The sequence below is a fragment of the Vicia villosa genome, unplaced genomic scaffold (assembly GCF_029867415.1).
Source record: "Vicia villosa cultivar HV-30 ecotype Madison, WI unplaced genomic scaffold, Vvil1.0 ctg.000799F_1_1, whole genome shotgun sequence".
Taxonomy (NCBI): Eukaryota; Viridiplantae; Streptophyta; class Magnoliopsida; order Fabales; family Fabaceae; genus Vicia; species Vicia villosa.
This window is the reverse complement of record NW_026705354.1, coordinates 319,174-391,262: the sequence shown is the minus strand read 5'-3', so window position 1 is coordinate 391,262 and position 72,089 is coordinate 319,174. Positions and strand designations below refer to the sequence as shown.

Here is a 72,089-nt window from a genome sequence, read left to right as displayed (position 1 = left end):
TTTATGGAATTTATTCTGCAACATTGAAATGTAGTTGCAGCTTTGTTGAAGATCTTCGACTTCCATCTTTGGACGTCCTTCTTTAAGAATCAAGCTCACCATATCCAGTGGGTCATAGCCTCTGATTCGGGATACCTCTGAATTTGAAGGTACTGGCTAGAGGAAAATAAATTCTCTTGCCCCTTGATAGGTATGGTGCCTATAAACTGAAGACATATGGCTAGAGGAAAATAAATCCTCTTGCCCCTTGTTAGGAATCTGGCTCTTGAGGATGGCACCCGGAATTGCGCGCCCTAAATACATGAGATCCTTGAAAAAGGTTAGTTAGGTAAAGAGTTCAATTTGTTAGCGTACACAAAAATCCTGCAAGGAAACCAAGCGGTTAGGGTATAAACAAATCCTGCGAGGAAACCAAACAGTTAATGTATAAACAAATCCTGCAAGGAAACCAAACGGTTAGATAATGAATACAAACAAGTCACACAAGTAGCCTTAGGTTTAAAGGCTTGCATGAAGTTCAAAGGTAAGTACCCTCCCCACTGAAGTTTAGTTGGTTTAACCTGTCCTAGATAAAGATCGGGTTCTAGGGTGCTCATATCGACGATCGTTCTCGAAAGCATTATCTCAGTCAGCACTCGGGTGGCTGACCGAAAACATCTTGAAAGATTGATCTCAATGAGTGTAGCTTCGAGTATCAACCAGCTTCGGTCAAGGTCCAAAGCCGGCCATCTCGCTACTTCTTAATAGGCCAAAGTCAAGTTCAACTAGGGTTCTAAGGGCAAATTAGTGCTTCACGACACTACATGGTAGCCTAATGTCTCCTCGATCATGTTCAAGGGCCATCAGAACCAACCAAAGTGTCACACTAACGGTGGCCACCATATCAACCATATCGGGACGAGCCGTACAGTCTCCTTGGTCTATTGCCACATACCTAAGGTACACTAGATCCGGGTGTAGGATCTTTCACACGAGTAAACCCAAACAATACCCTTAAAAATAAAGCACGCAAAACAAACAATTGAGAACATTTATAATGAACTAAAGCCCTAAGGTAAACCCCTCTTAAATATATTTCCCCAGCAGAGTCGCCAGTTCTGTAACTCGGTGAACTGACTTTTATTTTTAAAAGCAACAATGTTGCGGTGAGCACGAGTCGCCACCGACTTTTATTTTGTCCAATGTTAGGAAAGGTAAAAAGTACAGAAAAAGACCTTTTGAAAAGAAAACGGGCTCGGGGGGTAAGTTATGAAAAGGGAAGGTGTAAGCACCCTTTTCATCCGTAGTTATCTACGGGCTCTTAATTTGCTTAGCTCATGTTTGTTTGTTTTGAGTTGAAAAGGGCATAAGGACTTTAGCGTAAATGCGTAGCCTTAGTTTTTTGAGATAGTATTGAAAAGATATTTTTATTGAGCTAGGCAGTTTAAGAGCACTACCCTAATTGATTGGTCTTTTTTTATACTTTTTAAAGTTCCTAGGATTATCCATACTATATAGAAGTAGGAAATCCTTGTTTATATTGGACGTATTCGGGACAATTGAAGGATCATCGTATGGTCGTTGAAGGCAACAGGTAGAGGTACCCTTAGCAATTTCGAAGGGACGATCGTCACTTTTTCGTAGGCAACAGTCGAGGGTCATCGAGGGACTTAGTGACGGTTTTGTATTGAGGGACCTTTGCTAATGGGTACCTCTACATTTCGAGGGACACAACCTTATAATCGAAGGCAACCAAGAGGGGCGTACCCTAAGGGTGAGTGCGTGCAAATGTGTTAGATTCAAGTATTTTATCTTGGAGTTAGTGATCTAACGGTCAATTGTTATCTTGCCATACACACCCTAATTACTAACAGTTAAATATTTACAGAAAATAAAATGCAGAATGTAAAGTTCCTACGCTATTACATGGCTTCGGGGAGGGGATTACAAATTGCCAAACGGGGAATTATAGTGCGGGAATTTAAATGTCCTAATTACTATTACAACTTGTGAGAAATTACATCATTTAAGAAAAATAGTACGGAATGTACAAAGATGAAATTCACGAGTGTTCACAATAGTCTCAAGTGGGGTACCTCAAAAAAAAAACAAAATGTTAGTAATGGCTTATGAGAAAATAGCAAAGTTATAATTATTGATAAAAATCGAATGACGAAAGAAAATTTAAATAAAGACTAAACCAAATTCTAAAGAGAAAATAAGCATATAATACAACTAAACAGAACATTTTTGTATTTTTTATATTTAAAAAAAATAATTAAATTCTAAATAAAACTTATTTTTTTTGTATTTTAATAATAAAGGGAAAAGGAAATTTGATTAAAATACATGTATTTATATTTTTAATGTGAGAAAATCAAAAGAGTTAAAACTAGAAACAAAAATAATAATGGGCTAAAAAAAAAGTAGTTAAAGGGTTAGTGACATCTTAAGCCCATAAACATAAACAAACTTAATTTTTAACATTAAAACTAGAAACCTAATAACAAAAAAAAAAAAAAAGAAATTAGAAAAATTAAAGTGACAGCAAGAATGCACCGCCCCTATTCTTTTCCAAGATCTCTTTGACTTTTCAAAGTATTAGAAACCACCATTAGTATCTCGACACTTGGCATTAGAAAGGTTATATCAAAATTAAAACACAAAATAAGTTAGAAATATTATATTAAAATTAAAACAAAATAAATTAATGAAAAGGAAAGTTGAAAAACAAACAGAGATAAGAGCCAAACTTACGATGCTACTCCCTCTGGTTTCCTGGATATTTTCTTCTTCATCTTTGGTGGCGGCTTGGCTGCGTTCGGAATTAGAGTGAATGGACGGATGCAGGTCTTCGCGGGGGAGGCGTGGCGGTACTGTTGTTGTTGTTGTCGTCGGACCGGCCGGGTCGGATCTGCAGCGTCGGTGTTGCTAGTGCCATGATGGTGGCCGCCGTGGTTGGGTCTCTTCATCGGAGGCGGACGGTTTCCTAGCGAGTTACTTTTGCTTTTCTTCGTCTGCAAAAGAAATTAGATTAGATATTATACAAATTTGTTATTGATTTGGTACTGATTTTGTGGTGTTGAATTGATGAAAGTTGAATTTGTCTTTCATATAACAATGAATGGTTTTTTACAGTGATTTGTTTGGTGGTGGTTTTGGATGAAAATGTATATAGTTTCGGCCTGCGTTAGAAAGAACTTTTTTTTTTTGTTCATGAGAAGCAATGGTTTTATTTGGTTAAAAAAATGGAATGTTTTTATTTGGTTAAAAAAGAATGGAAGTGTGGAAGAAATTGGGAGAGGTTGTGTACAATGTTAGTGTCTGTACGTGATGGTCCCCTTTTTAGTGTGAGAAGTGTGATTCTTTTATAGAATAAGGAAATGGCCATTCATGGCAAGAAACAAGTCTTCAATGGCCATGAAATTTGGAGATTCTTTCCTTGCGATTTTAAAAAGTTTCCAAAATTATGAAACCATGTATTTGATGAGCGTTTAAGGCCATGAATGATTTAGATTTGGCTTCTAGAACAAAATGGGCGCCACTTTTTTCAATTATTTTATTTTGACTTTTTCTTACACAAAATAATAAATTAAGATAAAAGTTTAAATCTTAAAATGGAAAACAAAAATAATACTACAAATAAAAAACTTATTTTTGTGATTTTTGATTAATTTGTGAAAAAAAAAAAAAAGTGCATAAATTATAAAATAATTTTTTAATATAAAATTAGAAAAACGAAAAATTAAAAAGAAAACGTATTTTTTTGTGATTTTTTTTTGAAATAAAAATAATGTTAAAGTTAGAAACTAATAAAAAGGGAAAATGTCAAGAGTGGGATTTGAACTCGGGATCTTATACTTGCAAACCTTACCAATTGTGCTATATTACTTATTCGAAATAAAAAGCCAATTGAAAGTTTAAGAAGCATCAATCAATATTTTGCTATTTAAAATATAACAATTTAAGAGTAAACTATTATATTTTAAAATAGATTTTAAATCGAATATTTATAAAATTCAGGATATCAATGTAAATGAAACCTAGATTTTATAAAAACCCAATTTTTGAAATATTTTTGAATTTTTGAAAAGTGTGGGCAAATTTTGGGGTATGACAGGGGTCTACAAAGAAAATCTCTAGATTTTTTTCTTATTAGGAATTCAGATATGAAGATTTGCTTGGACTGTAAAGTTATTTCGAAAAAGAGTTTGACTATCCAACATATATTATTGGTTTTGGATGTAAGAATTAAAAGGAGAGCATATAGAAGAAGTCAGATGAGAGTGACACGAATCAAGTGGTGGTATTTGAAGGGTGAAAAACAACGAAGTTTCTAATACAAGATTTTGGGGGAGAGTTTGGACTACCATAAAGAAATGAAAATGATATATGAAATAAGATGACCCAAGAGATTTAAAAGGTGGCTAAAGAGATGTTGGGAGAATCAAAAGGTTTTGGATCTAGGGGTAAAAAACCATGGTGGTGTAATAAAAGTGTTCAGATTATTGTTTTAAAGAATGATCTAGGTGTAAAAATGTTGAAACTTGGAAAAAATATAAGAAAGTTAAGAATAAGACCAAGAAGACACTAAGTGAAGAAAGAACTCAATTTTTCACAGATTATACCAATTTTTAGCTTGCTAAGGGAAGAGAAAAAAGATAAGAGATTTGGATCAAGTGAAATGTGTTAAAGATAAAGAAGATAGAATCTTGGTTCATAAAAAATATATAAAGGATAGGTGAAAGACATATTTTTACAACTTATTTAATGAAGGGTGTCATATCTCCCTGGACTTTAGCAGACTTGACATTAGAAAAGAGTATTGAAACTATAGTTACTATCGATGGACTCAGAAACAAGAGGTGAATGAGGCGCTCAAAAGGATGAGTAACAGTAAGGGAGTTGGGCAAGACAACATACCTATTAAAATATTGGCTCCTTGGCAATGACAACATCCTTTTTTTACTTCTTCAAATCAACATAATAGTTATTCTTGGAAAATTCGTCAGACCAACTTCCTCCTTTAAGCTCTTGACTCCATCCTTCAACTTTGTCACTCAATGCTTAAACTTCTTCACTTCCTTCATTATAATTCACAGGATGTCTTCTTTCCATTTCCTCTCTCCCTTTAAATTTTCCAAGGCATGTAAGCCTTTGAGAACTTTGTCTCCATATATGACAAGTTTTTCTTTCCATCGTCAACAAAGTCTCAGGCAACTCTAAATTCGCATGCAGATCTTAAAGCTTAGACTTCACTTCAATTTCATGTGATGTGATAAAGTAATCAATAGTAACCTTCTCCAACAATACGCTCCTCAACATATAACCATTATTTGATCCAAATATTGAGGACACATTTTTTGCAATACAACGAAGGCACCTCCCAACCTTTGAGAGGATTTGACAAATACACCTCATGAGGAGAACTTGGAATATCCTTGCAACCATTTTCATTTTTTTTCCCTTGTTTGTTTTCTGATTCTTTGCAGGTAAAAGTTTAGACCTTTCAAGACTCGAGTACAAGACATTTGTATGTAACAACACTATCTTGGCCTTTCTTTTCTTTGGCCTTCTCAAGGAAAATACTCCTTTCAATTGGTGATACTGGAGTCAATCTTTTTACTTAAATAAAAACAAACACTTAGCACAAAATAAAAAAATGATAATTAAATCATAAATTGAACTTACAAAAGAAAACGCCAAGGCCCACTTAGCCACCTTTCACTTCCATTAAACCCCTAAAACTTATAATATACATGTGTTCTAAGAGGACAATCCATCCTTCTCGGGCTTTTTGATTTTGTCATAATTGAAGCCAACGATTAACACGGGATTCGTCTATCTAGTATAATGTGTGAGGGAAAATGTGTATTTTCATGATGTCAAAACATTGTGAACTTCACCAACTTAATGTGGAAACAAAGGAATCAAGTGGATGCATTAAGGAAAGGTACTTTTGGCAAAATTCAGTCAACAGGTCGACGCACTAATGCTACAGGTCGACCTATTGGTGGACTTAAGAAAAATTCTATGTTAAGGCAGAATGCGTCGACGCATTGCCTGTTCAGGTCGACGCATGGCACTTTGAGGAAATCTCGGGAATGCGCACGCCGACCCTACAGGTCGACGCATGGAACTTTGGGGAAATCTCGGGTATGCGCACGCCGACCCTACAGGTCGACGCATGTGTCACATTTGCTTCCAAAACAATTGCAGGATTGCAATAGGTCGACCTACACAGATGGACAGGTCGACCTATCGCTAAAATTACTGGTTTTTTGCTGATTTTAAATGGCTAATGAAAAGGGTGTGGTATATATTGTCTTTGATCATTCTCAAGAAAAATAACAAGAAACGTGAAAGATATACTCAAGCTTCTTCTCATCTTCAACCTTTCGCTTATTGATCAAAAATCACACATAATAATCTTTTTCGATCGAAGTAAGGAACGTGCGTTGATAAGGTTCGACGGTATACTATTGTCTTGTTCGAGTGAAGATTGTTGAGGGTGTTTCTTGTATAAAAACTTAGGGTTTTTCCTTCTACATCAAGGGTTTGATTTGAAGGTTTTTGACGATCGCTTCGCTTTGGGTTCAATTCAGCCGAGCATAAGGAATTGAGGGATTGTAGATTCGCTCATCAAATTTGCTACAACCGAAGGATTGAAAAGGAAGGATCGGGGTCTTGATCGGTGAAGATCATTGACATTGACTTGGTTCTACTTGAATCAAGGGGAGGAAATAATTGTATTCAATTTTACTGCATGTGTATAGTTGGTGATTGGTAAACTCTTTCCTTGTTAAACATTTTGCAATCAAATAAAACTTTCCTAATTTCATTTGAAATTAGGGGCAGACGTACTCATGCGAGGACGATAGAGGAACTGCCTAAACAAATATCGTGTTCTTTATCGTCTTTAGTTTTATCTTTTCAATATTCATTTTCGGTAAAAAGTCATAGTTGAGCAAAAATTGAAGCTTGGTGAAAATCGCTCACCAAGTGTTTGAGAAAATTACACATTTGATAAGTGCCAAAATGTACTTATTTTGTGTATGTAAATAGTGGCACTTATCGATACTTTTGTTAATACCGTTTGAATAATTCCTCGTTTTGTGTATAAATACGTATACTTTGTGAATAATTGTATTTTCATATACTTTTATACTAATTAATAGTTTTCCATTCATTTTATAGGTATTCATGCATCTTTGGAGCATTGAGTAATAAAGACCAAAGGCTAAGCTTCAAGAATGCAAATTCTACCAATTCATCAAAGAATAAGGCTCAAAATAAGGATGATAAAAATTATCATTTTGGTTTCCATTCATTCATTATTGGATAGAGCATTGAATAAGTTTTCCAACGCTTCGAACCGGGCGCAATTCGGAGTTACGGTTCTCAACTTATGGCGAAAACAAGATTTCACTTTTGTTGTCATCCGCTAAGCGGAGGGGGTCCGCTGAGCGGAGCTCCAGCGGAGCAAATCAGAGTCTGGATGCAATTTTGAGTCCGCTGAGCGGACCTGCGCAGAATTTTCTTTATATTTCTTCATTTGAGACATTCTAGGGTTATGGTTTTGGGAAAGTTTTAGTCCCAACTCCATCATTTTCATTCTTAGATCAAAATTAGCTTAGAAAACAACTTCGGAGGTTGCATACGGATGATCGGGGGTGGATTTAGCGTCGAACGGAGCTGACAAACCGGGAGATTTTCGGTTCATTTCTCTTCTTCTTTGTGTATTTCTCTTTGGTTGGGTTTTGTTTATATATTTACTTGAATCTTATGTATATTTACCGATTATAATGTTATGTTTAACTTGCTTTACAAATCTGTGTTGATATTATCCTGGATTTTTGCTCTATGCTGGGGATTTGGGGTGCTTTAGAGATAAACTTCTTGAATCCTTATCTAGGATGATAATCTGTTGGTTCTAAACTCTAGAGATAAATTTAGAGCTAGCATTCACTGTGGGTATCTGTACGTAATGCTTTCGTGTTTGAGCTGCGCGCGAGAGATCGCCGACGCGAGAACACGGATGTTCTCGTGACTTTGCGTTAGAGATAACCTTAGTTGTGAGACGATCTCATTTGTGCTCCAGAGATGGACGCTTATGTGAGAGATACGTGATAACATAGATGAGTATCGTAGGTTGAGTATAACGGGTTGGTAAGTGTATGTTTGTGAAGAGTGAATATATTTACATTCCTGATAAGTTATTTCTCTTCTAAGAATGTGTTTATTCTTTTCCTGTCTATATCTTTGTTTACTTTTTGCTCATTCAAACCCAAGCTCGAAACCGTAGAAACTGTTGAATGGCATCTCTCCATCTCTGAGGACGATAATTCTCGGATCAATATTTCCAAATCTTTTTTGTTGCTTGCCCTATACTGCATTCAACAACGTTCAATTTTTGGTCAATTTGAGTTAAACAGTTCATTGCGAGTAAGACTCATTTAAGTGTGTATGCTAGCCAATTGATAATTTCGTTGAAACGGGTTATTAAAATTCACCATTTTCATCCGTTTCGGTTATTGCACATATCCGGTCCCCGATAACTTAATCGTTCAAGACGATAAGTTTGAATCCGGAGAATCACGTTTCAAAAGCTAAATTTTTCTTAAGTCGAAAAAGGTGGTCTATTCACCACCCTCTAGACCATCCCTATCGTCTAACATTATGTTCACATATTGAGTTAATTTACGAAGTCTCCATATCAAACTCACTAGGATGCATCTATGTGCATTTTAAGATACCTAAAATCTTCACCAGGCCCGTGGATTATTTTTCCAAAAGAAAATGATCTCACTGTAGTTGCTTATTATGATTCAGATAAGGCATCATCATGCCCATTAACTCAAAATTGCACGACAAGTTATTTAATGAAACTTGGTTCAACTCCCATATACTGGAAGACTAAAAAGCATACCTATGTCTCTAAATCATCAAGTGAGGTGGAGCATAGGGCCATGAACCAAGCTGCGAGTGATGTTTGAAATCTATTGCCAAGTTTGCAAGTTGAATGTAATTCTCCCATTGTGCTTCATTGTGAAAGTCAGAAAGCAATCCACATTTTCGCAAATCTAGTATACAACGAGAGGACAAAACATATAGATATGGATTGCCTTTTCATTCTTCATCATTTGTAAGAAGGTACCATATCAACCAATTATATGCCAATCAAGAATCAGAAAGCTGACATTTTCACAAAAGCCTTAGGAGCCCAATCATTCCATGAGTTTATGGTCAAGTTGTCTACTCATGTTGCCCTCCAACTTGAGGGGGATATTGGGAATATGTGAAATATAACATTAATATTTTCTCTATTTTCTCTATCACAATAATTTTCTCTATCACAAAATAATAGGTGCTAAGCATTGTAAAAAGATGTTTTTTTATAATATATTTGTCAGATTTGCATTTTTTTTTATTAATTTCCGGAAACAAGTAATTCTAATGATAGAAATATTTTAATTCTTTATATAAAACAAATTTTTGCAAAGAGATAAAAAGAAAAACTTTGGATGCAAGAAATAGATGTTTCCAAATCGGATGGTGTATAAATAAATGTGGGTGGTTATAATAAACTGCGTGGCGTATATAGCATTTTTCTTACCAATATTGTATAAGACAAAAGGTCATGATATATATTGGGCTTTGATGTTGAAAGTTAATTCTTCCCACCTCATGTTCCAATAATAGGGTTGTCACTTGTTATTTACAAGCCTATATTTGGTATTCGCCCTAACTATATCTTATTTATTTTAAGAGTTATTTTTACTTTTTAAGCTAAATAAATATTGTATAAATGAAAGAAAAATATTAAAAAATATATAGGAAACAAGAACATAACTCATAAAAAAATTAATAATGATGAAAATAATTAATTCAAGTCTACTTTTGAAGTGTCATGAATTAATTTGTGAATAAAATTCTTATCATCTGTATTTCCTATCTCCATTTTTGTTTCACTTTAGTTCATAAAAGGTATACATTTTTCTTATTAATTTTTTCTTTATTTGCATTTCGAAAGCTTAATTTTCATATCATGTTTTCTTCATTTAACTAAATTTTCATATGTTTTTCGTTCAAAATAAATATTAATTTTTATTTTGAAGTTATATTTAAAAATTACTTGTTTTAGGTCTGTGCATTTATTTATTTTTTAATTTTTTATTAGGGTGACAAACGGACATGTCCGTCCGTTCCGCAAAAATTCGTAAAAAAATAAAGCACCACAGAACGGGCTTAACTAAAGGTGCGGGCCTAAAACTTTGTCTCGTCCCGAAAAAAAATGAGGGCAGGGTGGACTAAGCACGCGGGCACTATGCTTTTTAGATCTAAAAATACAAAAATTTATGTGAATGTTCGTGCCCGCAAAAGCCCGCATAAAAAACAGAACGGAACGGGGCGGTCATATTAAAGGGTGAGGGTCTAAAACCTTATCTCACCCTACAACAAAGTGCAGGCAAAATAGATATATTCGGCTGGTCATACCCATTTTCCACCCCTATTTTTTATCCTTATTATTTTGTTATAGTCTTCATAAAATTGATAAAAGTGGAATGAAGAATTGAAGTGGATTATTCAGCATAGTAAAGGAAAAGGTTGGAGAACAACTATCTCGAAATTGGCTGCAATTGAGACCATTTATGGAGAGTGGAAGTACCGTAATGATAAGAGTTATGGTAATAGTGTAGATAATACTAAAATAGTGGAGAATATTATAGATATTATTGTTTATAAGGGGTGGTATAGTGATAAATTTAGAGTACACATAGCTAATATGATGATGTAAAGAGTTTCCTTATATTTTGTCATTTTGTCTTTTTGGTGGGCTTTATCTGCGCGATAGCCTTGTATTTCTTGTTTTTTTTAATCAAAAGACTTTTTATTTCCAAAAAACATATTACAATTGATCCCAATGAATCCAGTTACTATGAAATTTCAATACAACATGCATAATCTATTACTAAATACATAGAATTGTACTATCTATATGAAATGCTAAAATTCTATTCATAGTACACCTTGTAGCAATGATCTCTTTGATGTTATCCTTTAGCTTATGATCAAGGTTACTTTGAGAGAATACCAAATTATTGATTTTGTAGTTTATGTTTCATATTTGTGGAAAAACCAATTAAGGGTAAAAAGGGTGAATTTTCCATTACACCATTCATTACCTCGCCCGCAAAATTGAGGTGAAAGCTTTGTTTCAACCGAGGTAACAAAAACATGTTTTGTAGTAGTTAGCTAATTAAGGAATTTGAAATGAAAAAAAGTAATCTCAACCCCCAATCTATATCAACAAAAATGAATAAGGTAAGTCGTTAGAAGAAGTAAAAATTAGGGTATGACTAATTTTCTCCCTTACTTTTTTCATTTGTTTGAACAAGAAACATGAAAACAACAATGGAAAAAACCTAACATAAACATGTAAACAACAGACAAAACCTTCAATAATCGGATCTGAGCCTCCCATCTACACACTCAAAACCTGTGTTCCGATCCCAAACCCACAATTGAAACACATAAATCTCAACTTGGCCCTAATTGAATAAACAACAAACACACATAAACCAAAATCAAACATCAAAATATAGAGGAAATCAAGAAATCAAAAACCCCACCCCTGCAACCCATAATTGCCGCTTCCAAATGTGGTGAAAAGTGGCTTGGTCATGGGTTTGATTCTTAGCAAAATTATTTTTGCTTTTTCAAAATGGTGCTTTGGATAGACTTTTCTCCAAATTTGGGAGTTCCAATCATGGTGAAATTTAGCGTCCTGACTGTTACCCATGATTGAAATTTTAAACCGTGGGGAAATGTAATTTATTTTTAATTTAAAAATACAAAAGGAAGGTGGGGAATGTAGCCAAGTGATTTTTCCCTACTGTGGCATTTTAAACCCTGGGAAAATGTAATTTATTTTATAATCAAAAAATAAATAAAAAGGAAGGAGTCACTACTATGTTTCTACAAAAATCAATAAAATCGTTAAACATTAAATCTCAACAATAATAATAACAACAACAACAATAACAATAATCAAATTAAATCAATAGAATCGATAAACATTAAATCTCAACAACAACAACAACAAAATCAATAAAATCGTTAAAAATTAAATCTCAATAACAACAAGAGCAATAACAACAAAAACTACAAAAACAACTAAAAAACCTAAATCTATAGAATTGTTAAAAATTATATCTTAACAACAACAACAACAATAACAACAACAAAATCAATAGAATCATTAAACATTAAATCTCAACAATAACAATAACAACAATAATATAAGAAAAACAACAACAATAATATAAGAAAAACAACAACAATTAAATCAATAGAATCGATGAATATTAAATCTATTCAAAAACAAAATCAATAGAATCGTTAAACATTAAATCTCAACAATAACAACGACAACAACAATAATATTAAATATTTTACCTAACACAACAACTAAGTTAAATTCATGTTTTCTTTGTCTCGTTCAAGTTCGAGAAGAGATGATGGAGTTATGAAACTTGCTAATGAAAGAAATTATATTTTCGAGTTTTGTTTGTGGAAGAAATAATGTTTTCAAGTTTTGTTTAGTGGAGAAATAGAGTTTTGTAAATGGAAGATGAGGTTTGGAGGTAAAGATGAATGTCATATAGGGAATAGAAGATTTCATTTATTCAAAAGTGAATGAACGTAAAGCGTTATATATCTTGGAAAAACAAAATTGGATGGCTTTTTTCCACGGTTGGAATTCCCAACTGTGGGGAAATGTAATTTATTTTTATTTAAAAAAAAAAAATATGCCGCTTCTATTATAAATAAAACACAAAATTACTAGTGTTGAGAGTCGAACCCATGACCCATGAAGTTTTTCACCACATTTGAAATTACCAATTGTGGAGAATGGTAATTTGTTTTAATTTAAAATTAAAAAAGTTGAACAAATTTTCACCTCGGTAATTTTTATCAATCGTGGAGAAAAGTGCCTTAAAAATAAATAAAAAATGAAATTGCTGGTGTTGGGATTTGAAATGTGTGGTTGAGGGACATTTTCACACGGTTGTTAAAGATGGTCGAGGGGGAAAATGGCGTAAGAATTAAAAGGAAATAAATAAACCTAATGGAATAGATTTCACTTCGGTAGATTAATTGACCGAGATAAAAGTTCGTTATAAAATCTATTACTTGTTGTAGTGATCACCTTCATTGATGACTTTCCGCATTAGTGTTACTTATATATTTTTCATAAAAAAGATTAATTAATGAACATGTTCAATGTGTTTATTGATGACATAAAAAACAATTGAGTAGAGAATATCGTGGAATGAAATACATGCACAATACACTATGCATCAAAAATCATAATAAAATGGTGTGGTTGTAATGTAAAAGTGTATTTTTGTAGATATGGTTAGATCAATGTTAAATTATAGTAGTGTACCAATTGTCATTGTGGACATACACATTGAGTACTAATGCATATTTTCTTAATATAATTTCAAGTAAGGTAATTCTTAAGACTAATTATGAGCAGTCACTCTATAGAGGAGAAAAATTGAGATCAAAGTCATTGATTGACTTGACTCATTATTTAGTGGAAGTCGCCACCATGCTTTATTATTTCCAAAGGAAAAGGGATAAGAGTGAAATAAATCCAAAGAAGTTTTAAAATAAAACTAATAAAAAGCAGAGATCTTAGGTACGGGGATTGATTATGCAAAGGGAGTGTGTTAGCACCCCTCACATCTCCGGTATTCCACAGGAACCTTTTTGTAAATCTGTGTTGTTAAAAGAAAAATAAAGTGTGCGAAAGAAAGGGTTCATGTTTGGTTTTAAAAATTATGCTCATCAAGACATAACATCTTGTGCCTACATATCTCCTAAGTGCAATAGAGAAGTCACAACAAATGTAGTTCCACTTAAAAGGGAAACAAAAGGTTTTGGTTTAAAACTGAATAGACACTTCATCATCTTGGAGGAGAACACTCAGCCAACCATACTTGAACGTGAAAACAGATGGATCCCTTGCATCACAAATGAAAGAAGAGCTCCAACTTGGATAAATCAACAAGTATTCCACTAACTCTTTCAAGTGGAAAAGAATAAATCATATCAATCAATATCAAGGGGTTTGGGGATTACAACTCCACTTTGAAGATTAATCATGTCTAAATTTTGAAAAGAAGTTTTAAAAGAAAGCCACAAAGGGAAAAAGATCTTATCAAAAAGAGGGTTTTACAAACATAAGAAGATTTTGAAAAAAAGGAGAATATTTTGAAAATCAAAAAGGATGGGAGGACAAGAAAGGACTATCCTAGGGCATAAAGTATAAGCTAAGGAAAAGAACAATGTAACCAAATAAGAAGCCAACACTTGACATTAAGAAGTCAATGTAGAATTCTCATCCTTTGGATTAACCAACCAAACAAACACAATACCAAGATATCAGATGTGAAAGCTTTTTAGAGTCCAAGTTGATTATTAGTATTTTAAGAACAAGATAAAGGTCCAAGTGGACAAAGAAAAAAGAGTGCATAAACATAAACATGATAGTGGATGATTAATGGTAATATAAAGCATAAAGCAAAATGAAGATATAAGAAAACAAAATAATAAATGAAGCATAAAATAAAGTTAGATGTTAATAATTAGTGGTTAGAAGTTGATTCTCAAAGTTAATGATCAACAATGGTTGAATAATGAATCTAGGTCAAAGTTAATGAAAACTCATTAGAGGATTGATACAATTAAAGCCTCTGCACAACAAGATTTCAAAGGTCTTGAACCAATTGTCAAATAATCAACCATCCTTGGGCTTATAAACATAGGTTTAGGCCACAAATGATCATTTTGCGATACGGGGCAAACTTAGCACTATGTTAAGCAATCGCCAAGTAACTTATATAGAATTCCCCCTACAACGAGGCCGGTCAATAACATTTTATGTGTTTAAGAAAAAATTAGAGAAATGATATAGAAGATCATTCTCCAACAACTTGCATCACATATAAAATAACAAACAAAAACAAGAAGGAAAATAAGATGAAGAGGGAGGAAATGGATTGGAATTAAAACCAAAGGTCCAGATGAATTCCTTTTGATTTTTATGGGATTTCATCTTGATGATCCATCAGAAGATTGATAAAATCAAAATCTCTACACGATGGACTTTCAAAACTTACACCCAATAATCAAAAAGGAAAAAGAGATGAAGAAAAAAATCAAATATTAAACAAATATTAAAAAAAATTAAAATAGAAAATAAGAAGCAAAAACCAAATCAAACATCTAAACAACAAATAACTTCAAACCAAAGATCACCACAAATCAAGAACTATCATTGAATCATCTCCAATTTATTTCAGAATTTTAAGACACTTAAAAACATTTTTAAACCTATTAAAACTTAAAGAAAAATAGAGAAAATATTAAAAATAACAAATGATAAAATAAAAATATGGAAAAATAGTCATAAAATCGGAAATAATTCAAGTATTTTTGGTATTTTTTCATAATTTTTGAAATAAAAATGAAGGATATATGAATTTTTGAAGTTAAATGAAATAAAAGAAAATAAAATCAGAAAAAACATAGCATGTTGGATAGGGATTCATTAAATGACATGGACAGATCCAATGTTCATCAGCTCAAGGCGCATCAGGGACCTCGGTCAAAGCAAACACAAAATGAATTAAATGGTCAAGCCAATGAAATTAAAACAAATGCCATGTTATCACTGGTTGGATGATGACACCTCATCATCTTCAACCTCAAGCTTCTTCGTTTCAAAGGAAAATGCAAAAAATCATGGATCACTCAAACTGTAAAATTAGACGCGCATGGTGGTATCATTGTGTTCGTCTCTCTTGGACGATCTCAACCATATCCTCGCAAAACATTTATTCAAACCTTAGCTCAGTCAATTTGGAAAAAAACAGAAGAGTTTAAAATTGAAAATCTTAAGAACAGATGCATCAAACTAAACCAAACCTTAAAATTAAATTGTCAAATTAGGTTAAACTTCTTGAATCAACTTTGAATATTTTGAACTTTTCTTGCATGATAAGGAATGAGGAGGCATATAAGACCTTGAAATGATGTCCTCTTGAAGCACATTTGATTATGAGGCTCATGGCTTGAGGAAACTTGTTGAAGAATGCGTAGAAATAAACACATGAACCTATGAAGTTTCTTGATGAATCAAACCACATGATTTTGAGATAGACTTGATCAAATGAAGTGGAGAGATGCTTAGAACATGGAATTTAATGATAAGGATATCTCTCTTGAAATTCCAACCATTTAGCTTCCAAGGATGATCAGCTGATTGAGGGTCCCTAGCTTTAGGAGAGATGGGGATGTACTTGATTCAACCACTTACAATGCAAAGGTTGAAATGCAAAAACATATTTTTGTATTTTAGTAGTATAACACATAAGGTTTATACATTTTGAACAAATGAACAACAATTAATAGATGAAAGACAAGAAATTTAAGTAATAAGGTTAGACATTTTGAAAGAATTTATTAATTATTATTTATAATATGAATGTGACTTAAGTTTTTAAATGCTTTTAAATGTTTTTTTTAGGTTACTCAATTAATTTACACAATAACTAGTAAAGGACCCGTGCGTTCGCACGGGTCGCACAATGCCGATATAAATATTAAATAAATATTATATAATTATGGTTAAAATATATATATATATATATATAAATACATATGAATTAAAAAAATATATTTTAAATGATGATTGTCATATAAATATTAATTTAATTTATCAGGTTGTAGTTGTTGTCAGGATATACATAGAAATTATGTTGAAGAATATATGAGTATTTGGTATAATACATTTCACATAGAGACATAATTGTATCAACAATTGATTTTTTCTCATTCATAAAAGGTGCAATGCATTTGTGTCCACCACGCCCCGCATCCATGGTTTTGCAGGGCGGAGGCAAGATTTTACAACCCGTGTGTAGGGGTGGCAAAACAGGTCATGGCCCGCCGGGCCCACCCGCGCACCTGCCAAAGTCCACCCCAAAAATTCCCGCCCGCCAAAACTCACCTCGCCTATTTGTTCAGTCTGTCTCGCCTTAAGTTCGACTTTTTTAGTTAATTCTAGTCATTTCAATTCTTGATGGTTTTACTTTATACATTTATTTGTAAATATATGTAATATTTTTTAAGTAAAATTTGTTTAAAAAATTGTTTTATAAAAAATTGTTTTAAAAAATAAGTGAAAAATTTAATTGAAAAGGTAAAAAAAAAAAGCCTATTAATTTATTTAAGAACATGAAAAAATAGGCGGGAAAACCCGCCGCATGTAATCTTGGCGGAGCGAGCATGATTTTTATGCCTATTTCACTTGGCGGGCTTGTCTGCCCCGCTTGTTTTTTTTGGCAGGCTTAAGGCAGGGCGGGGCAGACGGCCCGTTTTGCCACCCCTACTCGTGTGTCCATTTATAAAAATATTTGTAACTTATTTTTCGTTTATAAAAATAATTGTATCAACAGTTAACTTTTTCTAGTTTATAAAAATAATTGTAACTTACTCTCGTTTATAAAAACAATTGTATCAACCGTTGACTTTTTCTCATTTATTAAAATATTTGTAACATATTCCCGTTTTATTTAAAAAATTGTATCAGCAGTTGACTTTTCCCGTTTATAAAAATACTTATAATTTATTACCGTTTATAAAAATAATTATAGCAATAGTAAATTATTTCTTGTTTATAAAAATATTTGTAACTTATACTCTTGTTTATAAAAATATTAGTAACTTATTATAGTGAAGAGTAATATTAATACATAAAAATATTTGGCAAAATAAATAATATGAAAAAGACCAACAAAATAATGAAAGGTATATAGATGATTTTAAACAAATTTTACAATCTACTAAAAAATAATAATAATATTGGATAAAAAGTAGAAATAATATTAGAGGTAATTAATTATTATTGTTGATTAAAATTTTAACTGTTATTAAAAAATCAAATAAAAAATAACTTATAATTTTCTTCATAATCTTGACAGGAAAAAAATTTAAAATGAAAACATTTTATTTATAAAGTTGGAACATTAACTCCTTTTTGAAAATAAAAAAGCCACTCATCCCACCAAAGAACTAAATCCTTTTAAAAATATAAATAAAAGTCAATTTTTTAACTCCTTTCGTAACTGCAATCTAAAAAAAATAATTGGGATAAATATAGAAGCAAATTTTATGTTATCTTTAAAAATAAAAAATAAATTATAATTAATTAAAATAGTCAATTTTTTTACTGATTTTTTTCATTAATTATTATTGTTCTGAAAAAATATAGTTCTTAATTAAAAATAAAATATCAATAAAAATTGAGGTAATGTAGTTATTATGTGTCATTCTCAACAATTTTTATGGGCTCCTACCCCTCTATGTCTATTCGCCTTTTTTTCGCAGACGCGCATTCATAGGATGAAAATATATATTGAGACAAATTTACAATAAAATAGATACTAAATAGGTGAATATTTATTGTATTTGTAATGGTTGTGTTTTGTAACCTATTAATTAGAAATTATTATTACATAATAAATATAAATATAAATTTTAGAGGATCCACACACCATAAAATCTCCACTTTATTTTTTAAATCTCTTCCCTTTGAGTTTGATTTTTTTAAAATATATTTCATTAATAAAAATAATAATAATAATAATTGATGATGGACATACGATATTCACGTTCCCATACATGAACATATAATTACAAATACTAAATAAATCTACTATAAAATATACAAAGAATAACAAATTTATGTTTCATAGAAAAATGGTCAATACCAACTCTTTTTTTGTATTTGATATATTTAATGGGGGAAAAGTTGGGTAGTGTACATTCCACCAATCACATTACATCATTTAACTTTATCCTATTTAATTAATTATTAGATACTATATTTTTTTGGTTGTTTCCAAAGTATTTTACACTAAGAGTAACTCTACCCAACTTTTTGTGTTGGGGTAGATAAGAATTCACCATTTAATGGAAGGAATATAATTTAGAATTAATGTCATTGTTTTATATGGATATTAAAAGAATGAATAGAAATTAGAATTAATGTCAACTATTTTTAAGGTGGAAGATACAATAATGTGTGTTAAAAGGTTTTATATGCATTTAATTTTTAATTTTTAATTTTTAATTTTATACAAAATCTTTTTTATGTTTATTTACAATTATTTTATACTGATTCCTCCATTTCCTATAAATTTGAATTATGTGAAACTATATATTTGTTGATATTGTACGGAAGTTAGAGAGTTATTTGAATTCCACCTTTTTATGATTAATTACTCATAATGATTACTTTTAAATATTGGAATTGATTGGAAAACTTGTAGCATGCAACAAATAATAATTGTTATTAGATATGGTTAAATATTAAAAACATAAGGCATGCTAATATTTACATTCCTAATTAATAGTAAATATTCCTAATCGGTGTTCCAAAAAAATAACAATAAATTCTGCAAATTAATATACACTATTAATTTTGTTGCAACTAATAATAATAATTATAAATGAGAAATGACTTATCTTCCCACGAAAATAGCCTTTTAAGGATTAATATATTCCATTATTATAAATATTAAAAGAAAACATTTAATAAAAATAAAATGAATGGTGTTGAAAAATATATATATATATATATATATATATATATATATATATATATATATATATATATATATATATATATATATATATATATTTCCATTTTTAAGAACAATAATGAACGACAAAAATAGGAAAATTTGAAATTAGGTGAGTCATAAAATAATATATATATATATATATATATATATATATATAACAATAAAATAGAAATAAATCAGACTATTAATCATGACATAAATGTAATGATGGTTTTAGTTTTTGATTTTTTTTAACTTGTCACGTAATTATTTGCCCTGATCATATAAAAAAATGTTTAAGGCAGTAATAATGATGAAGCAAATTTAATTTTTTTAATTAAAATAGTAGATAATAATAGTATCAAAAACATAAAAATAAATCAATATTGATTAAAAACAATTAAAGTTAACGAAATAAAATTAAATCAATATATTAAAACTTAAAATTAAATCAATATATTTTGTTGGTTAACCATTTTTGCAATTCTTTTTTAATTTGGTGGATGTTAATTTTCTTACTATAATAGTAGATGATAGGAGATAATAGTAGAAATTCAAAATATAAAAATAAATCAAAATAGATTAAAAACAAATAATGCACTTATTTAAATAATTAGTAATAACAAATATAATGTCATTAACATGTTTCTAAGGATCATATAATCATATATTAAAAAGTGTATATTTGAAAACGTATATTTTACAAATTTGAAAATAATGTTAATATTTTAGTTAATATTATAATTAATTATAATTAAATAAACATTACTTTTAAATTCACAAAAAAATTAATTTTATTGGAACAAATAATTTAAGCCTATTTATAAACTAATTATTTAATGTTAATGCACTTATTTGTATTACAGATTAATGATATGTAAAAAAAATTAGAAATTTAATAGACATTTAACATATTTTATTACTTTGTTACAACAAATTAGACCAAAATACAACACAACACTTATCAATGTATGAGAAAATACAACTTTTCTACACTAAAAAATATTCAAAAATTATAAAAACCAAATGTATTAAAAAATTATGCATTGCCTGACAATGTATGATGACTGATGCAGATTGTCTTGAAGTAAATATCTTTTCACTTTTCTGAAAATTGTATTAAAAAATTAAAACCAAATGAAAGAGAGATGATTTTAAATTCTTTAATACTCACAATCATAGGCAGAACCGACTCAACATCGTAGCAGAACCGACTCAACACCGTAGATCATCACTTTTAAGTTTCGTCCCTTTGACATAATAATTTATATTTTTATTTACAAATTTTGAACAACATCATAGCAGAAACAACCAAAGCAGTTATCACATCATTCTTGTTCACCTGCAAATACCGCTAAATTTGTTATGAAGGAAAATTATGCACAAAAACATCATCTACTTTGTATATATCTCTCAATAATCTAACCTTTCTATCCCGATTATGAACAACTCCACATGCAATTTATGTCATCATCACTAAGGAAAGAACTTGCTGGTCATCTAAATTCACCAAAGGTATTGAATTGATTCCTTCCAGAATCTTATGAAACCCACTCTTGAATATCATAAATATTGCATATGATATGTGTCCTAATAAAAGCATAAATCAAATACAGAATCATTAATATATGACAAAATAATTAGCAAGAATGCACATTCACCTCTCAATACTTTTATAGTTGGTTGAATCTCATCTTCCTCGAGCAACTCTTTGTTTTCAACAACATGGCCTTAAAAGTTAGTTCCTTATGCACCCAGGCCCTTTCAATTGATATTGCCTCAACAACGCTGAGAATTTTGATGTTTAAACAACTACTGTCTTAACCAAACCAACTTATATTGACAACAATCTTGAGCATAATATCAAATATCCACATGCAAATTTAAGAATTTTGATTTAAAGTTTTTAAATACGGCCTTAGGCTGTGCCCTGCTGGATCAAAGCGCTAGCTATCGCCTCTAACATTAAAGAATTCAGAAACTTACTTATGAATACAGTTCTCGACAACCCTTGAGGTAGGTATATAAACCTTCAAGTTTGAAAAATTCCAAGAGTGAGACCAACAAATTGAGGTAGATATATAAACCTGCAAGTTTGGAAAATTCCAAGAGAGAGACCAGTTATATAATAGAAGAAAGACATGGCTTCTTCTGAAATTAAACATCCAAACCACCAAAATTATTACAAATAAAATCATATAATTCACAATAACTTCACTTTCACCATCTTTATGCATTTGTTTGACTCACGAAATTTATATCTACAACATTAAAAATTGTCAAATACTAAAAAATAACTAATTCAATAGAACAAAAATTAAACTATATATAATAATTAGAAGGAATTAATGTATGGTAATGTTAAGTATTAAAAACATTAGATACAAACAGATATTAGTACCTTCACTGATTTCGAACTCATCCCGTCTTCGAAGAGATCGATCTTCACATCCTCCACAACCTTCGTCTCAAAAACTGATCGATGAACATAATCTAACCCATGCATAAATGAAAAATCAAAACTCGAAACAATTTTAGAATTGAAAACAATTTTGGTAAATATGTAACCGATGAGTTTAACTTCAAATTATAATTTTTAACTTATTTCCAGTTTCCATGTATGGTGATTTGGACTTTTGGAAAATTGATGGAGGTTTTTTGTCGACCACTTGGCGTTGCGAAGCAGAAATTACAGTGACAATTCAATGTCGATTCATTAATCACAACAGCCACAACAATAAAATAGCAATACAACAACACTTCCATAGCAGAGAAATCAAAAGAGAAAGAAGAGGAAGGAATTCATCGGCAATCAGTAAGCGAAATGTGAAAATTTGATTCAAGCCACAAACTCTCAAAAATCAAAAAGTTTCTGTTTCCAAAAATTTTGAACAAATTATTACACTTTTCTCAATTTTGAACAAAATTTTTGAAGAATTTTCCTGAAAGTGTCACTTCTTCGGTCATTGCTAGATCCTTCTTGTCAGTCTTCTTCAAAGCTCACACCATGCTCGAGCTTTCTACCGCTCACCCATATTTCATGATCTGTCACCATATGCAATGAAAACCATTAAGATTTCAAGAAACAATGAAATAATAGTTAATGAAAATGAAAAAAAAAAAGAAGGAATAAGAGTTTGGTTAGAGATACTTGAAGATATATCGAGGAAAAAATGGATTTCAAAGAGGGAGTGAAGCGAATCTAAAGTTGGAAGCCGTTGATTTTAGGGTTTGACGGCCAAGGAGAGAGGATTGGAGATAAAATGGAAGAGAAAAGGGAAATATTGTTATTGTCTTCAGATTGTCGTGTGAATCTGAATAGTTTATTTGATATTGTTTGGAATATATAGAGGGAGAATAATGATACCCAAAAATTTAGTTTATTTGATATTCCAATGAAATAATTAACTTGGTTGCTGCAATATTCCAATAAAAAAATTAAATTAATTAGGCTGCTGCAATGAGTGGCATAGAACGTAGTGCATATTTTCCATATTCCAATAAAAAAGATTTGAATTAAATGAGTTGTTGGAATTAATTATGATTAGTTGTGTAATTACTCTCAGGGATATGTAAAACCATCTTAAATTGGCTGTGATTAGGGTAATTACGGAAATTTGGTGGTAATCAACTTTTATATATTAAAGTAGATTAATAAAATTAATGATATGAATAAATTTGTAAATAGAGTGAAAGTTAGTTTTAGGGATGGCAAGCAGACCAAAACTCGCGGGGTCCACCCAAACCCGAATCAACGGGTGAAAACCCGAGTTGACTGGGTTCGGGTTCGGGGGCCACCCGATATTTTGGGTTTGGGTTTAGGTAGTGTAACACCCGAGCTCGAAACCCAAAATCACACCCGCTTTTAGGACGTATCATATGAGAATGACATTTTTATATTATAACATGAGAATGAATCTGAACCATTAGATTTTAAAATAAATGGTGGATATTATGTGTTAATCTTTTATTCTCTCTCCTGTATCATTTATTTTAATAACAGAGGAGAGAGAAAAAAATATTGACTTATAATCTCCACCATTTATTTTTAAATCTAATTGTTCAGATTCATTCTCATGTTCTCACATAAAAATGTCATTCTCATATGATACGTCATATATATATATATATATATATATATATATATAGTATCTCGATGTTTAAATTGAGTGTCTCTGATCGTGAGATCGCTTTTGTGACTATATTATAAATGATTTTTTAGGTTTTTGCAGTCATGAGTGAAATCTTATAAAGTTTTATTTAAATGCTTCAATTTATTAGGAATTTAGTTTCTTTTGTAATTTCAGATGAATTGAATTTTAATTTTAGGATTGGAAATAATTTATTTTCTTTATTTTTAAGGATATGTATTATTATAGATTGGATACTTTAATTTACCGTTTATATTGTTTCAATCTTTATGTTAATTTTGTGGGATATTTATTTAATGATGAGCATAGTGTTGGTAGAAGCAAATTGTGTAATGAGAGTTATGTTTATTTGTGTCATCATAGGTTGAGTCACATACCTAAGATTATCATAATCGAGTTTTTACCTTAATTCATTTTGCCTAAGTACATTCAAAACGCATAAACAAAACGTAAAATCATAGAGTTTACCTCATATATATATATATATATATATATATATATATATATATATATATATATATATATATATATATATATATATATATATATATATATATATATATATATGCAGTAAATAAATTCACATAATCAATTCACATCATTTTCGCAATAAAATGCAATAACAAATTAACAGAATCTCATTCCAATTTGAGTATTTGACATTCACATTACATTTTAATCAAAATTCACATAATCAGTTCTCGTGTTCCAAATAGAAGTTGATGCAAGTAATTAAACCTTGTTCAAACATAAGTTATGAAATTTTTGTTTTCAAAAAACACAAAATATCATTACATTTGTTAATGATGCCTCAGAACAATCTCATCATTAGCATTGCAATTATATCTTCAAGTTTTTGTTGTAGAAGAAGCGACAATCGGATCCTCACCAAAATGATATGTTAAATCTTCTGGTTCTTCAAGCTACAAAAGTAAAAGGATAACTTTATAAGCAAAAGTAATATAATTATTCAATTAAAATAGATCATAATCAAAGGTTACTTACAATGCTAGCAGTGCAGCCCTTTTTAATTACATACTTCTCCTTCACCCAATCACCCCCACAAAGAACCATTTCAATTGTCTTAGTTTTCATATAAGATCGTTTCGGATCAATAGCCCTTTTACCAACATTAAAAGTTGCTTCAGAAGCAACAGTTGCAACTGGAACAGTTAGAATATCCTTTGCCAATTTACTAAGAACGGGATACTTGGCTTCATTCCCCATCCACCATGTTAAAACATCAAACTTAGTTTTAGGGGGATCTTTCAAGGGAGATTTCTCAAGATATATTTCAAGATCATATTTTGAATTAGTGTTACCAACAATAGTTTCTAAAAACATCTCAAAACTCCTCCTTCCCAGCCCAGAACTAGATCCAACCTCTAAAGTCTCAGATACAAGGACATTCTCATCATTGGTTCCATAGGTATCTTGATACATTTGGAAGATAGATTTTAAGTTGGTTGCCAACTCTTGTTCATAGGCAGTGGCTTGAGTAGGATTTAGATACAAGGGATATACCCATTTGATAAAGATCATTTTATACCTATTTGAACAAGTAGAGTTATCAACCAACTTAAATTCATCTATACCTATTTGCATAATTTATTTTCAACATTGTTTGGCCTCAGAATTTGATTTCATCATAGGCAAAAACGGACACTATGAGGCAACAGAATTCGCCCTAGACACAACTAAACTCACATTAGAAGAAGGTAATAGAATTGGCCTCACAGACTTCTATAGTCATATTCATATTTAGCATATTTTTATAATTCATCAGAGGCACAATTAAATCACAACTCAATAGGCAACATAATTAATCATAGGTGCAATTGAGTCATAACTCACAATGTTAGATAATTGAATTGGCCTCAGATTCACAACAAGACAACATAATTCATCATAGGCCAAGGTTGAATCACAATTCACAACAAGACAACATAAATCATATTATGAACAATTCATCTAACATAACCAGAAGCAGAATCAAATAGATAGAAGTGGATTCAACAAATATTTCATAGGCAACAGAATCATCATAGGCCAAGATTGAATCACAAGGCACAATAAGGAAACAAAAGTCATCATATGAAAATTCATCAAACAGAACCACAAGCAGATCAGACAGATAGAAATGGCCTCAACATTTATTTCATAGGCAACAGAATTCATCATAGGCCAAGATTAAACCAAACAGAATTACACAACAAGGCAACATAATCCATCATATGAATAATTCATCAAACAGAAGTACTTTTTGATCAGAAAGATAGAAGTGACCTCAACTAATACCAATTGATCAAATAGAAACACAATTCACAACAAGGCAACATAATTTATCATAGGTCAAGGTTGAATCTCAAGGAAACATACCAAGAAGAATAGTAGCTACCTATTGTACAATATAATGGCAACATAATTAACTATCTACTTGTAAAATGTACATACCTTGGATCAAGAACTGCACCAATACAAATCAATGTATTAAACTCTGACCAATACTTGTCACATTTCAACTTCATTTCATTAGCAAGCGCTTGCAGCTGAGGATTATTTGAGATGCTTGAAGATTTATCAAGTAGAACCTTCACCATGTAAAGCTCATCCAAAAACAAATTAGCAGTAGGGTAAGAGGTGCCACTAATAATTGATGTAACATCAGCAAAAACCTCCAAGAACTTGCAAATATCATGAACATCTTCCCAATCATTTGCATCAGGCGAATATTTAAGAAATGCACCATTTTCTTCGGCATATCTAGGCCAGACTTCTCTGTAGTGGTATGTAGTGGACAACATCAACCAAGTTGAGTTCCACCTTGTCTTAGTACCCAACACTTGCATTCTGCCTTCAAGTTGTAACTCATCAACAAGTTTTTTGAAGGCTTTGCATTTAGTTTCAGAATTCAGCAAGTATTTGACCCCATTTCTAATCTTATCAATAGTCACCTTAATCATATCAAGACCATCCTGAACCAACAAATTTAAGATGTGTGCACAACATCTCACATGAAACATTTTACCATTCAATGGTAGATTTCTCCTACCAGAATAATCTCTCTTCAACCTAACAATGCAATTATCATTGGCACTAGCATTATCAATTGAAATTGAAACAACTTTATCCCTTATGCCCCCATCATCCAAGACCTTAATCAATTCCCTACACAAAACCTCACATGAATGTGGTGGTGGCACATTCTTAAAAGATAAAACTCTTTTGTTAAACTGCCATTTTGAATCAAAGAAATAACTAGTCACAGTCATATAACATATCATCTGCTCACCACACCACCACAGTTCAGTTGTAAGACTGATCTTGTTAATCAAATACATGGACTTTTTCATCTTAACTCTCTCAGCCTCATAAAATGTCTCAGAATCAAACTTAATTTGTTGTCTAGTAATCTTTTTGTACCATGGATAAATTTCTCTAAGAAACTCATTAAAGATAACACCTTCCATAACAGAAAAAGGAAATTCATAACCTAGAATCATATGAGTTGCAACCTCTCTAACCCTAGCACGATTATATGTCGAAGTTGCCAAACAAGGAGTAATATCACAAACTACATTTAACCTAGATTGTGCAACATGTTTGTCAGTATTACCTTTCAGCCTCAACTTTCTCTGAATGCAATTTTCTAAATGTTTCTTGCCATTAAAAGTACTTTTCCATTTCACATCATAAGTGTAAAGCTTACCACACCATCTGCATTTCCACTTCTTGGTACCATCAGACATTTCTATAAGAACCATTTCAATATGAACAACATACTTCTTGGGACGAGGAGCTTTACCAAATGCATTTCTCCGGCTTTGAGCACTCTGATCTAGGTCAACTGGAGGGGTTGCACCATCATCAGCAGTAGTTGTATTTTGTGTGGTAGAAGTATTTTGAGTAGTAGTTGTATTTTGAGTAGTGTTGTCAGTTAGAAGTGTAACTGCAAATTTCCTTCGTTCGTTGTCTCCTCTTCCCCATTACCATCAAGCAACATGTTAATATCAATAAGATCATCCATGGTTGGATTCAATGAAGAATCTTGAAAAGACATTGCAAAAAGAAAAAATATCAATCAAAGAATAATGTAAAATGAAAAATGAACAAAACTGAGTAACATAAATACAATTACAACCTCAGTTTAAAACCCTAAGGCCGAACCCTAATGAAGAACAAAACTCAGCAACAAAATCAAATACTCAAACATTTTTTATCAAAACTCAAGCAATATAAAGAACAAATCAAATACTTAAACAATTTAGGTCAAAATTGTGTTCGAAATTGAAACAGAAAGAACCTCAATTCAAAACCCCGAAACCCTAATGAAGAACAATATTCATCAACATAATCATCTTCCCAAACATTTTTTATCACAACTCAAGCAATATAAACAAAAAATCAAATACTCAAATAGTTTAGGTCAAAATTTTGTAACATCATTGAAACAGAGTCAAGAACGATTCTAAAATCCCAACATTTTATGTCAAAATTGATACCAGGTAAAGAAGTATTCAACATATCAAACATGCAAAAATTGTAAACAATAGTAGAGCTGAAAGAAGAAATAAAAGAGTTTGGAAACATTACACGATTGTAGTACTAGTAGTAGGCTTGAAGTCTTGAACAAAACACACTAACTTAAATGATTCAAACACTCATGCAAGGAACCACTGTGGCTTGATCGAAAATTGGGAGAAAGAATAAACCCTAGGAGACAGATACGGAATGGAAAAGTGAGAGACGAGAGAGAGAGAGAGAGAGAGAGAGAGAGAGAGAGAGAGAGAGAGAGAGAGAGAGACTGAAAAGAGAGAGGAAAAAATGAAGAAATGAAAAAACTAAAGAATTTATATGAATGCTTAGCGGGTAACCGTTGGATAAATGGTCCGGTTCTTTTTCTGGATACAGATTAAAATTATATCCATTACTAGACCAACATGCGTTTCGGCCGGTCCAATGGACCGGTTCCTGTGTGGATTTTGGTTCTTCAGCTCCAATAACAGCCCTAATTGTAAGTATGTTACTTTCCACCACGGACGTGTGACAGTGGTGATATATATATATATATATATATATATATATATATATATATATATATATATATATATATGACATGGGTTCGAAACCCATAAATTGCAATTTAATTAGAATAAATAGTAATATTTCACCACAGTTATAAAAGATAATTGTTGTGGTATGTATACATGAGTTTATTATAAAATATATGGATTGCTTTTTTTTTCCTACACCTCACTGAACATATATAACCATTCAAATTGATGTAGAAGATAATAATCTAAAATTAATTTATTCTTGAAAAATAACGTAAACGAACCACTGTTTTTAGAATTTCATGCATCTCGTAATTCATCTTTCGCTCTTTAACATAGAGAATTTGATTCAATGTCCTAAGTTCTTCATAGCAACAGTTTCTTTTCTTCTAGTTTATTTTGAAAAGCATCAATTTATTTACTAATTCGGATTCATCATCATCACTTCCATCATAATAATCATCAACATCGTTCGAAATAATAATGATGATGATGATGATGATAGTGACGATGATGAGTTCGAATTAGTCTACAAATTGATATTTTCAAAATAAACTTGAAGAGAATGAATCGTTTCTATGAAGAACTTAGGACATTGAACCAAATTTTATATGCTAAATAGTGAGATATGAATTACGAAATGCATGCTTCGAAAATCATTAATTGATCTAAGTTGGTTTTCAAATATAACTTAATTTTTAGATTATTATTTTCTAAATAAATTTAAATGAATGCATGTTTAGTGAAAGGCTTGTGAAACGGACAATCTACATAAGATATAATAAGCTTAACTGAATCTTTTGTCAATCTATTTAATAAATTAATGATGCAAGATTCACAAAATCAAAACATTGTTAAGTCACAAGAAGGTTTTTTCTTGTGACTTAGCAATGTTTTGTTCTTGTTCTGAGAAACATTTATCAACAAAAATAATATACAAAAATATTTATTAATATTTATCTACAAAACAACAACAATATATCAACTCATTAAATGTTTCACAAACGTACCTTTTATTAAAAAAAATCATGGAGAATGAAGACGGGGAAATTATATACTTGTCTCAGAATGAACTGAAGTTGATCTACTTTGTGTTGCTATGAAAAAAAATACAAGGCCGATGAAGCTCCCATAACAGTTTCATTCTTCTTGTATTGACTTTCTCCATAGCTACACAAACTATTTGTGAATCAGACCCATTCTTTGTGACTTAACAATGTTTTGTTCTTATTCTAAGAAACATTTATCAACAACAACAACATACAACAATATTTATCAACAAAACCAGAACAACATATCAACTCATAAAATATTTCACATACGTACCTTTTATTGAAAAGGTTCGTGGAAAATGAAAATGTTCTTCTTATATTGTTTTTCCATAGAAAGACAAACCATTTGTGAACCTACAAGTCAAAAAACACCATATGCCAAATGTAAATAGTGTCATACATGGAACAGATATGGTAAGTGAGATAACCCAAAAAACACAAAATTATGCTAGGTGAAAACTCTTTGTAATACGAAATGGAATGATAAAGAAGAAAGTGTATGAAAAACAAAGATAAAGGGAGGTACCTATACACATAAAAATGGAAGAAAGTATATGAATAACATAGAAGAAAACTTATGAAGAAGAAGAAAGATAAAGCGTATGAACTTGATAACCTTTTAGTATGAAGAAGCTTATGAGAGCGAGTCTGTTGCATGTGGAAAGGGGTGGAAATAGGCTGGGCCGAGCTAGGCTTTGCAAGGCCTAAGCCTGGCCTGTCAAAAAAACTAAAGCCTAAGCCTGGCCTGTAGCCTGTCATAGGCTTATTTTTTAGGCCTGGGCCTGGCCTTTTCGAAGGCCTGGTTAGCCTGTTAGCCTACATAAAAGCCTATTTGTTTTAGACATATGTAAATAAACAATTAAAATAATGTTTAAATAGACTAATTAACTAAAAGACCAAGAGACTAAAAATTTGTTTGCATTGACTTTTTTTAACTTACATATTAGCATAAGTTCTAGGAGACTATTTGTTTAAGAGAACTTATGAAAACAATATTCATCAGGTGTTTTCATCTTATTTTCACCAGTTCTTCAAGATAACTAAGTTTTATTTATGTATTTTAATTCAAAGTACAAAATATAACATAATGATAATAAAAAAGTATTCATGTTTATTTAAATAGGCCGGCTTGATAGGTTTAAAAGGCTTTTTCTAGAGTCTGAGGCCTAGCCTTTTAACTAAAGAGGCTTGTAAAAAAGCCTAGGCCTTTTCTATTTAAAAATAATGTGTGGCCTGGCCTGAGCCTATATAGGCTAGCCTGTAGGCCCCTGTTATCGGCCTGGCCTATTTCCACCCCTATGTGGAAGAGAGATGTTAGAGTTTTGTTTTGAGAGTGATTATTTTGTGTTGAAGCTTCTATGTGGAAGAGAGATGTTAGAGTTTTGTTTTGAGAGTGATTATTTTGTGTTGAAGCTTGATAACTTTTCTTATATATATATATGTGTGTGTGTGTGTGTGTGTGTGTGTGTGTGCGTGCGTGCGTGCGTGCGTGCGTGCGTGCGTGCGTGCGTGCGTGCGTGCGTGCGTGCGTGCGTGCGTGTGTGTGTGTGTAAGTACTATTCACAACGGTTTCTGGTAATAACTGTTGTAATAAGTATTTTAATATTAATATATTTATAAGACTATAAGGATAAGCTATTTTTGTATAAAAAAAATTGTTAATGTTGGGAATCGTAGCAAGTAACCTTTTATCTATCACAATGATTGTTATTAAGGACCGTGATGCAATCTCTTTTAAGAAAATAATAAATAATTGAGGCACACGAAAATGAGTTATTACTACGGTTATTTAAATGGCCGTAGTAATATGGTGTTATCAAAGGTATATTTTGTAATAGTGTTTGGAGGTAAATATGAAGTTCATATAGAGCACGACAGATTTCATTTATGTAAAAAATGAATTAGCGTAGAGTGTTATATATCTTGAAAAAACAAAACTCAATGACTTTTTCCTACAGTTGGAATTCCTAATGTGGAGAAATGTAATTTATTTTTAATTTAAAATAAAAAATAAAGAATATGTCACTTCTATTATAAATAAAACTCAAAATTGTTGGCGATGGGAGTCGAACCCATGACCAATGCAAATTTTCACCACGGTCGGGATTATCAATCGTGGGGAAAGGTAATTTTTTTTAATTAATAAAAAGTCGAACAACTTTTCACCTCGGTTTTTTTTACCAATCAAGAGGGAAAGTGGCTTAAAAATAAATAAAAATATAAAACTGTTGGCGATGGGATTTGAAGTGTGTCCTGAAGAAAGTTTTCTTATAGTTGTTAAAAATAATTAGGAGAAAAAGTGGATTAAAAATTAAAATGAAAGAAATACACCTGATAGAATATATTTCACCTCGGTGGATTAAGTGGTCAAAGTAAAAGTTCATTACAAAATCTATTATTTGTTGTAGTGATGATCTTCATTGATGACTTTCTGCATTACTTTTATTTATACATACTTCATAAAAAATTTAATTAGTGGACATATTTAAGGTGTTTATTGATGAGATAGAAACACAATTGAATAGAGAAGTAAAGATAGTGATGTTTGTTATAGGTGAAAAATATTGTGGAATGAGAAAGTCGTAGCATAGTACAATATACAATACATGAAAAATATTTACAAAATAGTGTGATTGTAAGGTGAAATTTTAGTCTCATAGATATGATTAGATCAATATTAAATTATAATATTGTACCAATTATCATTGTGGACATATACATTAAGTACTAATGCCTTTTTTTTCAATAGAATGTCAAGTAAGGTCGTTCCTAAGACTAATTATGAATAGTGACATAAAGGAAAACTAGTTTAAAACATATTTAATTTAGAGTTTTCCAACAAAATTAAAGGTGTTTAATCAATTTAAAAAGAAGCTTGATGCTAGAATCGTTAACCAATTTTTCATTATCTATCATGAAAAATAAAAACAAGTCATTTTTATTATCAAACTATAATACGAGAATAATTGACTTTGATAATGCTCATTTTATTGAAAATGATCAATTTAGTAGGAATGAGAAATCAAATAAGTGGTTAATCTTATTCATCTAAATCTTATTATTATGTTGTTGTCACTCTTATCGAATTACTTCCTAGCATTATAAAGAGACTAAAATAATATTTAAAATATAATGAACCTATTGGTAATGTACAATCACAAATGAATAAGAACGGTTGATAGACGAATCACAAGAAATTTAGGTTTTTTCTTTGGCCACCTCCCTATGGGGGTCACCCCCAACGAAAATTCCAAAATACCCCTGCTTCGGAAATGAACTTCCGAAGCGCTTTTTTATTTTAAAAAATTTCCTTAATTCGGAAGTGCATCTCCGAAAACACCCCATGGGGGGTGTCTTCGGAGATGAACTTCCGAAAACACCTCATGGGGGGTGTCTTCGGAAATGAACTTCCGAATTATGCAGAAACTGTGTTTTTTTTTTATGTTTTTTCATAACAGTCTCGCATTTTAATTAAACGCAAACGCCAAATAAAATAAGCAATAGATAAACTGAAAATACTAATATGATAAATAAACAAAAAAAAATACTAATCCGATGAAAATAATATATACAAACCGAAAAAAATAAAAACAGTGTGCTAAAGATACAATCCGATAACAAAAAATATATAAACCCGACCACTACTGGGTGTGCCTAAATCTCTCGCCCTGAGACCTCCTCTGCCGCCTGTATGTCGCCGCACGGTCCGCATCAGTGACGATCATCTCCATCACGGCGACTGCCTCTGGACCGCCCCGCTCCACGATACCTCGACCCAACGCGTCCCGCCCAAGCATCGATATCCGCTGGCAGATCGGCATGAGATCAATGGCGTGATCATCCTCGGCCTGCTGGTTCTCCAGGATCTCCTCGTGTGCTGGCCTAGGAGCGCCGGGAATGTCGGGTCTCAGAAGAGGATGTGACACCCGGTAGAACCATGTGACGTATCCCTCCTCACTGTGCCAGTCCTGGGTGACCCGAGTGAGACGGTACTCCTCTGGTACCACATGATGCTCCCAGTCCTCCCATATGGCAGTGAGCTGCACTCGGGTCACAGTGTCGGGAGCAGCCTCAAAGGGTGACCTGGGTATCCGCTGCACGAATCCGAACTGACGCATGCACCGCTCAGGGAGATATCGAACCATGATGCCGGTCCCGCATGCCAACCAGCCTGAATATAGAGCAATGTCGTCAAAGGGGACAATCTGAGCGTAGTCGACGAACGGCCTCCAGGTGACGTCGTCGTGCATCGTGCGGTCCAAGTACAGACGGTATGGTCCCACCGCATCGTTCCCCCTCTGGAGAGCGTATCTGGCGGCCCTGGGCATGGCGTCCACGTACGCAGGATCGATGTGAAAGCCGTGGATGCGGGAGAAGTAGGAGATGATCCAGCTCTGAAACAGAAACAAGATAATGTATTAAAATTAAATACGAAACATATATAAATAAATAAATACGATAATGTATTAAAATAAAACGTACCGTAAGCAGTGTGCAGGATCCGACCAACTGCCTCGTCCTCCAGTTGGAGGCCTCATTCAGCTTCTGGTAGAGATATGCCAGAGTAGCTGACCCCCAGTTCCACTGGTGAACGGTATCCAGGTCCATGAAATAGCGGAGGTAGGCCACGTCGACGTACCTGGCACTCTTGTCCACAAAGCATGCAGCGCCTACCACATGCATGTACCAGCACCGGAGAGCGCAGCCGCGGAGGTACTCCCTAAATAGGTCTGATCAGTGGTTTTCACACATATATTTACCGTTGCTTTTAAGTATGTTTAAGTTATGTTATTGAGTGTTTTATTTCTTTATTCTACATTTTATGCTTTGGTTGTGTATTTTACTGTTTGCAGGCTTAAAGGAATAAATCGAGACGAATCAATGCCAAAAAGTACAAAAAGGGGAGTTTTGAAGGAAGTGAAAAGTCAAGCTACATGAGGTCTGACACGACCGCCTGTGTCACATGAAACTGGCCATGTAGGATGAAGCGTGGCAAAGAAAATGCAAAAGAGATGAAAGTCACGGGGCTGACACGACTTGTGTTAGCAAGTGTGAGATATGGAAATTTTCAGCATGTTTCTCATCGTGATATGCGTGTAGTATTTTGATCATAACTAGAGCTTCGTAACTCGGAATGACGCGGTTCCGGTGGCAAAATTTCGCTAACGAAAAGGGCTACAACTTTGATGAAGAACACAAAGCCAAATTATGAAGTTAAGGATTCACACGGACCGTGTTAATCAACACGGGCACCCGTGTTGAAATGTGGCTGGAAATGCGAGTTTGAACCAAAGTCAGAGGATCAACACGGGCGCCCGTGTGCAGGAACACGGCCCGTGTTGATGAGCGCGGGCTGAATATGTGTTTTTACGCTTCCTCACTCAAATAGGATCATGAAGGGTATTCTTGGCATTTGGTTTCAACCGGAATAGAAGAGAGAGTATAAAAACAACCTTAGGGAAAAGAAAAGAGACACTTTGGACAGATTAGAGAAAAGAATACGATAAAAGATTGGAGAAAGCAAGGGTTTGGGAGAGAAGAAGATCTTCATGAACGGAAGCAATTGAAGATTCAATCTCCTCCAATTTCTTGTAATGTCTTTATTCTATATTGTGTTTTCTTTGAATACTATGAGTAGCTAAACCCCCCAATGCTAGGGGGGTGGCTCTGATTTAACTTTGTAATGACTCTGAGTTTGCAATTGCAATAACAATCATGTTTTTAATTGTTGATTTATTCTCTTGATGTTTCTAATGCTTTTCCTTTCGGACAAATTGGAATTGATCTATGATTATCATTTAGGCGGACCACCATTGATAATGCTTTCATGAGAATATGCTATAATAGATATTACCTAGGACTAGGAATACCTTATAGTAACCGGATATTCTTGATAACTTAATTGCTTGATTTCATTGTAAACCTCTAAGGACTTAGGGTTTAGGATGAAGGATCAAAGGTTTTTTCACTAAGGACTTAGGATCAAACAACCTTAAGAACCGGTAATTGATTATTTAAAATAAGTTGTTGCAATAGAAATTTCAGAGTTGTTACATTGTCAATCATCCACTATCCCTAGCATATTACTCATCTTTGTTACAAAGTCAATTTCATTTACTGCTTATTCTATTTTTCGTTAATTACCAAACAAAACCCCATTGAAGTTTTTGTTTAATTGAACCTTGAATTGAACTCATTATTCCTGCGCAGTCCCTGAGATCGACATTCGGGGAATTTTCCCTATTATTACAAGAGGCAAAATAGTACACTTGCTATTTTTCCGATCAAGTTTTTGGCGCCGTTGCCGGGGACTGCCATAATATTGAGTTTAAGTTGAGTTCAGTTAGAATTTTGTTGCTCTGCGACTAAAATTTTATTTTCTGCATTTTTATTTCTTTTCTAATTTCGACTAATCTGCTCTAATCTTTGTATGCGAGGAAAGTCCTCAGCTGATTTATCTTTTGACGCAGAAATTGAAAGAACCTTGCACGCAAGGCGTAGACAAGCTCGTCAAAATAAACTGGAATCCGAAGAAGAAGTTGTGACAGTTCATTCAGATTCTGAAAGTGAAGAAGAAGTTATGGGCGAGAATCCACCTCTACCTGAGAGACTTCTTGGAGACTATGGTGTTGCAAATACACCGGGGGGAAGACAAACAATTATCAACCAACCGGTGAATGTTCCTAATTTTCAATTGCATCCATGCACCATCACTCAGCTCGAAAGAAAGCCTTTCACCGGAAAGGTTAATGAAGATGCAAACAAGCACCTACAGAGGTTTCTGACCATGAGTACAACTTTGAAAATCGAAGGTCATACAGAAGAGGCCAAGAAGCTGAGAATGTTCCCATTCACCTTGGCAGAAGAAGCAGAAGAGTGGTTTTATTCCCTTCTAGCGGGCAGCATCACGTCATGGGAAGAAATGGAAAAGGCTTTCTTGAATGAGTATTTTCCCGCCTCGGTCTTTATAAGGAAGAGGTATGATATTTTGAATTTCAAGCAGCAGGAGGGTGAACTCTTAGGAGATGCTTATAAAAGATTCAAGAGGACCCTAGTAGCATGTCCCACTCACAACATGGACAAAACCGACCAAATGCAAATATTTGTCAATGGGCTGAAAATGAAAACAAAGCAGTTAATCGATACAGCAGCTGGAGGCTCAACAAATTTCACAACAGCCTCCGGAATTATCAAGATCATTGAAGCGATAGCTGCAAATGAGCATTTGGAATTGTATGACAGGTGTACTAATAAGCCGGAAAGAGTTATTGATCTGAAGTTGGAAACCTCAAAAATTCGGGTTGAAGATGCAATAGCTGCAGAGATAGAAAAGAGATTGAAGGCGATGAATATAGGTACTCAACAGGTTGCTCAAGTCCAACAAGCTCAACCTGTAATCTGTGAAATTTGCCAAGGTCCTCACCAAACTGTATATTGTTTTGCAACTCCTCAACAAATTGAAGAGATCAAGTTCTTGAAGCAGAACAATCCTTATTCTAACACCTATAATCTGGGGTGGAAGAATCATCCAAACTTCTCTTGGAAAGATCAGCAACAACAAGTGCCTCAGAAGGCAGAATGGGAAGTAGCTATTGAGAGACTGGTCGAACAATGTTCTCTATTTCAAGAAGAGACGAGAAACAACCATAGGAACACCACAGCTTCAATCAAAAATCTGGAAGTTCAAGTGGGTCAGATAGCACAACATCTCACTCTACAGGCACAAGGTACCCTTCCGAGCTCAACTGTGAAAAATCCAAAAAACCAAGAGAATATCAATGCTGTCACAACAAGAAGTCATAAAATACCAGAGTCTGAAGAAAAAAAGGAAATAGATGACAACTTGGTAATAGAGGTAGATCTTGAAATAAGAGAGAATGTGAAAGAACCTGAAGTAGTGGTACTACCGGTTAAGCCACTTGAAGAGAAAAATAAAAAGGAGGCTAAACCGGTGATTAAATTACCATTCCCCTCTAGAGTAGCCAAGAAGGATTCAAAAGATAAGGATTTTGAGAAGTTTGCTGCAATGTTCAAAAAGTTAGAGATTAACTTACCCTTCTTTGAAGCACTGGAGAATATGCCTTTGTACAAGAAATTCATGAAAGAAGTGATTTCTAAAAAGAGACCTGTAGGAGGGGAACCTGAAGTGGTAACTGAAAAGTGTAGTATAGTCTCTCCAGCAAGGAAGATTCCCATCAAGAAGAAAGACCCTGGAGCGGTGGCGATACCATGTACCATCAAGAACAGAATGTTTAAAAAGGTACTCATTGATTCTGGTTCTAGTGTGAGTTTAATGCCATTATCTATCTTTAAAAAGCTTGAATTGGGAAAGATAAGTGAAAGTGAGACAAAGTTGAAGTTCGCTGATCACACCATCAAGAAATCATATGGGGTAGCTGAGGACGTACTAGTGGAGGTTGATAAGTTTGTATTCCCTGTTGACTTCCACATCATGGATATTCCTGAAGATGAAGAAACTCCTATCCTTCTTGGGAGACCATTTTTGTTGACAAGTCGTTGCAACTTTAACATTGAGAAAGGGACTCTGACGGTGAAAGCCTTTAATGAAGAAGTAACCTTAAAGATGTTAGAAGTCAAGAAACAAAGTGCAGGTGTAAATGATCAAGCTTCTGTTGGTATGATCGAAAGTGAGGGAGAATACAAAAGCCCTAAACATCTCCAAGAAAAAGTTTCAAGCATAGCCTCTCTGGTGGAACCAACTCATATAGCTATCAAAAGTCCTAAGAAAGAGCAAGGTGAGAAGAAGAATGTGGGAAGTGAATTGAAGAAAAAAGTTGTCCATACTTTTCATCATCATGAATTTTTGGTTGCGAAGGTGAAAAGCAACCAGGTGTGGAAGCGAAAATACCCTCCTTAATAAAGGGTATTGGACCGTCGAGCCATGCGACGTTAAACGAAGCGCTTTGTGGGAGGCAACCCACACTTTTAATAATTAATTTCTCTGTTTGTTTATTTTATTTTCAGGAAATAAAAGAGGACGTCTCTGGTGAAAGCTTGGAAGTGATCATTAGAGTGCATTACCCTCTGTGAGTCACCTCTCTCAGGCTCGTTCTGAAACATTGAGGCCAATGTTTAGTTCAAGTTTGGGGGAGGTTCTTCTCTTTGCATTTTATTTTTATGTTATTGGTATGATGTGAAACCATATAGTGAATTCTGCCCAAATTTTGACCGAAATTTTAATTTTTGTTGAAGAAAGTTTTGATCCTAAAGAGCGATCGGGAATAGTATATAGAGATGAAGCGAGGTTTGTTTGAGGACAAGAAGTGCGGAATAATGTGACAAGAAGAGGTTTGTTTAAACACCCTTGGTTCCCTAAAAGAAATACGAGTCTAACGTGTAGATTTGCACCATAGTACTTGTCTCTTGAGAAGTACTTCTTGAGTAGTTTATTGATACAGTCTGGCATAATTCAGATTCATTTGCATGGTGACTGGTTGAAAAAAAAATAAAGAGATATAAAGTTGGCACCAAATGATGAAAAGGCGGTAAAAGGCAATCGGCTCGCTAAGTGGGTAACCCTCACCCGGTTATTCAGCCCAAAGGAGATTGATCCCCAAACGTCGTCCAAAAGGATAATATATAACTGCAAAGTTTGAAAATTTCATCGGTAATAAAAAGTAGCCAATGCTGCTAGTTTGGTGCCACGAAAAGAAAATAAGAAGCTTTGATTCGTCTCATGCAAGTGATGAGTATTATAAGAGATGCAGTGCCTTAATATGATTGTCCGAATGAAAGAGGAGGAAAATCAGAAAGAGACTTAAGTGCAAAGCATAGTTGGAGAGGTATCCAAAACGGGAGCTTGAGGTTAATGTGGGAACAAAACTCGTCGCGTCATGTGAATGCCGAACCAACTGTTTCTTGATCAGTACAGACGGATATCTCACGTATGAACACCGTGTGCTTTGAGGGTCATTAACTTTTGTAATTGTCGCTTGAGGTCAAGCAACGGTTTAAGTTTGGGGGAGTTTGATCAGTGGTTTTCACACATATATTTACCGTTGCTTTTAAGTATGTTTAAGTTATGTTATTGAGTGTTTTATTTCTTTATTCTACATTTTATGCTTTGGTTGTGTATTTTACTGTTTGCAGGCTTAAAGGAATAAATCGAGACGAATCAATGCCAAAAAGTACAAAAAGGGGAGTTTTGAAGGAAGTGAAAAGTCAAGCTACATGAGGTCTGACACGACCGCCTGTGTCACATGAAACTGGCCATGTAGGATGAAGCGTGGCAAAGAAAATGCAAAAGAGATGAAAGTCACGGGGCTGACACGACTTGTGTTAGCAAGTGTGAGATATGGAAATTTTCAGCATGTTTCTCATCGTGATATGCGTGTAGTATTTTGATCATAACTAGAGCTTCGTAACTCGGAATGACGCGGTTCCGGTGGCAAAATTTCGCTAACGAAAAGGGCTACAACTTTGATGAAGAACACAAAGCCAAATTATGAAGTTAAGGATTCACACGGACCGTGTTAATCAACACGGGCACCCGTGTTGAAATGTGGCTGGAAATGCGAGTTTGAACCAAAGTCAGAGGATCAACACGGGCGCCCGTGTGCAGGAACACGGCCCGTGTTGATGAGCGCGGGCTGAATATGTGTTTTTACGCTTCCTCACTCAAATAGGATCATGAAGGGTATTCTTGGCATTTGGTTTCAACCGGAATAGAAGAGAGAGTATAAAAACAACCTTAGGGAAAAGAAAAGAGACACTTTGGACAGATTAGAGAAAAGAATACGATAAAAGATTGGAGAAAGCAAGGGTTTGGGAGAGAAGAAGATCTTCATGAACGGAAGCAATTGAAGATTCAATCTCCTCCAATTTCTTGTAATGTCTTTATTCTATATTGTGTTTTCTTTGAATACTATGAGTAGCTAAACTCCCCAATGCTAGGGGGGTGGCTCTGATTTAACTTTGTAATGACTCTGAGTTTGCAATTGCAATAACAATCATGTTTTTAATTGTTGATTTATTCTCTTGATGTTTCTAATGCTTTTCCTTTCGGACAAATTGGAATTGATCTATGATTATCATTTAGGCGGACCACCATTGATAATGCTTTCATGAGAATATGCTATAATAGATATTACCTAGGACTAGGAATACCTTATAGTAACCGGATATTCTTGATAACTTAATTGCTTGATTTCATTGTAAACCTCTAAGGACTTAGGGTTTAGGATGAAGGATCAAAGGTTTTTTCACTAAGGACTTAGGATCAAACAACCTTAAGAACCGGTAATTGATTATTTAAAATAAGTTGTTGCAATAGAAATTTCAGAGTTGTTACATTGTCAATCATCCACTATCCCTAGCATATTACTCATCTTTATTACAAAGTCAATTTCATTTACTGCTTATTCTATTTTTCGTTAAGTTATAATTACCAAACAAAACCCCATTGAAGTTTTTGTTTAATTGAACCTTGAATTGAACTCATTATTCCTGCGCAGTCCCTGAGATCGACATTCGGGGAATTTTCCCTATTATTACAAGAGGCAAAATAGTACACTTGCTATTTTTCCGATCAAGGTCGTTATCCTCTTGCTCGGCCTCGGCCGCCGCGTCCAGGTGGAACTCAAAATAGATGCTCAGTGTAGTGAACCGGACATGAGGCCCACAAGTCGTGACGCACTCAAAGTGAGCAACCTCGTGCGGTAGGCCCAAATAGTGCATCATCCACTCAATGGCCTCGACCCTCTGGATCCTAGAGTGGTGCAACAGCGGCCCCCTAATAGGCAGGTGGAGAAGACACTGGACGTCATGCAAGGTGATCGTCAACTCCCCCACCGGCAAGTGGAAAGAAGACGTCTCCTTGTGCCAGCGCTCCACAAATGCCCCCTGCATGCCGATGCTGATGGTGGTGTACCCGGTCATGCAGAGCCCGCTAAGCCCTGAACCTCGCACATGGTCGTTAAACCACTGAGCTGCTGGTTTAAACAGACCGAAAATCTTCCTGGAGTGGTTCACCATTTTCAATGGCTCTCTCTCCTGTTACAAAAAAAAACAAATAAGCGAGAAATAAACGGTAAAATTATAAAAAATAGTGACAAATAAACGGCTAAGTTAAAAAAAATACCTCTCCCTCCCAGATCCGCCGAGCGACGTGATCCTGGTAGTGAATCAGCAGGGAAGTGTCAAAAGGCCCTCCCGGATAGCTATCCACCTCCTGCTCCTCCTGCTCCTCCTCCTCCCCGACTGGAGGGTCAACATCCGGTATGACCTCCTCCTCCTCCTCATCCTCATCCTCATCCTCCTCCTCTCGCTGGCGGGAAGAAGATACCCGAGCCAGCCTACTCCTAGAGCCTGAAGCAGATGAACTCTCCACCAAGTCCTGTGGAACGTGCACACGACGTCCCCGGCCCCGCCCGCGTGTCGACGCCAGCTGCGCCGCCGCCCGCTCGCGTCTAACCGACGCAGTCTGGGACTCCCTGCCCTGTCTGATGCGTGCTGGCTGGTTGCCTGACATGTTCCTGTAAACAATCGAAATCGATTAATATGCGAGACAAATGAAAAAACAAAAAAAAATGCACTTCTGATACAGTTCGGAAGTTCATTTCCGAAACTGGGATGGAGGTGTTTTCGGAAATGAACTTCCGAAACACCCTTGCGCAGAGCTTTTCTGCAACCTACAATGGCAGACCCCAAAATCAAACTTTAAACCTATGTCTACACATACTAAACATCCTAAATACCAGTACCAACCTAACCTAATACATATTTTCCTATTTGTAAACACCCTAATATCAATTTTAAGCATAGATCTAAAACTCAAAATGCTTACCGATTGAAGAGGTTGGAGTGCTTTTTAATGTAGTATAGGAAGCTTGTTGGAGCCTTTGATGTTGCCTTGGAAGTCTTTTAACAAAATTTCGCCTTTGGTGTTGTTTGATGTTGGATTAGGGTAAATGAATGGGGGAGGGGGAGTGTTCTGCTTAATCTGCAGAACGTGTCTTATTTCGGATGTTCATTTCCGAAATTGTGGTTTCGGAAATGAACTTCCGAAATAAGACAATTTTTAAAAAAAAAGGCGCTTTCGGAGATGAACTTCCGAAAACACCTTTTTCATGCAGTTCGGAAGTTCATTTCCGAAGTCAGGGGTAGTTTGGGTTTTTCACCAGAGGTGAACTAGAAGGTTGGGAGGTTGGCAAAGAAATTTTCGAAATTTAAGTAATAAGGTTAGAAAGGAAAATAAGGATAGATGTTTTGAAAGAATATAGTATCTACACTTTCGAACATGTATTTGACTTAAGTATTGATGAGGATCTAGTTTCGTTAAGTATTGAAAGAATATAAAATCTTTGGTTGACAATAATATGTGTGCAATTTAGCTGAGCTTCCTAATGGTTAAAACTAAGTTAGTTGTAAATGAATTTTAAAGACTAATATTAACTCGAAAAGACAAAAATAGCACCAAAAGTATAAATCTAGACTTGTCACCAAATGTTTAATTCAAAAGTATGACATTACCTATAAAGATAACTTCTTTTTAGTTTCAAAGAAAAACTCATCAAGAATTGCACTACTAAAAAAAACTATTTAATAGCGTTTTTTTGTTTTTGATAGCGCTTGCTATTAACCACGTTGCTATTGTAAATATTTTAGTTTGATATCACTTTAAAAGCGCTATTAACCACGCTGCAACTATTTTGACTTCATTAAGGCTTGTAGATTCACCAAATGGACGTAAATATCATCTTTCTAAAAGGTGAGTTATAGAAGGAAGTGAATATGGGTGAATTGTTGGTGCACAATGAATAAAGATGGTGACAAAGAGAATAACGGCGCAAAAGAGATGAGAGAATAAATGTTGTATTCTATTTGCGTTGTTAATAAATGATAGCTACTACAAGGCTATTTATAAGAAAAGAAAATTTGCCACCTAAGCCCTAACAGACTAAACTTAGTGAACAAGTTTAGAGTACAAACAGTACAATACTACAAAAATACTAAAGTACCCTTACTACTAAACAGCTAAGCTAATGGGACCCAGAAGATAACATCTTCTGGTCAACAACATCTTCTGAGTAACAATCAGAAGATCAGCCCACATCAGAACATCAGAAGCATCTGCTTCTGATTAACAACCTCTTCTGAATATTGAATTACTCTTCAATACCATCCCTTAATTCATATTCAGCTAGCCAAAATCTACAACACCAACTCCATCCCTCAAACGGATAAGGTGTTCAGTCTTGACATCCTTCATCAGAACATCTGCAAGTTTCTTCTGGTTGCTACAGTGTGCAACTTCTGATACTCCATTTAGAAATGCAGATTTCTCCTTGAAAACCCATCTGACGCTGATGGTTTTCTTCTCCTTTGGAAGCTTAGTTAACTTCCAAGTCTTGTTTCCTTCTAAAGCCTCAAGTTCTTCTTTTATGGCATTCAGCCAGCCTTTCTTCTCGAGTGCTTCTTCAATACCCAATAGTTCATAATCTCCTTCTGATTCTGGAACCATATCTCCTTCTGGATTTTCTTCAGAAGTTTGATTACCACCAGAAGTTCCACCTTTGTTAACTCCTGGGTTTTGTTCAAAACCACCACCTTTAGAAGTTGGATCGCCTTCAGAAGCTCTGCCTTCAGAAGTTCCAACTTCATAATCTTTTCTTTCAGAATCATGACCACCACCAGAAGCTGGACTACCTTCAGAAGCTCCGCCTTCTGAAGTTCCACCTACAACGTCATGATTAACACCAAAAACATGATCATCTTTAGAAGCTTGTCCTCCAGAACCTATGTCTTCAGAGTTTTCCCTTCCAGAAGCATGACCACCACCAGATTCCTGATCATCATCAAAATCTGGATTAGAATCAGATTCACCATCTGACTCATCTTTAGAGTCTCCAGAAGATTCTTCATCTTCTGACTCTAACTCTTCTTCAGAACTTTCAAGTTCTGACTCATCATCAGAAGCAGAATCTTCTTCAGATTCTGACTCATCTTCTGATTCTCCTTCAGACTCAGAATCACCTTCGGATTCTGACTTGTCTTCAGCTTCAGAGTCATCTTCTAATTCTGACTCATCTTCAGAAACCTCATATTCTGACTCTTCTTCAGAATCTTCAAAGTCATCTTCTGATTCTGAATCATATAAAAATACTCCTTCAGAATATTCAGAGTTATCTTCTTCCCCTTCAGCATCAGAAAATGACAAACTCACAGGTTCCTCATCAGATTCATAAGCCATTAATAGCACAGGTTCATCATCAGAATCTCCTCTGGCTATTTTTGCTTCTTCTTTGTTTGACCAACAATCTTTAGCAAAGTGGCCAAACCTATTACAACAGTAACACTGAACCATTCTCTTGTCATACTTCTCCTTTCCCTTCTGATGTTTCTCCTCATCAGAATAGAAGACTTCTGACTTCTGCGACCTACCATGTTTTTTCAGCTTCTGGTCCTTCTTGACAAAAGAAGCCTTCAGAGCCTGCTCAACTTCTCTCTCAGAAGTTCTTTCAGTCAGACGCAACTCTTGCGCTTCTAGACTACTTTGCAGCTCTTCTATTCTCATGGTGTCCAGATCTTTAGAATGTTCAATGGCTACAACAATATAATCAAATTGAGGAGTAAGTGACCTCAATATCTTCTCTATGATTACTTGTTCAGAAAGAGTTTCTCCACAAGCCTTCATCTCATTAGTGATCACAATCACTCTAGAGATATACTCAGAGACTTTCTCATTGTTCTTCATGTTGAGATTCTTATATTGCTTTCTCAGGGATTGAAGCTTCACCTTCTTCACTGATACGTCACCATCGTAACACCTGACCAGTATATCCCACGCCTCCTTTGACGTCATAGAATCAGCAATCTTCTCAAACACATTCACATCCACACACTGATGGATGAAGAACAACGCCTTTTGGTCTCTCTTCTTCGTCTCTCTCTGCGCTTCTCTTTGTTCTTCCGTTGCATCCGCTGCAACCGGAATATATCCTCCAGTGACAAGATCTAGAACATCTTGAGCACCAAATAATACACGCATTTGAATCATCCATCTATTCCAGTTTTTACCATCAAGAACTGGAAGTTTGGTATTCAAGTTGCTTCCACTCATCTTTAAACTTGTGCAGACAAAAAACAGATTTCACTCACACTCACACAGTGTTTCCCAACCCACAAACAATCAAGAAAAAATGTGATTCAACACAACTTTGTTTCCCAGAAACAAAATCAATCACACAGTCACACAAACTCACGTTCACTCGTGTTTCCCTGTGTTTGGAACCGGAGCTCTAGATACCAATTGTTGGTGCACAATGAATAAAGATGGTGACAAAGAGAATAACGGCGCAAAAGAGATGAGAGAATAAATGTTGTATTCTATTTGCGTTGTTAATAAATGATAGCTACTACAAGGCTATTTATAAGAAAAGAAAATTTGCCACCTAAGCCCTAACAGACTAAACTTAGTGAACAAGTTTAGAGTACAAACAGTACAATACTACAAAAATACTAAAGTACCCTTACTACTAAACAGCTAAGCTAATGGGACCCAGAAGATAACATCTTCTGGTCAACAACATCTTCTGAGTAACAATCAGAAGATCAGCCCACATCAGAACATCAGAAACATCTGCTTCTGATTAACAACCTCTTCTGAATATTGAATTACTCTTCAATAAACACAAGTGTATGCCTTAACCGAAAAGGTTTCTTACTACATGAAAAAAATGATGTGTAAATTAAAGAAGCAAATATATGGACTTATCGTTCTATATGCTTACATGATTAATAGTTTTAGTGATAACAAATGAGGTCAAAGTAAGATATCATAAATATCATTAAAGATTGAATAAATATTAACTTAAAAGAAAAATCAATAAGTTTTTGATGAATAACTTAAAAGAATCAATTGTAAAAGAACAAACATAAAAAAAAAAACGAACTTATCTGCTAAAAGTCTGCCATTTGATATTATGTTCAAGTTTCTTATCTTTCTAGAATCTTTTATATAAATTAAGTGTTTGACTCTCCAAGTACTAAAATCATATCACACACTCATAAAAAGATGGAATAATCATACATTACCCCATTGCCATATAGGCGAGCTTCGGATAACCCCCTTATAATTTTTTTTATTACCCCCTTTAATTTTAGGGTACCCCCTAAACGTGTAAAAAACTGTGAAAAACCAGGGGGTAAATCAAAAAAACAATTTTACAGGGGACATAGAGGGCAAAAACATAGAACTTTTCATATTTTAAGGGGATAATCCAAAAAAAAAAATTATAGGGGGTAGCCCGAATCTCACCTATATGGCGGGGGGATAAATCACTATTAATCCTAAAAAGATTTTTAAAATCTTCATCTTTTTCATCTTCTTCTAAATATCACTTTGAAAATTTCCAAACTTTTGTAAAATGAAGTATAATCGATTAGGAAGTTTGTATAAAGCAAAATTTGGTTTGTAATCAATTATGAGTCAACAAAATTTCAATAATCGATTATGAATAGCTAGTAATTGATTATGCTTCTAATTCAGCAAAAAAATTCTTACATGTTAGGTCATAATTAATTATAGTCCTAACCTAACCAACTATGGACAGGAATAGGTCTTTTCAAAGTTTTCGAATTTATCGAAATCTTTTACTATAAAAAAAAGCCATCTGTTCATTTTAAAATACACAAATTTTTCTAAAAATTACTCCTTATCCTCTTCTCTCGTGGTTTTGAGATGAACCAAAATAAAAGTCGGTGTGTTTTTTTCTAATCTCTCAACTTTTTTTTTCTTATTTTTATATCCCTTTCTTAAAATCAATCTAAGAGATTTGTTAACCAAATATTTACCACCATTCTAGACATTTGCTGGCCATGTTGAAAGAATGACCACTATGTATGAATATGTATGAATGTTTGTTAAGATTTTTTGTGTCTTAAGCCATGAAAGCCACAAATTATAGTATCATTTAAAATTGTTTGAGTTGAATTGTTTATGATACAAAGAAGAAATCAAATTGATGGATAATTTATATAATTTCAAAGATGAGCTCAATTTAAGTTTATATGACGACTTGGTAACTTTTATTATGATGCACAATTATGGTTAAGTCATCATGTGAGTTAAACATGAGTTAAGTGAGAGAATAATTCTAGGTTATTTAACAATTTATATGACTTCATGTAATTAATATCTTAACTTTAAATTAAAGATGGTTTAATGTGATGGTTGATTAGTTTAATGATGATCAAAACTTTATTTTGAATGCAAAATATTAAATCTCTCCCTCTCTCTTCATAAAGACACAATAAGTGTTATAAAACCAATGAGAACTAAAAAAGAACACATAAGGAGAAAATTGCTTAACAAACTTTTGTTCTATAATAGAAAGCATCTTATTCACCATCAAAAATACAAGAAAAGGAAGAAAGAGAATTCAGAATTTTTTTGCAAAATAAAGAACTAAGAACACTAAAGAAAATCAGAATCCTAATGTTAAAATCCTTAAACATTTTTTTTTTGCTAACAAGGAATTGTTTTTATATATACAAAACCTATAAGCTACTTTTTTGTGATCTGGATTTTAACCTTTCAGGGTCTCAATAGTTCATTAGATATCAAGACCTATAAATTTTAATACACAACTAAAATTAAAGATAGACCAGAACTCTAGCTGATCAATAAAGATGTGAACTGTTTATTTAATTTGTTGACCAATAAAGAGATTTAAATTCATGTTAGGTTTCATTAATTCATAATGATTTCTCATAATATGTTTGTTAACATTAATGCATGACTCTAGTACTAGTTACTAGTATCAGATTGAGATTTATTGTAACACCAGAAACTCGTAATAAATCGGAAAAATCAAACCGCGCTAATAGACTATACTCAAATCGAAATGAAATATAAGATCCGAAAAATCAAATGTAAGGTTTAAAATATAGACCAGATACATTCGATAAAAGGACAAACTAAACTAAAGAAAGCGAAATCGATACCAATGATGTATGATATATTGATTATGAAGATATGGTGGTTCAAGTGCTAGTATTTGTTGTCAGAAACCTGCATATAACATCATCATGATGATGATGACATCAATTGATTATCCATATGAGATTCTTCTAAGAAAAATGAATGTTAGTGCAACAGATTATATGTACACAAAGGTACATGATTGTCTCATGATGCATAAAGGAATGGTCCAAATTGAAAAAGCTGCAGTAGTCATATATATACACTAGCAAGATAGATATATGAGGAAATTAAGTACATTGAGATATTGGGAATCTACAATGACTTCATCAATGGAATAGTTTTTTTGTCCCATTTTCAGCTTCAATTCCTCCTCAGTAATCAACAGATTCATCAATTAAGCTTATAACAAAATTGATTTTAGATCTTTGAACAAAAAGAGGAAAGCTGAAAAGAGCCTTGATTGGAAGAAAAAAAACCCTATAATTTCACAAACACCAAGAAAAAGAAACACTGATAAAGTTAGATCTTGTTCATGAATGCATTGCACTGTTCAGAAATCTATTCAATTTCTTCATCTACTTTACAAATTGTTCAATTTCTTCATCTACTTTACAGAAGAAAAAAAAATAAGAAACAAAGCATAAAAACATGAATCAATTAGTTAGGGCATGAAAATTATAAGAGAAAGAGAAAAAAGAAAAGAAAGGTATGAACATGCAGCCAACAACTAGGTGAAACTGCCACATGATCTGATCTTTCCCCTAAAAAAGGAGGCAAGTTAAGATCATGCTGGCAGCTTCAACTTGTTGTGGTGAATGATGGAAATTAAACAACAACAACAACAAATTCCAAAAGCTTGTTTATTGTGATGATGATGATGTGAAATTTGAGACTTGAAGGGAAAGGTTTTATATATCTAGGGTTTGGAATTTGGATGGATGAAGAAGAGATTAGGAAGAGGCACTATTATATATAGAGGAGTTGAAGGGAAAGAAGAAGAAAAATAGTGTTTAATTTATTTTTTTATTTCTATTGAAATTTATCTTTTTTTTAACTTTTAATATTTGTTTTGTATAAGTAATAGAATATTAAGAATAAGATATTAAAAAGAAGAAGAAAAAAAAAGTGGTCCCTATATTGAGATTGAGATGCAAATTGAATATTGTCACGCCAAGCCATGCAGTTTAGAGATAGAGAAGGATAGTGAGTGTTTTTGTATATATATTACAAAAGATCATTAATAGCTTTTGAGCTAAGATACAAAGGTAGTGGGGGACTCTTACATGTTTTTTCTCTCTATTTCTATGCATGCTTTTAAATGGTTTTTTCTTTAGGTTACTTGAATAATTTATACTATAATATTAATAAAAATTAGTGATATGAATAAATTTGTAAATAAAATGAAAATTAGTTTATAGTTGCTATGAAAATTTATTAATGTGATAAAAAAAATTTGTTGGATGAATTATTTATAATTTTTTTTAAAATTAATACACACCGTTTTAAATTGAGTGTCTATGATCGCGTGATCGCTCTTGTGACCATATTATAAATGATTTTTAGGTTTTTGTAGTCAAGAGTGAAATCTTATGAAGTTATTAATTTATCTATTATTTTATAAGCAAGAGATATATAAAGAGAGTATTAGGGATACTCTAATCCGCTTATAAAGACTGAGGAACAAAGCTCGGGACAACCTACCAACTAAAACTTAGCGAATAAACAACAAATGTTCTTTGCAAAACTCGTAAAAGGTACACTTTGTAGTAGAAATATTTTCAATCTAAAACCATTTCCAAACAAACAACTTAATCTCCCACCCTATGTCGGAAACAGAAAAATTACAATCATTAAAAATAATTTTGCTCCTAATACGCCAAATGCTCCACACCACCGTCAGCCAAATAGAACACGCCTTGCCTTTTGAGACCCTAATTTCCTACCTTCGACAAACCAATTCTTCAAGGATAACCAAAATAAACGATCAACCTCAAAAGAAAAACCACACCACATAAAAATGTCCCTCCAAATCAATTTAACAAAAGAACATTTCAAAAAAAATATGGGCAACTGATTCGACCTCAGCTGAGCAGAAGGAACACAGAATCAGATAAAGAGTAAATAATACCTCTGTGGAAGAAATGATCCTTCAAAGGGAGCCTATTCCACAAACATCTCCAACCGAAAGCTTTGATTCTATAAGGAACTTGAGCTTTCCAAATATCTCGAACAACCGATGAAGGACCGTTATCAAGATCATCAACTGAGCGTAAATTAATTGAACAAAACCTCGTACCCATACTTTTTGTCGAGTAACCCGCCTCCCGATCCGGCTGCCACTTGACCCCGTCAGCAATCGAGGAGAGCATGTTCAAACGCAACCGGGGCTGCTAAACAGACACCGCCACAGCCGCGGAAAATTTCATCACTTATTTATAATATTTTAATAATATTTAATAAAGACTTGGTTTAAAGGTCTTTTTATTTTTGTCTTTGCATATAAGCTCTTCTTAAATCTAATATGAGCTCAAGGTTGGTTAATTTAAGTTAGTTGGACTCCTTTAAAAGTTATTGTTTTTTCTTTGTAAATTTTTTTAGTTAAGTTTCTTTGAGAGTAAATTTGATTAAGCAAGATAGGTGTTTAACTCGTTTTATTCAACTCAATAGATGCTTCATGTGATTTGAGTGGTGGCCTAATAGAGTCGATATCGCAATTTGTTTCTTGTGGTATAGTGACTTTATTGTGATATAAGATATTTAAGTGATTGGGATTTCGAGGTAGTTCCATACACTCTTCAAGGTGCTTAAAACGATAGATGAGACATTTTAAACTACAATGGATTTATAATGATTTGGCTTTGGGTTGTATGGTCCATTCAAAAATATGTTGTTTTTTTATAAATAAAAAAAACTATAAATCGTAAAGGATTAGAAGATAAGATTATCTTTTAGTCGGGTAAGTGATATTTTGAGCTAATTATTTTAAAATATTACTATACTGGTACAATTTTATAACTTTGGACTAACTATTTTAGGTATAAAAGAATGGCATCAATTTGAATATAGTTACCTAAACATAATTTACATGCAATTGATAAATAATTAAATAAACATTTAAAAATACTTTTGTGTCTTAATTTAGTGACTAAATATTCTTCTTTTAAAGATGAATATATGGGATGTCAAAGATTAAATTCGAGTTTATGCAATAAGATGTCTTCAACTAAGTTGGCTTAATTGAATGTTAGCAATTTCATTGTTTATACTAGTTTCCTTTTCTTTCTTTTTTCACAAAATCTTTTCTACTTTACAAAATAACAGTTTTCTTTTCTTTATTATGTAGGCAAATCATTCTAGGTTTTTTTTTCTGAAATAACATGTTATCAGCCAAGCAAGTTATGAGCAGCAAGTTATTTTTTGAACTAACATATACTATTTATATTTTTGGATAATATTTAATCGTATAGTTTTTATGGAAAGACTTAAAATGAAGAAATATACTTTATAATGGTAATCTCATATTTAACAAATGAATCTGAACTGTTTTATGAATTGAATACATATGTTAGAAATTAAAAATAAAAAAAAATCATTATAAAGTATATTTCTTCATTATAAGATAAATGGATTTTCATATTTCACAAACAAATCATTATAAACTATTTTTCTAAATATTTTATTTTTTATGGTATAAAATAATATTTGTTTGTATATATATATGTGACATGAACCAAAGGAAAATGGTACATGTGTAAGAGAGGGGACCATTTGCATGGCTAGATAGGAAATGCATTACTTGATACACATCATCAAAGCATAAATAAGAAAGAGCATCTCTTAACTCAACAACAGTTTCAAGTAGCTTTATTTTTTACTCTTTTGCGAATTTTTCTATTTGTCGAAAACTTGCTTCTGATGTATAAGGTAGGTGACAGCTGCACATGTATACCATATAATAGAAAAATTTGATACTATTGGTGATTAAGAAAATGACATGTTAGTTAGAAAATTAAATGCTATCTTCAAACCCTTTTTACTTGTTTTAGTTTGAGCTAGTGACATGATAGATGGAAAGCATATATGTCATTATCTATTTTATAGATATATGGTGTGGGAAAGAAAAAAGAAACTGCATCATAATATATACAGCATTGATTCTACCACACATCTCTTTTTTAATTCCTTACATAAGCTAATTAGGTATTTGGTTTCAATTTTCGTTACTCTTTTCTATTGCTTTTGGCGTTTGCAAAATCAATGTTTAATTTATGTCACTGTTAAAAAAATATAAATATTTATGATGTTCTTCATTAAATATTGAGCTTACATGAAGAAATTTTCGTAATGTTCTAAAATAAATACAAAATATTATAGATTTAACAACAAGAGAAAATTGTTTGCTGGACAATTTTATAGGAACTGAAAATTGCACGCAAAATATAAAATTTGAAAAATTTTATATAAAAAATAAATAAAAACATAATTAACACTTAACAATAATGTGGAAAAAACATAGTGAACAAAAGGTGGAAAAATGAGAAGTATGAACATAAATTTATATTAGATTGACTTAGTATCCTTTTTATCCCTTAGTTATATCTCAAGTTTATTTTGGTTCATTTTCTTTTTAAAAAAATCAATTTGATCTTTTATCTATTTATAACGCGTCACGTTTGTCTTTTCTGTTAGATTCGTTAGTCAAAGTCAAATTAAATTGCTACATGGCGTTGATGTAGGAGCTGATGTGGCGAAAAATAAGTTGATATGCACATTAAGTGAAGTTAAAATTGTATTCTCAATGATCAATTCATTTTGTTCTCATTTGCTAAACCCTAGCAAACAAACGTTTGAAGAAGGCAACTGCGAAGAAGGCGACCACGCTCGAAGGTGCTTTGAAGGTGAAGTCAAAAGTGTAATCAAAAGTTGAAACGAGTGAAAGAAACAACGATGGAAGGCAAAAATGAAGGTACATACGCTATTGAAGAACCTTGTCATATAGTTAGTATCAGTTTATTTGTTTCATATTTTAGGGTTTTAAATGTTATGTGGTGCTCTTGTAGAAATAAACTTTCATCTAGTATTACGATTTTTGGGTTTTCGGTGTTACACTGTTTTCATACATCAACGATATGTTAGGATTTTGTATATTACGGTGTTGGGGTTTTTAATGTAATGTTGTGTTCATGAATCAATGAAATGTTAGAGTTTACTGGTTTTACGATTTTAGAGAAAGTCAATGTTATCTTGTGTTCGTGCATCAATGAAATGTTATGCTTGTCTAGTGTTAGGATTTTAGGGTTTTACCCCTTTTTTTCTAATTTTAAAATTTTTGGACTTAAGTAGAAATGGATGAATACTTGGTGATCTAGGAGGTATAGGAATGAGTTTCTTTTCTACACAATCATTTATGATCAACAAAAGATATGTTGTATTTATGTTAAATTTTCATGTCTATTATTGTTTCTTCTGAGAATCAGAAATGGATGCAGTTGGAAAACTGATGATCTGGATTTGATCTCCTTTACGGTGATGCAGGGTGGGCCTACATGGTTAGCACTCCAACGCCCATGTTAGTTCAAGGTTCAAGAAGTTAGTGAAAAGTGGATATCAGAGATTGTTACATGCTCTTAGCATGTGAACTAATTGTATACCTTGGTTCAAGTAGAGTGAATTTGAGGTGGATTGGGTCTTTATCATTTGGGCTTTTGGCTGGTCCAAATTAGCTTCCCCTAAGGCTTTGTCGGGCACTGTGTGAGCTGGAGGAAGTCTTTAGTAATGTTGGCCGGCCTCTAGAACATGGTCCGATGTGAATTGAAGTGGAACGCTTAGAATCTGTTTTAAAAAAAGTAGTGCGGAACAGGCGCATTAAATGCGGTCCCATTAATGAAACGCATCGTCTCCCTTTTTTAACACATGTGGTTACGTGACCAACTAGGGTATGGCGTAGTTTATAGTGCACTCGAGTTGGCGCGTATTCATGAGTGGAAATCTAGTTGTTGATCTTGTGAGTTCTTTCTATAGTTAGTCTGAATTCTTCAGCTGTCGTTGCTTATAAATAGGGTGAACTGAGTATTTGGAAGTTTTCTCAACCTTTAGCATTCAAACTCACAATTAATTTTCAAAAAACGTCTTCATTCCCTCTTCTCGAGAGTATCGCTAAAAGAGATTTAAGTACTTTGCTTAAATATTTCGTCTTTCTTCCACTTATCCTGCTTCATCACTCCCACTAAACCAGGTACCCTTCTAACTCAAGCTTTTATCTTCGACATTTCCTATTTTTTATTCAGAATGAGTGATAGTACGATTGAAACTTCATCTGCCTCTATAATAGGGACATCCCTTGATTCTTATCTCCCTCATCTTATTAGTCATCACCTAGAACCACAAATCATAAGCCTATCTAACGATCCTGACTTGGAAAGGGTATCCGAGAATTCCTTGGAGGAAGAAACTTCTACATCTTGTTCATTGGACGCCCATTTATCAAATGTTGGCAGAGGGATAAATTGTGTTGTGTCTTAACAGAAGAAGAAATACAAGCCAATTTGCAAAGGATAGAACACGCAAAAGATTACATTTAGATTTTCCTGAAAGTCGGTGGTTGTGAGCCCAGTGACGCCGATGTGCTGGCCCAGTTAAATCTTTGAGGCTAGTTGGTTACGCCAGAGCATGATGGGCATTTCATCGGCTTAGAGCACTGAGACTGTAATACATGTAGTTGAAAATATGTTCGGCAATTCCCTGTAGTGGTTATCTCTTCCAATGGAGTCAGAAAGGAGGATATGCAGTTCTTTTGACGACTGTGTGGTCTTGTTTTATGAACGCTTGTTTATAAAATAGGGTTTCGATTGCCCTTTTCTGGCTTTGAGGTAGCTATCTTAAAATATCTAAAATTTACACCTTCCCAAATTCATTCGGGGCCCTGGACATACATAAGGTATTTCAGTTGTATGTCGAGGATAAATCTTAGGAGCCGTCTCATAGATTATTCTTTGATCTTTTCCATCTGAGGCATATTTTTTAATACAATTTCTGTAGTCAGGGGCTTATTTATTATGAATCAGGGAGACTTCTTAGGGCATTTATTATTGGTGAAGCCACTCACACCCGCGACCCATCTTTCTTTCTTCCATCTCCTTGTCGATTCTCCTCGTTTCTGCCAGATTTTGTATCTGAAATACTAATCTAATACCCAATTAACTGAGACTCTCAATCTTATTATACCAAGTCGAATTTAGTTTCTTAAAATGAGGTAGCAATGAAGGAGGAAATGCAATCTTGGTTTCAAGGGCTTGGATATGAGGAAGGGTTCTTCCCTAGTAAGGTGCCCCCTACCGAGGTGAGAAGAAGGTTTATTGATACTCATGCTATTTTGAGTGCAGTTAGCCACATGGAAAGGAGAAAAAAATTGGTGAGAGTGGAGTCTTCGTGCTTTTTTTTACATGTGTGATTGTGTTTTGTAGATATAATGGAAAATGTAAGCAAGTTGAAGTTATTCCACAACATTGCAAATGCTCAAAGTATTCAGGTCGTAGTGAATACTACGACTACCACTTCTGCACAGACTCCACAGGTGACCATTGTTCCTTCTCCGGCCCCTTCTCCTACCTTGGTTATTCAAAAATGGCCTTATCTTCATCTATGCAACTGTTTTTCATTACATAGTAACATAAAGGCTTATGGTTTTCTAATTCTTCATCAAGTCCAATATCCTCATCTTTCATTACCTCATTGATTCTATTGAATTCAATAGGCAAATCATAAACAAAATTACAGATAACGTTAAAACCATCCTCTGATCCATAGTCAAAATGGTATGTCATCATCTCGCTGTCTTCATTTGGCAAGGGATTATTGCCATTTGGTTTAACTATTGTTGGCAAAGGAGGAAAATTTATTTCCCTCATGGGTTTCTTTGCCATTCAATCCACTGTTGGTGTTGGGTATTTTCCATTATTACTGGACTCTACAGCCTCCATAGTCTCTTTCTTTTTCATTTGATATCTTCTCCATTGAGTTCTAGTCATGGGCTTTTTTACCCAAATAATTTCTAGAACCATAGGAGTAGTTCTTCGAAACTTGAGAATTGTCTTGCTATGAAGAATTGGTACTAACTTCGGCTAGTTTCCACTTCTATTGATCAAAATTTGGTCTGGCTACTGGTCGAATCCATTCACCAGAGGGAACAGTAGCAGGTGAAACGTAAGTTTTCCTTTGACTTTTCCACTTGTTTGCAGGCTTCTGGTATTTTTTGTATGGGATTCCTCTCTTATCAAAAGCAAATTGTGGCCTCCTGTCATTCAAATTATTCTTCTTTAGTTATTGAGGCCTTATACTTTCAAGGTCTTTGGTGGCTTCCTTATCAAACACCATATTGCAACGATGGTATATCATAACCTCAGAAGCCTTAATCTTGCAGTGGTTTAGGTAATCGATCAACTCTTCTTCAGCCTTCCGATACACCACTTTAATCTTCTAAGTATAATCCAACACACTTACTTCTTCGACCTTCTCGTTGATATCTATGGGGGTTTTGACCATCATGATTTTGACAGGCTCCACCAATTGTGCTTCTTGTACTTTGAGAGGGTCAGTGTTAGTCTGCATTGGCTGTTTGGATTTGTCTTTAAACTTTAACCTCCCATCATTCAAAGCATCATGTACCAAATCCCTGAAATGACACATTTAGAGGTTTTATTACTAAGGAAATTATGATGCTTACAAAAACCTTTTTTCTTTCTTTGTTCCAATGGTGGTATCTTTAGGCCCTTTGGCACTATGATTTGACCATCGAAAATTAAAAGATCAAAATTTTCAACACACTTAGTTACATCAAACGTATAAGTTCTTGTAATGAATTCTTCATTTTTACTAGGTTCGACAAGGTTTTTTTCCATTTCAGGGTCTTAGGAACTTACAAACGTGTGGAGGTCCTGGCTGCAACTCTGGCAGGTTAATATCATTTTCTTCAACATATCCATAAACTATGTCAGATTCTTGATTTTTTTTTCATCCATTTATACATAAGCAACTTTTCCTTTATAGGCTTTATGGGACATCTATTCGATTTGGCTTTTTTAGCTTTCAACCTTTCTACTTGCCTAACCCCTATCTGCTAACTGGGTCATATCCCTTAGGTATTGGGTATCCAACTTCTTCCATGTGGAATAGTCTAGCCTCCTGCAGCCATTTCAACTAACTTGTGTTCACACACTTGGGTGAAGCATCACGACTTCATTATCTTAAACCTATTAAGATAACCATCTATTCATTCATCCAATTTTTGTTTCACACTAGCTAATTATTTAAGGCTGGTCTTCGGATGACTCATGTAAAATTGCTCATGGAACACCCTTTATAATTGATTCCAATTACATATATAATTTGGAGGTAGGGGTGAACCACGTGAAGGCATTCTTGGTCAAAGAATTAGGGAAGTATTTCATCTTCAAATTTTCATTATTAGCCAAATCTCCTGCCTCTGATTGATATCGAGTGATATGCTCTAAAGTGGACTTATTAGTATGCCTGCAAACTTTGTGAACTTAGGAATCTTCCAACCCTTGAGATTTCAGTTTGCAAAACGTACTCAGACAAGGCAGAAACAAAATTAGGCATATGAAGACCAACATTAAGACCATTTTGGGCTAAGATTTGTTCAACCTCATTAGCTATATTATTTTGCACCCCAAAATTGTTTTGTTGGGCTCTCCTAACCACTTGGTCTACATCATGGTTTATATTGACCAATACTACCTCTGGACCATTTCGACCTAAGTCATCTTCAACTACCCTATGTATGGATTATTCGACGGGTTGACGCATAAATTGTTATTCCACTTGGTTTTTGGGAAAACCTTTAATGCTTGCAACTCTTGGATTTTGAATTGCCCTAACTACCTGAATTTGAGGGATTGGTCGAATAGGCACTTGGGGAGCTCCAAAGAAGTCAACAATTCGACTCTTTTGATGCTCTGATTGTTGGTAATTATGGTTTACATTTTGGATCAAATGATTAAATACAATGTAAATTTGATGGGTCGGCATATTGACCATATCATGGTCACTATCATCCATTTGTTGCCTCATAGCCATGGGGAAATTAGTGGTTAAGGGTGGCATAATTTGAGGGATATATCTTACTCCTCCTTGGGGTTCTGTCATTCGACTACGATTTCTTATAGTAGATCCTGATGCTAAGTATTGATTAAGAGGATATGCAATAGTCATTGCATTATCTGCATACGTAGATGCATTAGTCTGTAGACCTGCCATCAATGTAGTTGGCATGCCATATGGATATTCCCTACTACTAGAGGGTAGTGTGAAACTTGGGAGGAAAGAAGGCCTAGGCTCCCCTATAGAAGTTTATGTAAAGGCCTAGGGTCACTTAACCCTGGAAGTAGTTGGGAAACAGGTTAGTTGTGGTGGTACCACCACTTCTGATAATATCGTCGAAACTAAAATTTGACTTATCACAAGAGCGGTTACTCCAACGGATGTTGAAGTTCCTAGACCACCAACCGTTGATTCGATTGGTTGTTCTTCTACATTTAGAGAATCATTATGGGGAATGGAAAGATTTTTCAATGTTAGACGGGCCATCTCAACAAGAGTTTTACCACTCCTCATATGCATAAACACTCAGACATTAAAAACATTGCATGTATGAAGAACAAAACAAATAATAAAAGCACAAACACTTTTCTACAAAGCTTTAAATTTCTTGCACAAAAGAGTCTCACAAGGTGTGCCAATTTGTTTACTGGTGTTTTTAGTAAACCAAATCACAAGTTTTTATTCACTTAAGGGATTAAACTCGAAAAAATCCTAGGGACATTTTGTACAGAAAGTTTGAGAAAATGTGTGTTTGCTTGAAGGTCTGATTTTTAAGTTTAAAATAAGTGAATAAGATTGTTCAGAAGTAACAAGTAAAAATGCATAGAAAGGCAAAACAAACGAAGAAAAAAATATAAACAACAATAAGTAAAAATGTTAAAATTAAAGGTGAGACCCAGATTCATACATTTCTCACAAACTCTTATCTCTGTAACTTGGATGTGTGAATTCTATATATGAAACATTGCGAACCCTTTTTACGGAGACGAGAACTACTTATATACTACGTACATTGATAACCGTAGGCAACGGTCAATTTTCCAGTGTTTGACACGTACACTATTACATTCTCTTTTATCCTCTGCTTTGTTTCCACGTGTTTTCAGTTCTTGAACTACTACAAAGTGCTACCAATTTTGATAACTTTCCTTAAATCTCTTTATTACTTATATGGAAAAACATCTCCAAGTCTTCTAATTGACCCTGTCGAGAATCAATTTGTTTCTTGTTGACAACTTGTAATTTTGGCGTCGAAACATGATTGAGTTGCTTGTTATTTTAGCATGTGTATTTATCTTATACCCCACTCCTGTCGATATGCCAAATTACTACAAACCTTTTTAGAATTTTGGACATATTTTAAAGAGAGAGTTATCCTAATTCTGTGATCTATTCTTGAGATTCCTCCAAACCAAGTTTAGTGGGTCTCTAGGTTACTTAATCCTTGAACTCAAGAATATACTAAGTCCCAAAACACCTGATAAACGATTCGAACTCACCACCTCAATTGAAGTGATCAATATGTCGAAACAATCTCATACATTTATATCTCACTTTCATATCGAAATGCTAAACTAAAATTCCCTTACTAACACTCAAAAGCTTAGTGAATACAACCAATGTGATAATGTCTTGATCCAAATTGATACTTCTCATTGATGCATATTTTTCCTCCTCCGAACATATTCACAATCTTGCACTTGAAGATGCAAGAACCATCTATTTGATTTTTTTTTTGTCTTGTAACTGAAAAAAACTAAAGTATTTTTTCTTTTTCAAATTCTAAACCAAGTCTAATAATTAATGCTTAAAAAAAGTCTAATAATCAATCAAGATTCTTGATTAATCTAATATTTTTTCTCTTCTTTTTTATATGAGTACTTTAAAATATGGTGGAGGTGGCGGCTGTAATTTTTGTGAAGCATGTGTTGGCCTAAAGGTGAGAAGCCAAAGCGTTAACAAGAGAATATTTGTGAATAAAAAAGAAGAGAGAATCACGTTTACAAATGACACTTTTTCCATCATTTAAAAATTTTATAAAGGAATGACACTTTTTCAAAAGAAATTCATGTGATTGTTAGCATATGTCAAGTGTCAACTTCCATTCTATCCTTTTCATTGTTTATGATTGAAAATAAATGGGTAGAGTTTATAATGAATCAACTTATAAAATAGTAGAATATTTTGAGATAGAATTTCTCTTTAATTTAAAGAATTAATCTATGCAATTGTGATATTTAGTTTATAAAAAAAAAATTATAAAATAATAGTAAAAATATATCTTTTGGTTTACTAATGAGTGTTGCTTAAGTTATGACAAATAGTCATTTTAAAATAATGTTATTTTCACTATTTTTTATGGTAGAAATCATTTATTTCAATTTTACTCTTTAATTATTACTATTAACTACTATACTATTTTCAAAATACTATTTTATTTTACTTTTTTAAATGGTGGAGACTCATCAATAAATGATAAAAATAGCTTAGTAAAATTTTCATGTTTTTTTACTACTTTATTTCACTTGTTTAATTTAATTTATATGCAAAAACTTTAAATATTATTCATTTTATTATTTTGTTGTGATTTAAATTTTAATGTTTTAAAAATTTTCTTAGTTCTTATGATTAGAACATTGGTGTTTTGGAATGATAAAAAAATTTAAATAAAATTAGCCTAATACATATGTTCAATATAATCAGGGCCGGTCTCTGAGAGTCCAATTTAAATTTAAAAAATAAGTGAATTTATACCAAATTTTTAAAAAAACCAGTATGAAGTTAGAGATTTTTAAAAAAAAAATTATGATTTTGCACTTGTTGTTAAAGAAAATGTAAAACAGATCTCAAAAGCAAATTATATTTTAACACTTATTTGAAAAAATAGGACTAAAATATATTAATTTGATAATTAAAAAAAAATTATTGGATTCTACAAGATCTGGGGTCTAGTGCGGTAGCTTATGCTGCACCTGCATTGGACCGGCCCTGAATATATCAAGAGAACTCAATCTAATACATACATGTGGACTTTCGTATTTGGACGCATTACAAAAATATAGTTTCTTGCAAGACCTAGGGTCAAGTGCGGTTGCACATGCTGCACCTGCACTGGACCAGTCCTAATATAACAAGAGGGCTCAATTTAATACATATATATGAACTTTTGTTTTTGGACGCATCATAAAAGCACAATTTCTTCTCTATCTTAGTGATCATCTAACGATTATCTGTATTCCATGTTGGTTAAATTGATAACTATTATAAGCGTCTCTTGAAGGTGACTGTCACCTGATATTAGAAAGATCCTAAAATCTCACATTAGTTGGAGATAGAGCATTGAAACAGTATATATAGAGGGACACTCCTCACTTTACGAACTGGTTTTGTAAGGATGAGTTAGGTCAAACTCTAATATGATATTAGAGCCTATCGATCGGACCATAGGCCCCCACCGTTAATATCCACACACCACGCCTTGGATATATCACTTAATTAATTACATGTGTGTAGGGTGTGTAGGTGTAATACAACATGATGGGGAAAAGTCACATAAATCATGTACAAAAGCCTTTTGATGCTTTTGAGAAAGAATAAGTGAGTTAATTAGAGGCTATATATATAGGCCGGTTGTAAGAATTAATTTAAATATTCTTATGTAAGTTTAATCACTTTAATGCTTAAGCAAACGGTTAATCAAGTTGAGAAATGATGCATGAAACAATTTTATAATCAATATCGTTGATAGACTTTCTAGCTAGGTACATGAATCAATTATATACAAAATACTTGGATCGTATTCTAATTTGTAGGGTCCATTGTTTTAGTGTTCACCACTTATTGGTTCACAAAAGGAATGTAGGTAATGCACTGCATATGAAACACCTTCCTACGTTTCAATGATCAATTCATCTAACCTAACTTTAGGCCAGCATAATGATCCTCATGATTATTTCACTAATACATTTAACATGTGTCGTACTATGTGTTACTCGAGTGATTTTGCTTACTACTAAATCATTCTCTCTATCTCATAATGAATGATTTAATGTTATAAAAATAAAGTGTTTCAAAATGGATTATTCTTTTAAATTTATAATGTGATGTTAGTTATTTTTCAATTATATCATCTATTACTTAATACTAGTTTCAACTCTCAATTCAATATATATTACTGTGTTTGGGATAATTTATTCATTAATATTTGATAATAGGGTATTTAGCAAAAAGATTTTTTTCTCTCTTTCATTTAAATTTTTTTAATATGCGTAAAATAGTCAACTAAACCTTTCATGGTAGAACAGAGAAAATATTTTGATAAAAAAAAAACAGGGAAAATATGAATATATTTTTCTTTGAATGATTATACTAAGGAATACTTCCTCCCTTCTTATTTATAAGCAAATTTTAACTTTTTACATTTATTGAATAAATGATGTATTTAGTCTTTATATCATCTAAATACAACACTTATTCAATGAATTTATAAAATCATAAATAAGAATGGAGGAAGTATGTTTTAGGCTATGTTTGGGAGTTTGGAGGAGAGGGGAGGGCTTTGGAAAATAGAAAGAATTTGGTGAAAAGAATAAAAAGATTTTGGGTATGAGGGTTTGATTTTATTCTTAATACCAAAAACCCCATAAAATGGGGAACTCAAAAATTGTATTGAATGACAATTTTTGAGGGTTTTTGAGGGCTTACATAAATTTTCCAAATATCTTTTAGGTTGTTATACTATTTTGAAAATTAAAAACTTTGTAATGATAATAACTCTTTTATCATTTTAAACAAAATTATTTTTCAAAAAATGTCAAATATTTATCTATATTTTTTTTAAAATTCGTTTTCGGAAGTATTTCCCTCCCCTCCCCTTCAAACTTCCAAACATAACCGTAAGATACAAATTTTCTATCCATGATTAAAAAAAATTGATCCAACCTCTTTGTGACATGATATAAATGAGTACATATGTTTCTCCCCTTAATTTAAAATTGGTTTTTAATGATGTTTTTTTTCTTCTAAAACGTTTTAATGTGTTTTTGAAGTTAGAGCCCTAAAAAGTTTCGCCACAACGAGAACACTTTAAAAGTGTTGTAATAGATAAGAATAAGAGTGGTTAAAAATTTAAAATGCTCTTAATTGGTCTAAAAAGAAAAACATTTTTGAAGAAATGTGATCTCATTTTTTTTCTTATTTATTCTGCTTACACAGAAGTTTACAACATTTTTATCAAAAAGTGATGTTAAACACCCAAATTTTAATATGAAATATATTTAAAAATAAATTTTATATTAAATGCATATTCACCACATAATAGCAAATTATGCCTACATTACATGTGTCTTTTCTTTTTTCTAGGAACACATTTTTTTAATTTACACGAAATGTTGTATTGATTCAAATCTCTTCAACGTGATCATTTCTTGTATATAGAATGTATTGGTCAAAAAGTATAGGTGTGTATTCCTCCTGCAAGGACGGGGAGACTCAAAAGTCTTAATAGATGTATAACACATTTTGGTTATGAGGGCTTGCTCACGGCGGTGAGTAGCCATGTACGGTGGTTTTGAGACTATTTAGGGGACCAACTCACGTGAGGTGAGAGGCCCTATTGGTGGTCGGCGCTTAATGATTGCAGGCGGGCGGTAAGATTAGTCAAGTTATAGCCATAGGGAGTGTGGTGCTCTTTTAGGTAGTAGAATGTGTGTATGAGTTAGAGTCTGTCATTTTCCCCCTTTAAGAGTGATGTATTTATAGGGGTCACTATGACCTTGGGTTTCCTTAAAAAAGGTCATTGTTCACTTAGTCAAATAGTAGACAGTTGAATCCCTACTTTCAAGGGAGATGTGAGTCAGTAATGACACTGACTTTCTCTTTATCCAAGACACATCTTATCCCACGTTTTCCTCATGTGGGAAATGCAAACTCAAGGGCGAGGTGATACTTCCCTCCGGCCAACTTTCATTGTCGCTTCTCCTAGGGTGATCCCAGAGCATAGCCCTAGGCAAGGACTTTTGCAAATATAACCTTACATCGTTCCTCAGGCACAGGGCCTTTGACAAAAATCGAAGTTTTTTTCACCTGCGACTAATGGGGGATCTCGAGAACTGGTGTTTCCCCTTGCGAGATTTCAGTCGGCCCTAGGATTCTAAGTTTTCTAGGCATAAATAATGTGTATCCTGAAGGAAAATTGTGATACAATACGCAGCGTAAAACAAAATCTTTCCTTTAGTGGTCCTTACGGATAGACGTGATCAGTGATAGAAATAGTTACCTCTTGTGGCGATTAAAATCTTTAATGCAGAAAAAAAGAGTGATCACGAGTGTTGATAAAGAACAATGCCTCTACTTAGTCCGCACGAACATATGCCTTCAGTAACAGTGATAGCTGATATGAAGGAAAGCTTTGAGTGAGAGAGGAGGAAAATACGGATAAGGTTTCATAGACCAAATTTTCATCTAGTGAGAATTCTTTTTCACAAGGGTTCTATTTGTAGAACCACTTGTATAGGCTGCAAGCTAAAAAGCCCACTTAAGCGTATGTACATCATACCTTATGATGTATCGTATATCACTTAAGTGTGTGGTACCTTACCATATTCTGTATTCTACTTAAGTGCATCGTACCTTATAGTGTTCTACAATTCACTTAAGAGCATTGTACCTTACGGTGTTCCTTATTTACTTTATCTTTCATCAATATGTCCTTGTGTGTGACCCTGTAGGCTCTCGTGATGTTGGCAACTATATTAAATCACGCATTTAAAATAATAAACAATGAGTGGTATCTAGTAACACAACACTACTATCCAAGCCACAAAAATGTCATGTAATCTAACAGAACCTTTTCAATGATAATACTTGTGTGTACAATTACCTTTTTTCCCTTATGTGTATATGAAACACAAGGCTTTATGTTATACCCATCAACTTTTTTTATGGTCCCCCAGTTATGGACAGTGTTTGATCAGCAATAAAGTACTCGACTCTACATCTAGGGTCCATAGTGGTTTCAGGTCGAAGGATAGTATACACCACTTATCACCATGAGAATAACTTATGACACTTTGCATAACATTCTATGTAGTATTCTCGTAACGGGTCAATCCATTATAAATATTACTACTAATATTCATTCTTATGTCAAGACTTGATAACTCCTTATCCATGATCCATGAGATGTGATCATCAGTCTATTTTCATAACAGTCTCAATGCTTTAATGTTATCCTACTTCACAATAAAGCTCGACTACGGATAATTTAAGAATAGTGTCCTTATGTTTAATGAGGTCTCATGATTAAGTCACACTTAGCAATTAATTAAACGAACTAGCTATTCTAGGGACTTTATTATTTTGGAAAAACAAACATCATAAAGAAATGTCTTTTATTATTAATAAATAATTTGATACAAGTACCAAAAGTATTAGCCTCTAAGACTTACACCAACATATCCTGGTCGATGAGACCCTAAGTCCCTCGGGCGTTGTGTTTTATCCTTTCATGACAGACTTCCATTGAGCCCTTAAGCGAGATTGGATACCAAGTATCTGAGGCTAGATATAGGTAGCGCCTTTTAGGCATGAATTATTGGAAATAATCCCGCCCGAGGAGACACTAAGTCCTGGAAGCGAGGCGTTTTATCCTTTTAGACAGGAATTCTATCGATCCCTCAAACGAGACAGGACACTAAGTCTTTGGGGTTTGATATATGTGGCACCCTTTAGTCATGGATTATTTGCAATAATTTTGCCCGAGGAGACACTAAGTCTCTCAAGCGAGAGTCTAATTAGTTTAAGGAATTTAAGTTCCTCATATGTTGTAATACATAGCCCAACTGATGAGACATTGAGTCCCTCAGTCGAGGCATTTTATCCTTTCAGACGGGAATTTTATCGAACCCTCAAGTGAGACTGGACACCAAGTCTCTGGGTCTTGATATAGGTCGCGCGCCTTAGACATGAATTATTGGCAATAATCTCGCCCGAGGAGACACTAAGTCCCTCAGGAGAGAGTCTAATTAGTTTGAGGAATCTAAGTTCCTAAGACGTTTGTAATACATAGCCCGGCTGATGATAAATTGAGTCCCTAAGGCAAAGCGTTATATCCTTTCAAGTGGGTCTTTTATCGAGCCATCAAGCGAGACTGAGCATCGAGTCTTTAGGGCTTGATATAGGTCGTGCCCCTTAAGCGTGAATTATTAGCAATAATCCCTCCCGAGGAGACACTAAGTTCCTCAAGCAAGAGTCTAATTTTTATGAGGAATATAAGTTCCTCAGACATTATAATGTATAGCTCGGTTGATGAGACACTAAGTCCCTCAGGTTAGGCGTTTGATCCTTTTAGGAGAGACTTCTATCGACCCCTCAAGCGAGACTGGGCACCAAGTTTCTGAGACTTGATATAGGTCGCACCCCTTAGGTGTGATTTATTGGAAATAATTCCGCCCAAGGAGACACTAAGTCCCTCAGCAGAGAATCTAATTAGTTTAAGGAATATAAATTCCTCAGACAATATAATGCATAGCCCAGCTAATGATACATTAAGTCCCTCAAGCGAGGCGTTTAACCCTTTAGATGGGACTTTTATCGAACCCTTTAAGCAAGACTTGACGCCAAGTCTCTAGGGTTTGATATAGGCCGCACCTCTTAGACATGAATTATTAGATGTCTTGTTTCACTTATATGCATAACCCTGGAGTGCGGAAAGGATCCTCCGATGAAGGTCCATCATTTGTATTTGCCTCATAGGGTGGCAGGGATCTTCCCGTGGAAGTCTTGTGTGCTTGTATTTTTCTTTGGGAAGTGGCAAGGAGCCTTCCATGAGATTCCAACAAATGCAATCACGTCGAGGGGCAGAAAGGATCTTCCTGTGGAAGTCTAGCAAATGCAATCGCCTCGAGGGGCGGCAATGATATTCCTATGGAAGTCCAACCAATACAATCGCCTTGAGGGCAGGAAAGGACCTTCCTATGGAAGTCTAGCAAATGATATCGCCTCAAGGGCGACAAGGATATTATTGTGGAAGTCCAAAAAATACAATCGCCTCGAGGGGCGGCAAGGATCTTCCTGTGGAAGTCAAGCTATGTAATCGCCTTGAGGGGAGGCAAGGATCTTCCTGTGGAAGTCCAGCGTAAAAAGCATTTTAAAGAAGGAGTGACTCTGGTAGAAACAAAATAATTGAATAACTGTTCAGAGTTACAATGGCGTAATATTTATTGGAGAGTTACAAACAATTCTAACTATAATAATATCAAAAATAAAGAGTGTTCTAAGTCTTAAGTATAAGTGCTCCTTCAAGCTTTTGTAACTTATACGCTCCATGAGGGAGTTTCTGGTATATGATATATGATTCTTCCGAGTTAGGTTGCAGTTTCCCCTGTTGTACATGTATGGCTACTTCCTTTAGTACAAGTTTGCCCTCCTACATCTCCCTCGGTTTTAACTTGGAGTTGTATCTCCTTGTGGCCCTGTGTTTGGAAGTAAATTCTCGGACATGGGCAGCTTCTTGTAATTCATCAATTAAATTCTCCATGCATTTTAGACCTATCTTGTTCGCCGCTTTGTTGAAATGGGTTTGTCTTCGTGATGGTGTCTCGATCTCGACGGGCAGCATTGTGTTTGCTCCATAGACCATGGAAAATGGGGTTTCCTTAATAGTGGACTATGGTGTGGTTAGTTATGACCATGACGGCGAAAACTTTATCCTGAGGGTGTACCACGACACGACCTTCATCTGCATGCTCAAGTCCATACAAAAGTCAGTGACTATGGTGCTAGCAAGTTGGGTCCCATTGTTAGAGACAATGGCACCGGGGAGCCTGTATCGGCACATAATCCTCTACCAATAGAAAAGTCATACTCTTTCCATCGTGATATTGGCCATTGTTTAAGCTTATATCCATTTGGTGAAGTAATCCACTCCCACTATCGGGAATTTTAATTGACCTGATGTTAAAGGAAACAGGCCCAAGATGTACATGCCTCATTGGTAGAAAGGCCAGGGCAAGGTCATTGAATGAAGAAGTTTTGCTGAGGTGTGGTGTGGTGGAGGTCAGCGTGTCTCTAGAATTGATCGCACTTTTTGAAGAAGGCACTATTGTCTTTAATTAGCATGGGCCAATAGTACCTTTCTATTAATAACTTGTGAGCAAGGGCTTTTCCACCGATGTGATTGTTGCATGCTCCCTTGTGAACTTCTACAAGTACTATGGTGATATAATTCTCTCCCAGGCACCTCAACATGGGAGTAGCCTTCCCCATTCTATAAAGTTTTCTCGAGAGTAGGGTATACTTTGAGGCTTTTCTTTTGATCTTTCTTGCTTCTCCCTCATCTAGTGGGAGATGGCCCGATTGTAAATATTATAGTATGGGAGATATCTAACTAGGTTTGGGGATGAGTTCCAAGGAGTATGCTTCATTTTCCTAGATGTTAGGGGATGCTGAAATTTCCTGTATGATTGTCCTATTAAACCCTACAACCTTCGAGGTGACTAGCTTGGACAAGAGATCTGTCTTGAGGTTTTGTTCGTGGGGGACATGTTCTACTTCAAAAAAGAGGAAACATGAGGATAAATTATATACCTTTTATAGATATTTTATCAGCAACGGTTCCTTAGCCAGATATTGTTCTGAGACCTGATTGGCGACGAGCTAGGAGTCACATTTGGCCTTTTGTCTAGTAGCTCCCATTTCTAAGGAGAGACTCATACCGGTGAACCCAAACTTCAGTGCATGTTCGATAACTATATTACCGGGTCCTTTGAGAACTATTCCTGCACCGCTTTCTTTGATGTTGAAGGCATCATCCACAGATAATGTTCGTGATAACAAGTGGTGTCCTAATGAAAGGATCATCCTCGGTGTTAATATTTTTACATCTTCCATGTCATGATTGTTAAATTTGTTCTTTAGAAGAACTATAAACCACTTTTCTTCAATGTGATCAGCGACATAAAACACTTGGCAAGCATGTAATTCTAATATAAAAGGTTCATCTTTATTCACAACTCTATTAAGATCCACCTGAAAGAACTCATAATCATAAATATGAATGCTAATATTGTTTTCAAATCACCATCAAACAATCACATGCACATGAAATGACGAGTACTCTAACTCCCATATACATTAAATAACTCTAAGATACAACATGTAGGTAAATGATAGTTTTTTAACGGCTAACATACACATAGATTTTGCTACGAGTGTGATTTTAATGTTTCATATAAAAATATGTATTATTTATTACATATCCAGAATAAGAAAGAATATTTGGATATGGTCCAATTGCTAGCCATCTCAACCTTCCAATTTCACAATAAGTAAGATTTCGATAAATACTCCAGCGACAACGATTTGGATTGTGGAAAGTGAAGATCCAAGTAATATTAACTCAACATAAGTGTGTAGAAGCATTAAAGGGTGAGGCATCAATGTTTGCATGCCTATAAAATCAAAGAAGACCAAGATGGGGCATAATTATAGGAGTATCATTTTTTGTGTCTCTGGGATAATGTTCTAAGGGAAGTCACCAAGGATAAGACTACAACGTCAATATGGATAAAACTTGAATCATTTTATATGGCCAAGTCTTTGTCTCACAATTTGTGTGTGGATCAACAAATCTTCTCATTTCAAATGCTAGAAAATCCATAGTGGAGCAATTAACAAAATTTCTCAAGATCGTTGACGATTTGGAGAATATTGAGTTAAAGATTGATGATGAGGAAAAGGCTCTAACCTTATTAAGCTCATTATCTAAATTTTTTAGCACATCAAGGATTCCTTATTAATGTTATGGAATGTACTATTACTTAGGACGAAATTTAGACAGTTGTAAGATCCAATGAGCTTTCAATGATGAAATATTTGAAGGTTAACAATAGTGGTGAAGATGTGAGTGTCTCAAAAGTTGGAAATGAGTGTAGAAAGAAGTATAAATCTAAGAGGTTTTCTAATTGAAGTTTAAAATGCTTTATTTCTTAGAAAAAATGGTCACTTTAAGAAGGATTGTCCAGCGAATGGGTCAAGGATTATTATGTTCAGATTATAGTTGCTTAAGATAAGGATGATTATGAGAATGCTAGTGTACTAGTTGTGTCTAGTTTGGATACTGAAATGAGTTGGTACATGGACTCGTGATTCTCTTATCAAATGTTCCCAAGGAAAGAATAGTTTGAGACTTTAAAGTTGTAAAATGGTGGAGTTATTTAACTCGGTGACAATAAGGCTTGCAAGATTCATGGTGTTGGATCGGCCAAAATTAAAGTTTTCAATGATCGTGAGACTTTATATGTGTGTTAGATTATCTAGGTTATTTTGCTAAGTTGAACACAGGATGTTAAAAATTTTGCATGGTGTGGTGATCATGGATAAATGGTCTAAATATGTAGATTGTATATTTTAGATGGCTAGTGAATAATTTGTATTGGTCATGCATCATTACCTAGTGAATAAATTCATGACAAGAACAAGATATGGAAATTGAGATCAAGTCATGTTAGTGAAAGAAGAATTAACAATGATTTGGAGGTTGTTTTAGAGCACTTTAATGAATTTTATAGGAAAAGGTGGATAGAAATGTGTAGCAACCTGTCTTAAAATTGAAGATTAGAGTCGCCACCTATTCTACCAAGGCGAATAGGAAACCTTTATACAATTAAGAGATTCAGGATAAGATACTATATTCAGGTCGAGGGAAGGTGTTAGGCACCCTCAACCCTTTCCTAAAGGCTAACATTCAAAGATAAAGGTTTATGGCAAGGTTTATAAAGAAAGGTGACAGAGAGTAATTATAAGGCTAATTATATTGACAGGATTAGAATTTAGAGGAAGGGGACTCGCCTTGTTGCCAAGTGCCTACGTACCTCCTTAGGGAGGATCAGAGTCTACGTAGTTCGGGGGACGGGTTGTACGCCCTAGAATTGATTATAGAGATTGAACTTGTTTTGAAATTGCTTTGAGGCTTTTTGAATCGCCTATCGCAGTTTGAATTTGATTTGAAAGGGCATTTTGAATTGCCTAGGATAAAAATCCTGTAGTATCGTGGTTTAGTGTATTTTAGATATTTGGGCGTACAA

The 72,089-nt window shown here is 33.8% G+C and overlaps 1 protein-coding gene across 1 annotated transcript; it reads right to left on the bottom strand.

Annotated features, from left to right (window-relative positions):
* Positions 1 to 24,681: 24,681 nt before the first annotated feature.
* LOC131631279 (zinc finger BED domain-containing protein RICESLEEPER 1-like) lies at positions 24,682 to 45,264 on the bottom strand. The gene is made up of 6 exons (XM_058902074.1): positions 45,120 to 45,264; positions 44,784 to 45,023; positions 44,385 to 44,636; positions 26,288 to 27,809; positions 24,839 to 25,382; positions 24,682 to 24,756 (listed from the first exon to the last, which is right to left on the bottom strand). Exons 1-6 carry the CDS (start codon positions 45,262 to 45,264, stop codon positions 24,682 to 24,684), a joined length of 2,778 nt encoding a protein of 925 aa, XP_058758057.1.
* Between the last annotated feature and the right edge of the window lie 26,825 nt (positions 45,265 to 72,089).

Coding starts and splice junctions, on each gene's coding strand:
- LOC131631279 (XM_058902074.1), bottom strand. CDS start 45,264: ATGGTTCAGTGTTACTGTTGTAATAGGTTTGGCCACTTTGCTAAAGAT. Junction 25,383..26,287: donor GGTGCAGTTCTTGATCCAAG/GTATGTACATTT, acceptor TTGTTCAAATAG/GTATAAAATGATCTTTATCA. Junction 24,757..24,838: donor AGGGCTGCACTGCTAGCATT/GTAAGTAACCTT, acceptor TTACTTTTGTAG/CTTGAAGAACCAGAAGATTT.